The 72089-nt window shown below is 35.7% G+C and overlaps 1 pseudogene; it reads left to right on the forward strand.

Annotated features, from left to right (window-relative positions):
* Positions 1-8399: 8399 nt before the first annotated feature.
* Positions 8400-26966, forward strand: LOC116139653 (annotated as a pseudogene).
* Positions 26967-72089: the final 45123 nt, after the last annotated feature.

The following is a 72089-nucleotide window of genomic DNA, read 5'->3' on the forward strand; positions in this document are numbered from 1 at the left end:
TCTTATAAATGAAGAAATTTTACTAGAAAGGGATATGGACCTAATGTTGTTTTCTACAATACTTTAATCAATTGGTATTACAAGAATAAAGAAGTCAATGAAGTTCTTAGCCTTTATCGAGAGATGATTTTAGAAGGAATTAGGCCTAATGTGATTATACATAACATTTTGTTAACTAGCCTTTTTCTTAAAGCTAATGTAAAAGATGCACGGAACTTAGTTGGTGAGATGTAACTTTATGGTGTTTTACTTGGTTCTTGGACACATAGCATTTTCCTTGATAAACTTTGCAAGAATGGACGTATTTCGGAAGCAGTGGAAATGTTTCATACTTTAGTAAATAATAAGTTTGCAGTTGACCTTGGTAGCTTGAATTCCCTCTTTGATGGATTATGTAAAACAGGAATATCCGAAAAAACTTGATAGCTATTTCAGAAATTTTCTCTCATTGAAAGCCTAGTGCCAAACATTGTTTTCAGAATCTTGTAACTGTTTTTAGAATTTAGTTTTGATGGAGACCATTGTTTCCAAATTTTACAATCATAAATGTTAATGTGTAGTGTACGTTATGGATAAGCTAATGTGTGGAATATTAGAATTGTATCATAAAGAGTTAAGGACATCAAGTCAACTCCTCTAAGATTTATTATAATCACAGAAATTCACTTTAAGATTTTTGAAATAATAAAATGTCTCTTATTATTAATAAACTATTAGTTCGCTAGAACACATATCTATAAATTAATAAATATTTATTAAATTGCTCTCATTCTATTATTTTAACCCATATAATTTAACAGTAGGGATTTTTATTATTTCATAAATTTAATTATGTTTATTATATTAAATCTCAAGGTTGTCAATATAACTCTATTATATAATTTAGAATTAGTAATCATATTACACTATACATAATATTATTTTAGTAGTATAGATATTTCAACAATATAATTAGTATGATAATCTTGCTAATATGATAACGAAACATTATTCATATAACTTCTAAAAAGTAAAAAACAATATCCCTTGAATTTTTACTCTATCACATTCGACTATATGAAATATCAATTTTGGTATATTTAAAAGTTCTTAGAACAAATAGAAAAAAAAAATTTAATATCATTGTAAATTAAATCCAAACTTCAATAGAATATTTATTTAAATCTTATAATTTATAAATAAAAAAGGTAAAAAAATTCCAATTGATGGGTTGCATTTTGTTTGATCGACTGGATAATTTTGGATCCAGTAGAAAACCATCTCAAAAGTCAAACCGAAAAGCACCTGAAGGCTGAAGGTGGATTTACATTTTTAACCTTTAGGGTGCTAAGTGAACAGTTTTCCAAATCATGAAGGTTGTTTTGAATATTTTGCAATAAACTTACTTTGGAAAAACGACCCTCAAAAACACTCTTCATACATGGCTTTGAGATCCCTATTTCGTTCATCTTCAATCTCTCAAAATCCATCTTTAAAAGTTAATGTTTTATTGTTGTTAGCTCACTTACACAACCTCACGTCTTCAAGCTCCAAAAATGAAGCTTTGTATTCTTTGGAAAAACCCTTGGAACGATCCTCACTTGCAATATTCCTCAAAGAAAATTGTCGATCAAGTAGCTTTACTCTGAATGAAGCATTTTACTTTTTTTATTACATGATTAATATGAAACCCATTTCTCCAATTTCATCATTCACTACTTTGTTTAGTGCACTAGCTAAGAAGAAGCATTATTATGAAGTGATTTCGCTTTATAAGCTGTTGAATTCAACTGGGTTGTCTCCGGATTTTATATCTTTGAATATTTTGATGAATTGCTTCTGTAACATTAAAAGGGTTTCTGATGGTTATGCGGTTTTTGGGTGATTTTGAAGTTGGGGTTTTAGCCCAAATACTGTGACATTTACTTGTTTGATTAAAGGTCTATGTGTAGAGAGAAAGATTATGGAATCAATGGAATTGTTTAAGAAAATAATTGCTATTGGTTGTAGGCCTGATGTGATCACTTGCAACACTTTGATTGGTGGATTGTTTAAAACAGAGAAAATAAGTGTTGCCATTAAGTTTCATGAAGAGATGGTTAATGGGAATAAAGGATTTGGTGTTATTTGTAGGCTAGATGTTGTTACTTGTAATACTATAATTGGTGGTCTTTGTAAGGCTGGATTGGTTGAGAAGGCTAGACAACTATTGTTGGAACATATGATTCAGACAGGTGTGGTTCCTAAAATTTATACTTTCACCATTTTGATAAACAGTTATTGCTTGGCAGATAGAATTGGTGATGCAAGGGAGTTGTTTGATTCTATAACTAGAAAGGGGTATATGCCTAATGTTGTTTGCTACATTACTTTAGTCAATTGGTATTGCAAGAATAAAGAAGTCAATGAAGCTCTTAATCTTTATCGAGAGATGATTTCAGAAGGAATTAGGCCTAATGTGATTACATATAACATCTTGTTAACTGGCTTTTTTCTTATAGCTAAGGTGAAAGATGCACGGAATTTAGTTGGTGAGATACGACTTAACGATGCTTTTCCTAATTCTTGGACATATAACATTTTCATTAATGGACTTTGCAAGAACAGATGTGTTTTGGAAGCATTGGAAATGTTTAATGCTCTAGTAAATAATAAGATTGCAGTTAGCATTAAAGGTTTGAGTTCCCTCATTGATGGATTATGTAAAACAGGGAGATTCGAAACTGCTTGGGACCTATTTCAGAAATGTTCTCTTCATGGAAACCTAGTGCTAAACATTGTAACATATAGCATTTTGATCAATGGGTTGTGTAAAAATGGACAACTAGAAATGGCAAATGAGTTGCTGTTATATGGGGAGGAAAAAGGTTGTGCTCCAGTTGTAGTTACATTTACTACGCTTATGTTTGGTTTCCTCAAGAATAATGAGATACCAAAAGTTGTTGAACTCCTTCATAAGATATAAGATGGCGGAGAAAAATGTGAAGCCGACTGAATGTACAATGTCCTTAGTCATGCAGTTACTAATGAAGGCCGAAAATTATCTCGAATATTTGAATGAGCTTCCTCAATTTCTGGTCCAAAAGCAAAATTAGAGTTTATGTGATAAAAATTTAGTAATTATTAGACTTTTTATGGAGTAGAGTCCTACAAAAGTTCATCCAACTGCCCAAATGCTTTATTTTGGTTATGGTAAGAAGAAGGTTCAGCAAACACTTTCATCTGTTCGAATTTGATAGGGATGGTGATGGGAAAGATTGAGAATGATGGCTTCCCTAATCAGACATACAATACGTGATCTATCTCTGTTGTAAGTGCATATAGTGGAGCTGGTAGCATTACAAGCTGTGTCAGGATTTGCATATGAAGTGGGTCTTTAGGGTTTGAGGATTATTTTTGGTGCAAATTTCAGTTAGCAAAAGTTGTATATGAGAAATTGTGGAATGGTTCTTACTTCAACTACGACAATAATGATACCTACTCAAGTTCATCTATTCAAGCTGATCAGTTTACTGGACGATGGTATGTTGCAACTAATTAACTTCATTCGTTGATATTCTCAAATATCCAGTCCTGATAAATCTTGATTTATTTATAGTGTTTCACATGTTTCTGTTTCTCAATATATATCCTTTTTAGTTCAAATCTGATAAGACTAGAACTTACTAGGTGTCTCTAATGTAGTTATGCACGAGCATGTGCTCTTTCAGCTATAGTTGATAAAGACAAAGCAAAAAGAGCATTACAGAAAGTTTTTCTCTATAATATCTTAAAGAATATGGATGCACAACAGGGGCCGATCAATGGGATCTACCTATTGGAACAGCTAACATGAAAACATTGCAGTCAAGAAAAATATGGTCTAGTGTTACATATGTAGTTGCTGTAACGATGATTGTAGAGATTTGGTCTATATGGGATTCAAATTGCCATTGAAATCTATGAAGGAGCATGGTCTGAAAATGGACTCGGGTAAGAACCCCCTAAGTTTATCAAACGATATTATCTTATAGCTTAGTTAATAGGCTATTAACTAAGGTATGAGTTTGTGTTTTTCAGATCTAAATCTATCTCAAATCTGTATAGATTTCATTGCATCATCTATTTTGTCAGTTCATTTATTTTTTGGGTGGATGTATCGTAACCATTTTCTAGTAGATTCTTGATGTTGTGAAATGTTGGACAAGACTCTGGTAGTTATAATGTCTAGTAGATAATATTTTTGCTCGTTAGGTGAAGGAGGAGGAAAAGAATAATATAGGATTCTTAAGAGGAGAAATCAAGAAAGGGATACCAAGGACTGAAATACTCTATCCTAAAATGTAGAAGATAAGGACTAAATACCTGTTTGCACCCTTCCTTTACGTCTTGCATTGTCAGGTTACTGCCTTTAGGACAATTTTCTGCCTATTACAATTGGAAACTTTATATTCTACATAATTTACACTGAAAATTATCTGCATCAGAACTATTTGTTCCTGATAATTCACTGACTCATTGTTGTTTTTTGCGTAGTTATTCTTTCTAAACTGTTTGTACAAATGGGATGAAACCAACAATAAATGAAGAATGTCTATATATATATCATGTAGGATTTTGCAAAGTTGCTCACCTTCTAAAGGTATCGGATGAGAAAACTCTTAAAGGTCTTTTTTGCTCACTTTTGTATTACACTTGCAAGAAGATGTTTCCATAATTGATTGGTTCTTGTGACTTATTACCGTCATGCAATTTTATGTATAGTAATGAGTTGTATTTTAAAAGAAAACATTTGAAATGCTTACTGTAGATTATATTGTTTTACTATTAGTTATCTGATTCTTGTAACTATTTTCAGAATTTAGTTTTGATGGGTACCATTGTTTCCAAATTTTGCCAACAATAAGGGTCATAAAAGAGATTACAATGTTATAGAAACTAGAAAGCACATTCATAACAAAAATTCTTGACTTAGATGGGTGTATGTTTGACTGTTTAACTACTTGATTTGTGCTGGTCATATATGTTAATGTATCAGTTAACATATATGATCAGTTAGTTCAGTATCAGTTACTAGTTTTATAGTATCATATCAATTTTCCGTTTTACAATATTAGAACAATTATTAGTTTATGGTATTAGATCATTTATCAATTATTAGTTTTAATGTAGCATAAATGAACTAATAAAGTAAACAGTTAATAATAATAGTTTCAGTATCATATATTAGACATTAAAAATACAGAATCAGAGAAAATATATAAGGTATCTCTAGTTTATTAATATCAGTTTATAAGAAATAATTCAAATAATTGTACCATAATTACATAGACATTATTTTAAAAAAAGTATAAGTAAAGAAAAAATGTTTTACAAAATCATCTATTCATTGAGTATTTTTAGGTCATCACAGGATCGTGCTGAACAATGATTTTCATTTGAGGTTGGGTCCACACGCCAGTTTCATTTTGCATGTCATGCATCATTTAATGATGTAAACTGCATGAGGATTATCACCCATAGGCTTATTATATGCACATTTCCATCTGAATTTATGATATGTACCACTTTGTTTTTAGAAAAAGGATTTGGTACAAAAGAGTTTTCTTTCAAAGAAAAATATTACAGTAGAAAAATATGAAATACTATAATAAAATGAATAATTATAACATAAAAGAAACATCTATTTACCTTTTGTCTTGTTTCTATTTTTGTTATTATATATTTGTCAAGAATAANGTTTGGATTTGCACATGTAGTAGATCTTAAGGGTTTGAGGATTATTTTTGGTGTAAATTTCAGTAAGCAAAAGTTGTATATGAGGAATTGTGGAATGGTTCTTACTTCAACTACGACAATAATGGTAGCCGCTCAAGTTCATCTATTCAAGCTAATCAGTTTACTGGACCACATGTAATAGATCTTAAGGGTTTGAGGATTATTTTTGGTGTAAATTTCAGTAAGCAAAAGTTGTATATGAGGAATTGTGGAATGGTTCTTACTTCAACTACGACAATAATGGTAGCCGCTCAAGTTCACCTATTCAAGCTAATCAATTTACTGGACAATGGTATGTTACAACTGATTAACTTCATTCATTGATATTCTCAATTATCCATAGTGTTTCACATGTTTCTGTTTCTCAATATATATTCGTTTTTAGTTCAAATCTGATAAGACAAGAACTTACCAGGTGTCTCTAATGTAGTTATGCACGAGCATGTGCTCTCTCAACGACAGTTGATGAAGACAAAGCAAAAAGGGCATCAAAGAAGGTTTTTCTCTATAATATCTTAAAGAATATCGATGCACCGATCAATGGGATCTACCTATTGGAACAGTTGACATGACAACATTGCATTCAAGAAAAATATGGTCTGGTGTTGCATATGCAGTTGCTGTAATGATGATTGTCGAGATTTGGTTGATATGGGATTTCAAATTGCCATTGAAATCTATGAAGTAGCATGGTCTGAAAATGGACTCGGGTAAGAACCCCCTAAGTTTATCAAACACTATTATCTTATAGCTTAGTTAATAAGTTGTTAACAAAGGTATAAGTTTGTGTTTTTTAGATCTAAATCTATCTCAAATCTGTATAGATTTCATTGCATCATCTGTTTTGTCAGTTCATTTATTTTTTTTGGTGGATGTGCCGTTTAACCATTTTCTAGTAGATTCTTGATGTTGTGAAATGTTGGACAAAACTCCAGTAGTTATAATGTCTAGTAGATAATATTTTTGCTCCTTAAGTGATGAAGGAGGAGAAGAATAACATAGATAGATAATATAGGATTCTATATAGGGAGATAAAGAGAAATTAATAGGTTAAGAAGAGAAATCAAGAAAGGGATACCAAGGATTGAAATACTCTATCCTAAAATGTTGAAGATAAGGACTAAATACCCGTTTGCACCCGTCCTTTACGTCTTGCAGCGTCAGGTTACTGCCTTTAGGACAATTTCTACCGATTACAATTGGAAACTTTATATTCTGCATAATTTACACTGAAAATTATCTACTTCAGAACTATTTGTTCCTGATAATTCACTGACTCATTGTTGTTTTATGCGTAGTTGTTCTTTCTAAACTCCTAAAGCTTGGACCACTGTTTATTGTTTTAGAGCACTAAGTTGCATGCATTCTTTGGCCTTATGGGAAATGGGCTCTTACAAGGCCAAAACCTTGTAAGAATCGAATGAAACCATCAATAAATGAAGAATGTTTGTATATATATCATGCAGGATTCTGCAAAGTTGCTCGCCTTCTAAAGATATCGAGTGGGAAAACACTTAAAGGTCTTTTATGGTCACTCTTGTACTACACTTGCAAGAAGATTTTTCCATAATTGATTGGTTCTTGTGACTTATTACCGTCATGCAATTTTATGTATTGTAATGAGTTGTATTTTAAAAGAAAACATTTGAAATGCTTTCTTTATTAGACAATTTGTGGTTTATAACGCTATCTCCTCTAATAGAGTTTTGTTCCTATTAATGATGTGCAAAGAATAAGAAAGACATTTTGAATACTTTTCCTGATTAATTTAAGATCTCAANTTTGAAACGGATAGAAGATCATGTCTTGAAGCTAACAAATATAAGTGTTCTTGATGAAATTGTAGATGTAGTTGCTGCATGGTCAATTGATGTGAAGCCACAGACAATTATCAATAGTTTTAAACATTGCAAGATGAGGACCCTTGATGTCGATGAATTGCAAGTTACAAATTAAGCGGAGGAGGAGAATCAAAGAGTCATAGTAGAATTGAGTGATTATATTCGATAACTTCACAACACTAATCGAATGGATATTAATATCTTTCTCAATCATCTAAATGAATAAGTCATTCATGTCTTATTTGAAGAAGAAATCATTGCTACAATTAGACAAGAATAGAAAGGAAATAATCATGAGTATGATAGTATGGAGATACAAAAAATTTCGTGCCAAGAAGCTCTAAACATACTTGAGACGTTAGAAATATTTTGGCTTCAACAAGAAGATGTCCATGCTAGTGAGTAATGTACCCGTAAGTTAAAAGATGATATCAACTCTAAAACATAAATCATTGTCCCAAAAAATTTTAAATAAATATTTTATTTCATCTTAAATTTTTGATGTAACATAACATATTTTTTTTTTTTTTTACAATATATAGATAGTTATTACTATGTGGAGGCAACTTTTCTTAAGACGGGAATTAGAAAAATTATAACTTATTATGATGTGAAGTTTATTTTTATTTATCATCATCCTAAAATAGGAATATAATTTTTTATAATGGTAGAGAGGTTTTAATATATATATAGTTTTTACGAAAAACCTTTGGTTAGCAGTGCAATAAACCCAACTCTTCAGTACACTTGAGAGAAACACAGAGTAAACAAAGCAGAAGAATGGAACCAGAAAGATCAAACCTTAGTGCCAAAAACCCGAGAAGAAGAAGACACAGACACGGCTATGGCAGATACTAACGAAAACATAGAAGCAACAGAGCCCAACTCTCTAGACTCGAGAGAGTCAAGTGACTCAGACTCAGAAGATAAAGATGAAGCACAGCAAAAATTATTGAGTCCTAGCTCGCCAATAAGCCCTCCAACTATGAAGTCCATGTTAAAGTATGTTTTTATATCAATTTGAATATGAATTTCAATACCCAGTGCTTGGATTTTTGTTTTTAGTAATAACATTGTTTTGCTTGTTTATTGTTTTTGTTGGTGTTTTTAGTTCATAAGGGTTTTGAGGAAGATGGGTGAGATTGAGAAGTTGAGACAAGCAAGAGAAGCTATGAATGGGATTTTTTTTCCATTGACTCCTGTTATGTGGCAAGAGTGGGCTCGAGATGAAGCTTTTATTTCAACTGGGTATGTTTTAGTTTTTGCATTTTGTGTTCTTGTTATTGGTTTCATGATCAAATTTTGATCGCTTAGGGTTTATGGTTAACGAGAGAAAGCATAAAGAGAAAAATTAAATGGATTCATTTGAAAGGAGGAAGTGATTATCTTTTGCGGTTTAAATGGTGAAAACAATGTTGAATTCAAGTTTATGTGACTTCTATCTATTGAACCTTAGCTCAAATGTCGGCTTAATTGAGTAAAAGAAATGAAGTTTTGATCTTTCTTCCTTTTTTTTTTTTTGTATGTTGCAACTAGGAAGCAGTGATGGTTGACTTGGGAGGTTAGTTTTTGATAATTTGTGACTGTCTGATATTTTGTTTGTTTATAGATTTTGAGTTCCTTCTTGTCATTGCTTTTATGGACAACCTGTGTGCCCTCTTGCAAAACTCATTTCTCTTAGTATAAGTATATTAATTTCTCCAAAACATGAAGCTCAATGTTGAAAATCAGTAAGTGTACCTCCTGATGACAGTTACCCCCAAAGGAAAAAAAAAAAAAAAATGAGAGAAAAAAAAAAGGTGGTAAGCTAAATTTTTAAGATTTTGATCTTTTCTTGTTCTCATGACTGATACTAAAGCTTTGGGTATACTTTAAGATTTTATCGCTCTGTCTAGTTGAAGGTAGTTTCTTGCTGATTCTCTGCTTCAACTTTGTAGACCTGAGGCATTTCTGGGGATTGAGAAGATTTATGAAAGAGGAGTTTCTGATTATCTGGTAGGTTTTTGTTATCATTATGGATTTTGAATTACTTTATGCATTGATTTATGGATTAAAACATAGTGATTTTAAGAATTCTCACTTGTGGTATTTTTAGTTATTTTCCTAAAAATAATTTTCTGATTAAAAAATTCAGCTTGCCGGATCTATGACCTTTGAATGGCTGAATTTTTCGAATAAGTAATTATTAATAACAAAATGGCTCATTAGTTTCATTTGTATGGTAGAGATGAATGTAGGCCTTGCAATTTAGAATGGATATCAATATTCTTACATTTGTGATGGTGTTTAAAGACACATGGTTCGTTTTTGATGCATCATCAAATTTTTCTACCAAATTGGGCAATAGGATAAAATTTTTTCAAACTTTTGGGGAGTGGAAATTGATAGAGCACCACCAATACCATATAGGAGAAGGGATAAAAGGGGTAATTAGTGGTTAGGCTGTGAGAGTTTGTTAGCTTAAGCACGTGGAGATAGTGGCGAGAATATTGTGATTAGTTAGTATAAACTTGTGCAGATGAAAGGAAATAGGGCATAATATGTTTTAGTGGGAATTGTTGGGAGCTCTGTAGCTCCTCGATTTGCTAGGCTATCATATATTTCTTTTTCGTCATCTCTTTACACTTTTCCATGAGAAGTTTGTATTTCCATTTTCAAAGTCAAATCAATATAGAAGATATCAGTATTATTAAGAAATCCTTTGTTCATTGAAATGTTTATCTGTATTGAGTGATTGAAGTTCTGGGTTTCTAACATAAATCTATTTTTTTAAGTGGCAATACATTTTGGAAGTTTTAATTGCATGTTGTCATATTTTTCCCTACTTTTTGTGGAATATTAAGTTCTTGCTACTTTCAATCAGATTTTGCATATATGCGGAATCAGGGAATAAAAACATTAATTTCGTTCTTTAGAGATCCTTTATCTAAGTAATTCTATAAAATTGAATGACTAGAACTTGTTCTGATGCAATCTGTCTCACTTTGGTGTGACTGCTGACATTTATGCAATACTATGATCCATCTGTATGTGAATTTTCACTTGATGGTATTACGAAGGCAAGAAATCTCTTCGAGTGTGCTATAACTGCTGCTGGTCTGCATGTTGCTGAAGGCAGTAAAATATGGGAAGCATACAGGGAATTTGAGCAAGCCATTCTCCACACCATAGATGAGATCAGCATTAAGGTGAGAATTTATAATATATATATTAGAAACTTTTTAGAAAATGTGCTTGAAGGGGATGCATTCTATTAATCAATTTACTTGATTATGTAAAGTCATATTCCATCCTACTGGTTTGGTATTATGGTTAATAATGCTTTTGTGGGTCTTCCTTTATATTTCCTAGAACCATGGCCCAAGTTGCATGCCCTATTTATTTTAGAAACTTTTTTTTCTTCTTTTTGTCATCTATGTATAGTTCATAAATTTTGTTCTTTCATTTCCCTATGAAGTGCTATGTACCAAGAAAGAGTGTCTGATTTCAAAATTTACATTTGGAAAATTACTGCTCTTTTGCAGGAAAAAGAAAAACAGGTTCAGCGCATCCGAAGTATATTTCACCGTCAGTTGTTTGTTCCCCTTGCTAACTTAAGATAAATCCTTCTTGCCTACAAGTCTTGGGAGGTGGAACTGGGGACTACTCTAGATATTGAATCAGTTGATTTAGATGGGATTCCTTCTACTGTTGCCTCAGCGTACCAAAAGGCATTGGAGATGTATAATGCTAGAGCTAATTTTGAAGAACATATTGCAAGGCAGGATATATCTAACTCCGAAAAGTTTCAACAACTCATGGTATATGGCATTTACTATCAGATATTGTTTTAGACAGCTAAATGATAGTGCTAGGTTCTTATGTGATACCTTAAGAATTTAGGTTAAATGGTAACTTGATATGATATTAAAGTGTAAAGGTCATGATTTGAGTCTCCTATCTATTACATCCTGCTATATTTGGGTTCATCTTTCTGTCTGAATTTGGGCTTGGTTTATGTAACATGTGAAGTTGCTTGTTACAAAGCTAAATATCATTGTTGTGCCCGTACCTTTTCAAGCTTAAGTTTTTATGTCAAGTTGTTTATCAACAAAGTTGCTATTGAAATTTCATTATAATTTCAATTTCTTATGGTCTTTCTTGCTTCTAATACAAGTAATCAATTTATGTTAACTTTAGATCTTCTCTTCTTCTTCTTCTTTTCCTAAGGGTGGGCGATTGTATAAGAACTTGTAATGTGGTAATAGGTTACCTTTTTTTGTTTCCTTCGTTAAAGTGTTAATACTATTATTTTAATTTGAAATTTTTGCAGAATCTACTTGAAGTTTGAACAGTCTTCTGGAGATCCAACTCGTGTTCAACTTCTCTATGAACGTGCTATTACCGAGTTTCCAGTATCAAGTGATATCTGGCTTGGTTATACTCGCTATTTGGATAAAACCATGAAGGTTTCACTCATATTTTCTCAATTCTTTATGTTCTAGGTATTTGTAATTTTAGCAATGAATCATCTCTTTTTCCTTCAGGTAGGAAATATTGTGCGGGATGTTCATTCCAGGGCTAGGAAAAATTGTCCTTGGGTTGGTGATCTTTGGGTTCGATCTTTGCTTGCTTTGGAACATTGCCGTGCACTTGAGAAAGAGATATCTACTGTAAGTTTCAGTTGTTACCCTTCATCTGTCGAGAATTATGAGAGATTGTTATAAGTAGCTTAAGAGTAATGAAGTTTCACAAACTTTAGTGTTGGAATTTCATTCTGCTCCTTTTACAAATATGGAGGTTTACTCTTGTTTAAAAAGATTTTTATATCATATTCAAGTCTTTGAGAAGTCCCTTCTATACACTGTTTCGACCATTGAGGAGGTAAAGATATCTTTTCTCTAATTTGCAGGCTTGACTTACTACTCTTTGTAACTTGTTATTGTTTCATCTACGTTTTATGCATTAAAGATTTTGTTAATTGGATCCTCTTTGTTTAAGTACCTAAACTTATTCCTCACTTGAGCGGATGGTTTGAGACAAAGAATCCTTTTGCCTCGAGCAAAAGAGGATGCACTAAATTTTTAATTGATAAGGGAACTGTTTCAGGTTCGCATATGTATACTGTTCATTATTCCTTGTTAAAATTGTTTTTACTCGATGTCAAGAACTTGAAGCTTCTCAAAGACATTTGTAGATGCTCTATTCATGGTGAATTTTAGATGAAGAAAATGTGGACCTTGTAGCTAGTCTACTTTTTCAGGGTCCAAGAATAGATCTCTTACAAATGTGTATCAAGTGCTTCTACTCTTAGACTCTGAAGAAAAGTCTTTTAATTTACTTCATTTAGTGTGCTGTTATAGTACCATTATGACCACTTTATGTAGAAGTTACAGTGCATAACTCTTGATACTCCAAGATGGCTTTTGCTAATTGCTAGATTGTTAGCTTTGTTAATTGTTTTGTCATGGAATAGTGTCCTTTGCTAAAAAATTTCTCATTTAGCATTGGAGTTGCATGCACGGAAGATATCTTTATGGATCTGTGAATTTATAAAATTTGCATGTCATATTCAACTGGTACAGTGTTGTTGTATAATGGTTGTTTTCAATATTTGTCTTTATAAACAATTAGCCTGATGTCTCTTCAGTGTACCATTGGAATTGCAGGCCTTGTATGATTGGATGTATTATATATACTTGAATACTTAACTATGAAGTTTCTTGCATTCAGCGGGCGTTTGATTACTTATCTCAACAGATGAAGAATACAGATGGTTTGCTGCATTTGTACGCTTATTGGGCTCATTTGGAGCTAAATTTGGGAAAAGATCAAGCTACAGCTCAGGGCTTTTGGGAGAGCCTGGTTAAGATCTGGTTTGGCCCATTCATCTTTTTCTCTTTCTTATCCTTTATAGTTCAATATGATTGATTTATGATTCATCTTTGTATTTTTTCCATATTACTTGTTTTTTGTCTATGCAGCGGGTCAATGTTGGAAGCCTGGCAAGGTTATATAGCTATGGAAATTGAACTGGGACATTTAAATAAAGCTAGGTCTATCTACAGGAGATGCTACAGTAAAGATTTAGTGGGACAGCTTCAGAGGTATAATTCTTTTACATTACTTGCTTTCAATTATTCTAGATTGATTTATGGATAGGATTTGAATTTGAAAGTTTTTAAACTTGTTTTTTCCTCCTTCCTTCTCATTTTTTTTTTTGGAAAATTGTTGGTTTTAGTAGTATACAATGCAACTTTATTTAATCAATTGATATTTGTCATCTGCAATGCAAATATTTCTATCTTTATTCTCTTTTTCTTGCTGATGGAAGTTGAAATCAGACAAATGGCTTAAGTCAAGGTTGTTTAAATGTTGTTTATCAAGGAGGGCAATTTATGGAGATCTTTTGAACTCTTAACATAGAATCATGCTCTAAAGCTGAGAATTTTTTTAGAGAGTAGCCTTGCAATAGGTCAACATGTTACTCAGGCACCAGAATCACAATAGTTTAATATGTCATTTTGAATAATTTTTCCAAATCATATGTAAATGATATGTGACAGTATCTCTGGGGATCATGCTACTTGAAAATCCATGACGTTTACTTTTTTAACTTCAAACTTTAGAGTTACTGAAACTCTGATGAAATTGTGGCATAAATGAAGCAATCACATTTAAACCATAGGTAGCAGAGTAGTTTTTGAAACACAATAGGCTGATATCTTTTTCCACTTGGCTTATTTTTTGCAATATGTTTGAAGAAAAGTTTCTTAATTCAAGCTTTACTTTCCGAGTTTCATGTCAAAATATGCTATAGGTTAAATAAAACTTATTGATGTAAATAATTTATATGACCTATCATAAAGTCATCTAAGTTCTCTCTTTTCTGTGATCAATTCAGGGTTTAGTTTGATAAAGTTAACCTTGTTATTTTCATCTAATCTTGATTGACCTTACTATATTTAATCGGATTGTTTCCCGACTTTGTACTCCTACTCCCGCTCCCATTCATATTATATGATCTCATTGATGATCTCACTACATCATCTAAAGTTACTGACAATTCTTGCTTCTTGATTTTATGATATTGAAAATATTTTTTGGGTCCACAACTCCAGGGTGACTTTCTTCAATTGTTATGTACTGCCTTTTGGATTTGTTGATATATTCTTTTCCTGAAAAAACAGAGTTATTCAGGACATATGCCACAACTGGTTGCGTTTTGAGAGGGAATACAGGACACTTGAAGATTTTGACCACGCTGCACAGAAGGTACACATTCTTGCTGTAGTTTTAATTTATTTGCTTTAAGTGCCAATTAATCACATATTTCTTTTTTCAGTCTAATGTGTATGATGCATTTGCATTGCTATTGAGAATTAGTATGTATAGATTTATTTAAAAACAATTGAAGTGTTTAACTAATGATATTTTAGCTAGTTGCGATGTCCGCCTTATCTAGTAACCATATGTGTTTGACTAAAATGTGCCACATTAGCAGTTGTCTTTGATGACCTTAAATGATGTGCTTGTAAATGGGTTGTGTTTATGTGCCTATGTACATATTATGAACTCTTTGCTTCTCTCTTGTCAAAGCTTAAATACTACTAGTGGATCATTGCCTATCTGTTTAAATTTTTAGTTTAAGTGATAACTTAATAGAGTATTGTAGCAAGGTGGTCCACAGAGTCTTGTGTTTAAATCTCTCTATAAGATTTGGGCCAGTTTGGTTTGTGATTCAAAAACAATTTTGAAAAACCAAGTTACAATTAAAAATTTTAAGTTTTATCTCTGTATTTTAAATATTTGAAAATATATATTTTTTTTAAATCTCTTTATGAGATTTGGGCCAGTTTGGTTTGTGATTAAAAAATAATTTTGAAAACTAAGTTACAATTAAAATTTTTAAAAGTTTTATCTTATTATTTTAAATATTTGAAAATATATTTGGTATTTAAAAATTGTTTTTGAAGTTAAAAACTATATAAAGACTGAGAAATGATATTTTTCTTGTTTTCTAATTTTCCACTAATTTTTAGGATTATATGCAATAACATTGTTTTGAAAACATTTCAACTTATTTTAATAAAAATGTATTTTCATAAAATTCCTTATATTCCTTGTTTTTGAAAATAAAACACTATTTAAAATTTATATCAAATAGGCTCTTATTTGGATTATAAATTTGTATTTGTATTTGTATTTGTATTTGTATTTGTATTTATGTTATGTTTATGGTTGTGATTGTGGGTGTTCAACGCACGAGAATGTGTTAAAATGGATGCTTAACTATCAATTTAAGCTTTTAAGTCAAGTTGTTACGAAACAATGTTAAAGTTGTCACTGAATTATGATTCATCGGCTTAGTATTTAGTGAATGTATACAAGCCTTGCTATTTTAACTCAATGCGTAAAGATGCTTGTCTTTGTTCCCTTTCTGAGGTTACACCCCGCTTGGAAGAGCTGCAATTATTTAGGTTATAGCAGGAAGCCAAATCTGTTCCTGAACTAATAGATCACAAAGAGAAGTCACATAAGAATTGTGTTAATGGAAAGAGAAAAACATATTTGAACATGACTAACGAACAATCTCTAGCTAAGCGGCAGAAAAATACTGCCCAAAACCCAAACAAAGTGCATGGGAAAGGAAAGGGACGAGCACAAAACTTAGCTGAAGAAAACGAAGTAGAAGCAAAACCCAAGTTTGAAGAGCATCCAAATGACTAGCACATCAAAGACTCCACCACTGGAAAAGCCAGAGGATACACTGGCAAGTGTACTACATTTTTATCAAACCTTAACTTCAGGGCAAGTAGAGATTCTCCCGCACTGCAGAGAGAGATTGCTTTTTATTCTTTTTTAATGCTGGATAGGCAAATACAGAGAGATAATTCTAATGGTTTTAAATTTTTTCAAGCAACTTCAGAAGATCTGAAAAAATTCTTTAGTGATGTTGGTGGGGTTGAATCTGTTCGAATTCTGAAGGACAAGTTCACCAGAAAGTCAAGGGTATGACTCTGTTTCTCTCATTCATTATTTGTCAATGTTCTTTGTGCTTTATGCTTCAAATGAAGCAAAAGAAGCTATCCACTGGACCTTCCATGTGCACATCAGTCTTAAAGTCAAATCCTTATTTAACATTGCCTGACCTTTAAACTTCAATATATGTATGCATAATGTGGACTGTACCATAGAAATTAGCTCTAAGAAACTAATTTTAATGAGACTGGGAGATCAGCATGGCTGATGCTTTAGGAAGATTAAAACTGCTAAATGCAGTATATTCTCTTTGATCAAATTTCTCAAGGGTGCTCACTGAAACTTCAATTTGATTTATTCCTTTCATGCAGTCAATAAATCATTTAGTTCTTACGCTTTTGGTTTTAAGATGAATGTCCTTTCCAGAGACGATTATGCAGTCTTAAATAAACCTGCAAAAGGGTTGAATTCCATAATTATGGTAAAATTACTGAATTTTCTAAAGCATAAAGAGTCTAACTGTCTAAGAGCATATTTTTTTTCATTTTGATAGCAAGTGATATGCTTACGAGACTCAACCATAGTCACATACAGATTTACCAATATTCCAGCTTGTCTTTAACTGTAGGGCAAGTGATCTCTAGCTTGATTATACTCGCTATTTGGATAAAACCTTGAAGGTTTCACTCATATTTTCTCTTTTCAATTCTTTATGTTTAGATATTTGTAATTTTAGCAATTAATCATCTCTTTTTCCCTTCAAGTAGGAAATATTGTGCGAGATGTTCATTCCAGGGCTAGGAAAAATTGTCCTTGGGTTGGTTATCTTTGGGTTAGATCTTTACTCGCTTTGGAACATTGTCGTGCGCCTGATAAAGAGATATCTACTGTAAGTTTCAGTTGTTACCCTTCATCTGTTGCGAATTATGAGAGATTGTTATAAGTAGCTTAAGAGCAATGAAGTTTCACAAACTTTAGTGTTGGAATTTCATTCTGCTCCTTTTACAAATATAAAGGTTTAGTCTTGTTGTTTAAAAAGATTTTCATATCATATTCAGGTCTTTGAGGAGGTAAAGATATTATTTTCTCTAATTTGCAAGCTTGACTTATTGCTCTTTGTAACTTGTTATTGTTTCATCTACATTTTATGCGTTAAATATATTTGTTAATTGGGCCCTCTTTGTTTTAGTACCTAAACTTATTCCTCACTCGGGTGGATGGTTTGAGACGAAGAATCCTTTTGCCTGGAGCAGAAAAGGATGAACTAAATTTTCCATTGATAAGGGAAACCTTTTAGGTTCGCATATGTATACTGTTCATTTTTCCTTGTTAAAATTATTTTTTCTCAATGTCAAGAACTTGAAGCTTCTTAAGACATTTGTAGATGCTCTATTCACGGTGAATTTTGGATGATGAAAATGTGGACCTTGTAGCTAGTCTACTTTTTCAGGGTCCAGGCATAGATCTCTAACGAATGTGTATCAAGTGCTTCTACCCTTAGACTCTGAAGAAAAGTCTATTAATTTACTTCATTTAGTGTGCTGTTATAGTACCATTATGACCACTTTATGTAGAAATTACAGTGCATAACTCTCGGTACTCCAAGATGGCTTTTGCTAATTGATAGATTGCTACCTTTGTTAATTGTTTTGTCATGGAATAGTGTCCTTTGCTAAAAAATTTCTCATTCAGCATTGGAGGTGCATGCACAGCAGATATCTTTATGGATATGTGAATTTATAAAATTTTCATGTCATATTCAACTGGTACATCGTTTTTGTATAATGGTTGTCTTCAATATTTGTGTTTATAAACAATTAGCCTGATGTCTCTTTAGTGTACCATAGAAATTGCAGGCTCTGTATGATTGGATGTATTATATATACTTGAATACTTAACTGTGCAATTTCCTCCTTTTAGTGTGCATCAGATTACTTATCTCAGCAGATGAAGAATACAGATGGTTTGCTACATTTGTATGCTTATTGGGCTCGTTTGGAGCTAAATTTGGCTGCAGCTCTAAGTGTTTGGGAGAGCCCAGTTAAGATCTGGTGTGGGCCATTCATCCTTTTCTCTTTCTTATCCTTTATAGTTCAATATGATTGATTTATGATTCATCTTTGTATTTTTTCGGTATAACTTGCTTTTTGTCTATGCAGCAGGTCAATGTTGGAAGCCTGGCAAGGTTATATAGCTATGGAAATTGAACTGGGACATTTAAATGAAGATAGGTCCATCTACAAGAGATGCTACAGTAAAAGATTTAGTGGGACAGCTTCAGAGTTATAATTCTTTTACATTACTTGCTTTCAATTACTAGATTAATTTATGGACAGAATTTGAATTTGAATGTTTCAAAACTGGTTTTTTCCTTTTTTTTTTTTTTTTTTTTTGAAAATTGTTGCTTTTAGTAGTATACGATGCAACTTTATTTATCAATTGATATTTGTCATCTGCAATGCAAACATTTCTTTCTTTATCTCTTTTGCAACTGATGGAACTTTAAACCAAACAAATGGCTTAGTCAAGGTTGTTAAATGTTTTTTCATATAGGGCAATTTATGGAGATCTTTGAACTCTTAATATAAATCATGCTCTGCAGTTGAGAATATTTTAGAGAGTAGCCTTGCAATAGGTCAACCTGCCACTCAGGCACCAGAATCACACTGTTTAATAGTCTTTTGAATAATTTTTCCAAATACTATGTAAATGATTAGACAACTCTAGGGGTCATGCTAGTTGAAAATCCATGACGTTTATTTTTTTACTTTAACTTTGGAGTTACTAATACTCTGATGATTATGGCATATGTGAGCAATCACATTAAACCATAGGTATGGACTAGTTTTTTAAAACACAATTGCTGATAAAGTGACTAGGACACCCTAGCTTCTTTATTTACAATTGTACCCATTGTTTCAGAAATAATTTTATTTTCTTTTAAGTGTGAAACTTGTCAACTCACCAATACACCCAAGTTTATTTATCTAGCTCTAAATATAAGAGTTCTAGGCTTTTTTATAATTCATAGTGATATTTGGGGCTATCTAGAGTTACAAATATTGTAGGGTCTAATGTGTTCATTACGTTTATTCATGATCACACTAGAGTATGTTGGGTATACTTGATGAAAAAACAAGTTGAAGCAGGTCAATTGTTCAAAAACTTTCATTCAATGGTTGAAACTTAGTTTTCGAGAAAAATCTAGTTTTATGGACTGATAATGATAAGGAATATTTTCACTCTATCCTAGGAAACTACCTTTTACATCACGAATTGTACATCAAAGCTCTTGTGTTATACCCCTCAACAAAATGGATACCTAAAAGAAAGAATAAAGAAATACACCTATTATAGGTAGCCAAAGTCTTAATGTTACCATGAATGTACCTAAGTATTTGGAGTCATGCGATTTTAACAGCTGCATATTGATAAGCAAATTACCTACTAGAATTATGGATTTTCATACACCTCTTGAGACTTTGCTAAAGATCTTTCCTAGTTGTAGATCCTAATACTTTACCCTTAAAAGTGTTTGGATGTACTGCTTTTGTACATGTTATGTCTCCTAATAGAGGAAAGCCATACTCTAGGGCCATTAAAGTTATCTTCCTTGGATATTCTTCACACAAAAAGACTATTAGTGTTATTGTCCTATAAAGAGAAAATTATATGTCTCTAGTGATGTTCATTTTTTGAGTCACATCCATTGTTTCCCACTTCTCTTCAGGAGAACTTGAGAGATTGTTAAGGTCATTCGTGGGAAGTAGTGTTCCCTTACAACCACACTGTAGTCAGTCTCAGTAGTCTCCTAATCCAGGTCAAAGTTCAAATTCACCTAGTTTCTTATAGGTAGCCTAGTCCTAAAGAAGAATAGTCAGTCTCCTAGTCAGCCTAGTAGGTTAGGTTCCATAGGTCAGCCTAGTCCCATAGGGAGGAGTCAGTCTCGTAGTCAGCCTACTAATTTAGGTCCTACTCTAACATATTGCCCACTCTCGTAAACCAAACTCTTAGAAAGATAGGAACTAGGGAAGGTCTGAGAGATTAAATCAGTTGGGTCTGCAATGTTGTTCTCGAAGAACTGACTTCAAAGTGGAAGGAAATCTAATATCGCATGAGCATCATCCCCACTGGAAGAAACCATGATTCACATTCACAAGGTAAGGAAGAACTATCTTCTGATGAGTCTAAATTTGGATGAGATACATTTACCTATTGCACAGGAAGGGTGTTAGATCCTGTACTTTTTCATCATATTGCTAACTATGTGGCAATCTAAGTTGGCAGTTGATTTTGGGATTCACCACTAATCCTCAGCTTTAAAGGTTCCAGCACCGGTACATGAGTCTTAGGGGATGAAGTGGAGGAAGACTATGATAGAGAGATGGAGGCTCTTGAGAAACAACAAGACTTGGAGCTTGAGTTTACTTGAAAGGAAACACACTATGAGCTGCAGTGGTGGTTTACTATTAAGTATTAGGTAGATGGAACAGTTGAAAGGTATAAGGCAAGTGTGGCGGTAGGGGATTTATGCAAACCTATGGAGATACTATGAGGTGACCTTGCTCTGGTGGCTGTTGAACACTATCAGGTGCTCATCTCTTGCAACAAATCTAGACTGGCCTCTACAACAACTAGATGTGAAAATGCATTTTTGAATGGTGAACTTGCAAAAGAGTATACATGGAAATGCCATTAAGGTTTGAAGGGATGTGGAAAGGATGGAAAATGTGCAAATTGAAGAAATCATTATATAGCCTAAAACAGTCTCCCAGGGCCTAGTTTGAAAAATTCACAAAGGTTGTTAAGAGGTATGGTTTTACTCTGGGCAACTGATCATACATTATCCTTAAAACCTCTATAGGTAAGATTATTATTCTAATTGTTTATGTAGATGATATTATTATTACTAGAGATAGTTTTGAAGAAATGGAGCTATTAAAGGTTCTTGCTTGGGATTTTGAATTGAAAGACTTGGGGTAGTTGAGGTATTTTCTTGGTATGGAGTGTGCTAGGAGTAAAAGAATTTCAGTTTCACAAAGAAATATGTGCTGGATTTACTAAGGAGATAGGTATGCTAGGTTCAAGCCGTTGAGACTCCCATTGAACCAAATCTGAAATTTAGAAAATGAGTTGTATGCTCTGGTTGTAAGTAGGTAGTACAAGGCTGGTTGGGAAGTTGATATACCTATCTCATACTAGACCTGACATAGCCTTTCCGGTGAGCGTAGTGAGTCACATATGCATAACCCACAAGAGAAGCATTTTGAGGCTTTGACTAGGATTCTAAGGTACCTTAAAATGACCCTTGGGAAGGGGTTGTTTTTTGGTAAAAAGAATGAGGAAAAGTAGAAGCATTCACGGATGCGGACTGGGCGGGTTATGTGGATGATAAAGATCGACCTTAGGTTATTGCACTTTTTGTGTGGAAATTAGTAGCCTAGAGAAGTAAGAAGCAAACGTGGTAGCTAGAAGTAGTGTTAGGCTAAGTTTCGTGCTATGGCTCATGGGATTTGTGAACTAATATGGCTAAGAAGTATCTCGGGAAAGCTTGAAATCAAGTTGCGGAGCTATGAGGTTGTACTGTGACACAAAGTTACGATTAGGATAGCACCACAATCCAATGCTCATGACAGACTAAGCACGTTGAAATAGATAGACATTTCATCAAGGAGAAGATAGAAGATAAGTTGTTGTTGTTACCTACTTGCCTACAAGCAACAACCATATATTCTTACAAAAGGACTGCCTAGACAGTTGTTTGTTAATCTAGTTTCCACTGGGAATGATAAATTCTCTTCACCGGCTTGAGGGGGATGTAGGATTCTAGATTAGATATGATCAATTAGAGTTATCTAAGTCTTATCTATTTTAAGAGATTAAAAGAAAAAGTTACATGTACCCCCGCATGAGGTACGTTGTTATTGTTTCCTCTTTCGCTCTTATTTGAGTTGGTTTTTGGCAATTGTTTGATTGAGTGTTGTTGAATGTTTGCCCTGAAATTGGTTGAAAGAGAGTTTAGTGTACCAAGCTTCGCCGGGTGAAGGATAATCTTCGCTGCGGCGAAGATGTGTTGAAACCACGGGGAACACTCTCTGGACAGTTTCGCCGCGACGACAGAAGTTTCTTCACCGCGGCGACAGGCCGATTAAAATGTTGGTTAAGTTTTAGATATTTTCTTCCCTAAGGGCAATTTGACCATTCTACCCTAATTAGCAGGAAATTGGGGAGTTATTGTAAGGATTTTTTCATGGAGAATATGTTATATGGGGTGAGTTTGTAATGAATCAAGATTGGATGGAATTCCCAAGAAGAGTAAGGGCAAAATGGGAATGATGTGTATATATTTCATTAAAGGAATTAGAGTTAGCAAACCTCATTCTTCTTCTCCAAAAACGCAACTCTCCATCTTTCTCCTCTCAACTTCTCTTTTCTTTTGATCAAGCATTCCAAGGGGTTTTTGAATTATTTGGGGTAGAAAGCAACCTAAGCTTCCTAAGGTAAGATTTCTACTTAAGTTGTGTGATTTGTGAGTTTTAGTTTATATTGAAGTTTGAGGGTTTTTGTTATTTTGGTTAAGAGTAGAGAAAAAGTCAAGCAAAACATAAAGGAAGAGTTTGGTGAAGTCTCTCCATAACAAGGTAAGTAAAACCCAACCCAAGTTGAGATTTATGTTTTCTTGATTAGGGTTTTTGATAGAAATGATGTATGTATGTGATGTACATGTATATGTCATGTATAGAGGTTGAAATAGGTTTCTATGCCTTGTGAATGCTTCATCTTCAAATAGAGAAATGAGTTGTTGGGTTGGAAAGGTAGTTTGAGATGATTGAAGGGGTGTTATGGATCCCTTTTTGGAAGTGTTTTGTTTGACAGTTTTTATGGTTTTGTGAAGGGGTTTTTCCCCATTCTGGATGGTTAGAAAAAGTTTTAGAATCATTGCTGTAGTAGAGTTTCATAGTGCACATGAGTTGTTTGATGAAATGCCTAATAGGGTTTGAGTGTGAGTATGAACCTTAATTCTTGCAACATTGCATGTTGGCATTTCTAAGCGCATTGGTAGAGATGAACCATCCATAGGCACTAATTGTGCATTGAAAAGTGACCTAAGAAAGTGTAGGAACTTGTGTATACAATTGCCCTATGAGTAAGAGCTTGTGGGTACACTACTTTAAGGGTAGAGAGAATGAAAAAGCTAGAATAGAGTGAATTAGAAGTAGAATAGATGGGTTATGCTTTGTTCATCACCCGACAGTTATGGGAATCGGTTGATGCTTTGTGATCACCACCCGAATAGCCCTTAGAGATGGGTCGATGCTTTGTGATCGTCACCCGATGAGTAGTAGGAACGGGTGGATGCTTTGTGACCACCACCCAGTTAGTTGTTAGAAAGTGGGTTGATGCTTTGTGATCATCATCCAACATTTAGTAGAAGCGGGTTGATGTTTTGTGATCATCACCCGACGGTGACTAGAGACGGGTTAATGCTTGGTGATCGTTACCCAAAGGTCATGAGAACGGGTAGGTGCTAAGTGTTCTCCACCCGATAGTTAGGACAACCGAGTAGTGCTTGTGATCCCCACTCGTTAGTCACTGAGAACGGGTTGGTACTGGGTGAATTCCACCCGATAGTCATGGAGAGTATGATGGTGCTGTGTGAACCCATCCGGCCGTACCTCCGGTAAGATGGCCATGGTATTTATAGAAACAGAAACAGAACAGAATATAAAAAGGAAGAATTAAAGAGTTACACACGGGGGCAGACAGTTAGAGGTTTTACTTACTGGCATTATTTGTGCTCACCCTTTATTTTCCTTTGTGGATGCGGTTCTAGGTGTTGATGTCGGTCGAGGGGCGCGGCAAGCGAGGAGCAATAGCTACACTGTTCCCCTGTTTTGTCTTTTAAAATGAATTTTTGTAAACAGTACTCTTTGTGTATAAAAGACATATGAATTGAAATGAAAGAAACTTTGGGCCCATTTTTCTATTGTTATTGTGCATGCATTGTACTAGTTTTCAGTAGATGTTACTATCAGATTTGTTTTCTCTTGATTTCTTGTTTAAATCTCTCTATATGAGATTTAGGCCAGTTTGGTTTGTAATTCAAAAATAATTTTGAAAAACTAAGTTACAATTAAAAATTTTAAAGTTCTATCATAAATTTTAAATTTTTAAAATATTTTTGTATTTTAAATCTCTTTATGAGATTTGACCAGTTTGGTTTGTGATTCAAAAATAATTTCAAAAAACTAAGTTACAATTAAAAATTTGAATTCATCTCAATTTTTAAAATATTTGAAAATATATCTGGATTAAAATTGTTTTTGAAGTTAAAAACTATATAAAGACTAAGAAATGATATTTTTCTTGTTTTCTAATTTTACCTAACTTTGGATTATATGCAAAACATTTTTAAATCATTTCACCTTATTTTAATAAAACCATTATAAAATTCCTTTATTCCTTGTTTTTGAAATAAAACACTATTTAAAACTGTATATGTTTAATGTTATATCTATGGTTTGTGATTGTGGCTGTTCAGCGCACGAGATGGTTAAATTTAAGTAGGTTGTGAACATTAACTATCATTAAGCTTTAAGTCAATTTGTTACATACACATTGTTAAAGATGTTACTAAATTATGATACATCTGCTTATATTTATTGAATGTATCATCCTTGCTATTTAACTCAATGCGTAAAGATGCTTGTCTTTGTTCCCTTTCTCAATTACACCCCGCTTGGAAGAGCTGCAACTATTTAGGTTACAGCAGAAGGCAAATCTTTTCCTGAACTAATAGATCAGAAGAGAAGTCGCATAAGAAAGTGTTAGTGGAAAGAGTAAAACAGATTCAAACATGACTGACGAACAGTCTCAGCTAAGTACAGAAAAATACTCCCAAACCCAAACAAAGTGCATGGGAAAGAAAAGGGCGAGCACAGAACTTAGCTGAAGAAACGAAGTAGAAACCCAAGTTTGAAGAGCATCCAAATGATCAGCACATCAAAGACTCACCACTGAAGAGCCAAAGTACACACTGATGAGTGTATTGCATTTTTATCAAACCTTAACTTCAGGGCAAGTAGAGATTCTCTCCACTTCAAAGAGAGATTGCTTTTTATTCTTTTAAACACTGGACATGCAAATACAAAGAGATAATTCTGATGGTTTTAAATTTTTTTTAGGCAACTTCTGAAGATCTGAAAAATTCATTAGCGATGTTGGTGGGGTTGAATCTGTTCGAATTCTGCAGACAAGTTCATCGGAATTCAGGGTATGACTCTCTTTCTCTCATTCATTATTTCTCAATGTTCTTTGTGCTTTAGGCTTCAAATGATAAAGGGGAAGCTATCCACTGGACCTTCCATGTGCACATCAGTCATAGTCAATCATTATTAACATTGTCTGACCTTTAAACTCAACATATGTATGCATAATGTGGACTGTACCATAGAAATTAGCCCTAAGAAACTATTTTAATGAGACTGGGAGATCAGCATGGCTGATGCTTCAGGGAGATAAAACTGCTAATTGTATGCCATTCTCTGTTATCAAATTTCTCAAAAATGCTCACTGAAACTTCAATTTGATTTCCTCCTTTCATGCAGTCAATAAATCATTTAGTTCTTACGTTTTGGTTTTAAGATGATTTCCTTTCCAGAGACAATTATGTATTCTCAAATAAACCTGCAGAATGTTGAATTTCATAATTTAAGTAAAATTGCTTAATTTTCTAGGTATAAAGAGTCTAATTGTCTAAGACATATTTTTTCATTTTGCTAGCAAGGGATATGCTTGGAGACTCAACCATAGTCCCATACAGATTTACCCATATTCCAGCTTGCCTTTAAACTGTAGAGCATCTGTATGGGACCCATTACATACTAATTATAATATCCTCTGATCGATTTTTGAAGGGCCTCGCATATGTGGATTTTGCCGATGACGCGCCCTTTGCTGCAGTTGTAGGAAAGAACAAAAAAATTTTTCTTGGGAAAAGATAAGCATTGCAAAATCAAATCCGAACCAAAAGAAAAGGATTCTGCTGTTCATGAGGCCTCTAGAAACATGGTAGGCTAAGTGGATTATGTTTTATCTTTGTATTACTTGTCTGTGTTTGTTTGTGTGCAATGTAGTCTATAGACGTTTGCATGTTTGTGTTTCCTCACTTCTACCTTTTATTTTCTTACTCCTTTGGGTTAAATGGCAGTGCAAAGTAGTAATCAGACTTTCAAGGAGTCTAGAGCACCACACTGTGTTGCTAATAAATGTAGTGATAGCATGCAACTGAAGGGGAGGAACACATTAGCAATGTCAAGGAACATCAGACCACTTGGTGTCCCCTCAACAAATCCAAAAGTTGAGGAAGTGGAAGATGAGATGCCAAAGTCAAATAATGAGTTCAGAGAAATGTTCCTTAAAAAATGAGGTTTGTTCCTGAGGTTACATGTTACATGTTAACTAGAATAGCACAGTAATTTACAAACTTTTCTTTCTTTTAAAAAACATAAGGTTTCACCTTAATATGTTTTTGTAAATATAGTTATGACAAAAGATACATGTTTTAGGACAAAAAACATATGTGCTATTGAGATCAATCTATATCAGTACCCTTCTTGTAAATTTTCTTCCAGTTATGTCAAAGTTTCTACTCATTTTATTCAAAAGGGTAAAGTTCTAATATGTTTCCTGTGGAACATATATTTCATCCAATTTGTGATGAGGATAGCCTCAATACCTTACCCCAAGATTTAGAGAAATTTTAACCAAATAGATGGCGATCAAGTTCCTTTTTATGTGACAAATGACCAATGGTATAGGATCTAACAAGATCATGAAAACTATTATGGGTTGGTGATCTATTCTTGGTCTAAAATAACATTGAATACTCACAGTGCAACTGTTAGGTTCTTTGCTTTTCTGTACCTATTGATTCTATTATAGCAGAGAATCCATTTTACTATCTGTCATAGATGAAAATCCTAATGCAGAAAGATGGACCACTAGAGCACTATTGAGTTTGTGTATTGAAACAACAATGACCTTGCATCTCATGCTTGTGGAAAATGTGAAAAAATGTCTTTGGTTTGGAAAATGTCTGAGGAAGAATATGAAGAATGTCATCTGTATGCTCACCCGATTAAAATTTTCGCACACATAAATATTCATTTTTATTGTTTGTTTTGAATGAGTATCCATATCCATATCTCATATGATTATGTTTGTTTCACTTAGAGTGTTCATGATTCTATTGGATGCTTTCATAAGAGGTTTTCGCTTTGTACATGTTATATCATGAATTAGTACCAATCTTCAAAAAAGATCTAATTGTTTCACTTTCTATTTTCGGAATGGAATATTTACATAATCCCCATGAATAGGATTAAACGTTATTCCATGGTATTTGTATGATATTCCTTCTTAATTTTAAGCGAGTATTTGAGAGGGTTTAAGNAATAGGCACCTATTATAGGTAGCCAAAGTCTTAATGTTTACCATGAATGTACCTAAGTATTTTTGGAGTCATGCGATTTTAACAGCTGCATATTTGATAAGCAAATTACCTACTAGAATTATGGATTTTCATACACCTCTTGAGACTTTGCTAAAGATCTTTCCTAGTTGTAGGATCCTAAATACTTTACCCTTAAAAGTGTTTGGATGTACTGCTTTTGTACATGTTATGTCTCCTAATAGAGGAAAGCCATACTCTAGGGCCATTAAATGTATCTTCCTTGGATATTCTTCACACAAAAAGACTATTAGTGTTATTGTCCTATAAAGAGAAAATTATATGTCTCTAGTGATGTTACATTTTTTGAGTCACATCCATTGTTTCCCACTTCTCTTCAGGGGAGAACTTGAGAGATTGTTAAGGTCATTCGTGGGAAGTAGTGTTACCCTTACAACCACACTTGAGTCAGTCTCAGTAGTCTCCTAATCCAGGTCAAAGTTCAAAGTCACCTAGTTTCTTATAGGTTAGCCTAGTCCTATAAGAATAAGTCAGTCTCCTAGTCAGCCTAGTTTAGGTTAGGTTCCTATAGGTCAGCCTAGTCCCATAGGGATGAGTCAGTCTCGTAGTCAGCCTACTAATTTAGGTCCTACTCTAACTATATTGCCCACTCTCGATAAACCAAACTCTTAGGAAAGATAGGAACTAGGGGAAGGTCTGGAGAGATTAAATCAGTTGGGTCTGCAATGTTGTTCTCGAAGAACTGACTATCAAAGTGGAAGGAAATCTAATGATCTGCATGAGCAATCATCCCAACTGGAAGAAACCAGTGATTCACATTCACAAGGTAAGGAAGAACTATCTTCTGATGAGTCTAAATTTGGGAATGATGATTTACATTTACCTATTGCACTAAGGAAGGGTGTTAGATCCTGTACTTTTTCATCATATTGCTAACTATGTGGCATACGATAAGTTGGCAGTTGATTTTTGGGATTCACCACTAATCTCTCAGCTGTAAAGGTTCCAGCACCGGTACATGAGTCATTAGGGGATGAAAAGTGGAGGAAGACTATGATAGAGGAGATGGAGGCTCTTGAGAAACAACAAGACTTGGGAGCTGGTGAGTTTACTTGAAAGGAAAACAACTATGAGCTGCAAGTGGGTGTTTACTATTAAGTATTAGGTAGATGGAACAGTTGAAAGGTATAAGGCAAGGTTGGCGGTAAGGGGATTTATGCAAACCTATGGAGTAGACTATGAGGTGACCTTTGCTCTGGTGGCTAAGTTGAACACTATCAGGGTGCTCATCTCTTGCAACAAATCTAGACTGGCCTCTACAACAACTAGATGTGAAAAAATGCATTTTTGAATGGTGAACTTGCAAAAGAGGTATACATGGAAATGCCATTAAGGTTTGAAGGGAGTGGAAAGGATGGAAAAGTGTGCAAATTGAAGAAATCATTATATAGCCTAAAACAGTCTCCACGGGCCTAGTTTGAAAAATTCACAAAGGTTGTTAAGAGGTATGGTTTTACTCTGGGGCAAACTGATCATACATTATTCCTTAAAACCTCTATAGGTAAGATTATTATTCTAATTGTTTATGTAGATGATATTATTATTACTAGAGATAGTTTTGAAGAAATGGAGGCTATTAAGAAGGTTCTTGCTTGGGATTTTGAATTGAAAGACTTGGGGTAGTTGAGGTATTTTCTTGGTATGGAGTGTGCTAGGAGTAAAAAAGGAATTTCAGTTTCACAAAGAAAATATGTGCTGGATTTACTAAAGGAGATAGGTATGCTAGGTTGCAAGCCAGTTGAGACTCCCATTGAACCAAATCTGAAATTTGAGAAAATGAGTTGTGATGCTCTGGTTGATAAAGGTAGGTATCAAAGGCTGGTTGGGAAGTTGATATACCTATCTCATACTAGACCTGACATAGCCTTTCCAGTGAGCGTAGTGAGTCAGCATATGCATAACCCACAAGAGAAGCATTTTGAGGCTTTGACTAGGATTCTAAGGTACCTTAAAATGACCCTTGGGAAGGGGTTGTTTTTTGGTAAAAAGAATGAAAGGAAAGTAGAAGCATTCACGGATGCGGACTGGGCTGGTTATGTGGATGATAGAAGATCGACCTTAGGTTATTGCACTTTTGTTTGTGGAAATTTAGTAGCCTAGAGAAGTAAGAAGCAAAACGTGGTAGCTAGAAGTAGTGTTGAGGCTAAGTTTCGTGCTATGGCTCATGGGATTTGTGAACTAATATGGCTAAGAAGTATCTCGGGAAAGCTTGAAATCAAAGTTGCGGAGCCTATGAGGTTGTACTGTGACAACAAAGTTACGATTAGGATAGCACACAATCCAATGCATCATGACAGGACTAAGCACGTTGAAATAGATAGACATTTCATCAAGGAGAAGATAGAAGATAAGTTGTTGTTGTTACCTACTTGCCTACAAGTCAACAGACAACATATATTCTTACAAAAGGACTGCCTAGACAGTTGTTTGTTAATCTAGTTTCCAAGCTGGGAATGATAAATATCTCTTCACCGGCTTGAGGGGGAGTGTAGGATTTCTAGATTAGAATATGATCAATTTAAGAGTTATCTAAGTCTTATCTATTTTAAGAGATTAAAAGAAAAAGATTATCATGTAACGCCCCGCATGAGGTACGTTGTTATTGTTTCCTCTTTCGCTCTTATTTGAGTTGGTTTTTGGCAATATTGTTTGATTGAATGTTGTGTTGAATGTTTGCCCTGAAATTGGTTGAAAATAGAAGAGGTTTAGTGTACCAAGCTTCGCCGGGGTGAAGGATAATCTTCGCTGCGGCGAAGATGTGTTGAAACCACGGGGAAACTCTCTGGACAGTTTCGCCGCGACGACAGAAGTTTCTTCACCGCGGCGACAGGCCGATTAAAATGTTGGTTAAGTTTTAGATATTTTCTTCCCTAAGGGCAATTTGACCATTCTACCCCTAATTAGCAGGAAAAGTGGGGAGTTAATTGTAAGGATTTTTCATGGAGAATATGTTGATATGGGGGTGAGTTTGTAATGAATCAAAGGATATGGATGGAATTCCCAAAGAAGAGTAAGGGCAAAATGGGAATGCTTGTGTTTATATTTCATTAAAAGGAATTAGAATTAACAAACCCCTCATTTCTTCTTCTCCAAAAACGCACTCCCATCTTTGCTCCTCTCAACTTCTCTTTTCTTTTGATCAGCAATTCCAAGGGTTTTTGAATGATTTGGGGTAGAAAAGCAACCTAAGGCTTCCTAAGGTAAGGATTCTACTTAAGTTGTGATTTGTGAGTTTTAGTTTATATTGAAGTTTGAGGGTTTTTTGTTATTTTGGTTAAGAGTAGAGAAAAGTCAAGCCAAACAAGTGAAAGAAAGTTTGGTGAAGTCTCTCCATAACAAGGTGTAAAACCCAACCCAAGTTAGATTTATGAATTTTCTTGATTAGGGTTTTGATAGAAATGTGTATTATTGTGATGTACAGTATATGTCATGTATAGAGGTTGAAATAAGGTTTCTATGCCTTGTGAATGCTTACATCTTGCAAATATGAGAAATGAGTTGTTGGGTTGGAAGGTAGTTTTGAGATGAGATTGAGGGTGTTATGGATCCCTTTTGGAAGTGTTTTGTTTGACAGTTTTATGGTTTTGTGAAGGGGTTTTTCCCATTCTGGATGGTGAAAAAGTTTTAGAATCATTGCTGTAGTATTTCATAGTGCACATGAGTTGTTTGATGAAATGCCTAATAGAGGTTTGAGTGTGAGTAGTGAACCTTATTCTTGCAACATTGCATGTTGGCATTTCATAAGCGCATTGGTAGAGATGAACCATCCATAGGCACTAATGTGCATTGAAAAGTGACCTAAGAAGTGTAGGAAACTTGTGTATAACAATTGCCCTATGAGTAGAGAGCTTGGTGGGTACAACTACTTAAGGGAAGAGAATGAAAAATGCTAGAATAGAGTGAATTAGAAGAGTAGATAGATGGGTTGATGCTTTGTGACATCACCCAGTTATGGAATCGGGTTGATGCTTTGTGATCACCACCCAAATAGCCCTTAGAGATGGGTCGATGCTTTGTGATCGTCCCCCATGAGTAGTAGGAACGGGTGGATGCTTTGTGACCACCACCCAGTTAGTTGTTAGAAAAGTGGGTTGATGCTTTGTGATCATCATCCAACATTTAGTAGAACGGGTTGATGTTTTGTGATCATCACCCGACGGTGACTAGACGGTTAATGCTTGGTGATCGTTACCCAAAGGTCTAGAAACGGGTAGGTGCTAAGTGGTCTCCACCCGATAGTTAGGACAACCGAGTAGGTGCTTTGTGATCCCCACTCGTAGTCACTGAGACGGGTTGGTACTGTGTGAATTCCACCCGTATTCATGGAGTATTATGTGCTGTGTGAACGCATCCGGCCGTACCTCCGGTAAGATGAGGCCATGGTATTTAGTAAAACAGAAACAGAAACGAATTAGAAAAAGGAAAAGTTAAGATTCCACGGGGCAGACAGTTAGAGGGTTTTACTTACTGAGCATTATTTGTGCTCACCCCGTTTTTTCCTTTGTGGATGCAGGTTCTAGGTGTTGATTGGGCGGGGGTCGGCAAGCGAGGAGCAATAGTACACTTTTCCCCTGTTGTCTTTTAAAATGAATTTTTGTAAACAGTACTCTTTGTGTATAAGACATATGAATTGAAATGAAGAAAACTTTGGGCCCAATTTTCTATTGTTATTGTGCATGCATTGTACTAGTTTTCAGTAGATGTTTACATATCAGGATTTGTTTTCTCTTGATTTCTTGTTTAAATCTCTCTTATAGATTTTAGGCCAGTTTGGTTTGTAATTCAAAAATAATTTTGAAAAACTAAGTTACAATTAAAATTTTAAAGTTCTATATCACTAAATTTTAAATATTTTAAAATATATTTTGTATTTTAAATCTCTTTATGAGATTTGGACCAGTTTGGTTTGTGATTCAAAAATAATTTCAAAAACTAAGTTACATTAAAAATTTGAAAAGCTTCATCTCAATATTTTAAATATTTGAAAATATATCTGGTATTAAAATTTTTTTTTTGAAGTTAAAAACTATATAAAGACTAAGAAATGATATTTTTTCTTGTTTTCTAATTTTACACTAACTTTTAGGATTATATGCAAAACATTGTTTTCTAAATCATTTCAACTTATTTTAATAAAACCATTTTCATAAAATTCCTTATATTCCTTGTTTTTTGAAAATAAACCCTATTTAAAACTTGTATATGTATTCATGTTATATCTATGGTGTGGTGATTGTGGCTGTTAGCGCACGAGATTGTTTTAATTTTAAGTATGGTTGTTAACACTTAACTACTATCATTTAAGCTTTAAGTCAAGTTGTTACATAACATTGTTAAGATGTTACTAAATTATGATACATCTGCTTGATATTTATTGATGTTTCAATCCTTGCTATTTTAACTCAATGCGTAAAGATGCTTGTCTTTGTTCCCTTTCTCAAATTACACCCCGCTTGGAAGAGCTGCAACTATTTAGGTTACAGCAGGAAGGCAATCTTTTCCTGAACTAATAGTACGAAAAGGAATCGCATAAGAAAGTGTTAGTGGAAAGAGTAAAACAGATTCAACATGACTGACGAACAGTCTCCAGCTAAGTAGCAAAAAATACTGCCCAAAACCCAAACAAGTGCATGGGAAGGAAGGGGCGAGCACAGAACTTAGCTGAAGAAACAAGTAGAAACCCAAGTTTGAAGAGCATCCAAATGATCAGCACATCAAAGACTCCACCACTGGAAGAGCCAAGTACACACTGATGAGGTATTGCATTTTTATCAAACCTTAACTTCAGGCAAGTAGAGATTCTCTCGCACTTCAAAGAGAGATTGCTTTTTATTCCTTTTTAACACTGGACATGCAATACAAGAGATAATTCTGATGGTTTTAAATTTTTTTTAGGCAACTTCTGAAGATCTGAAAAAATTCTTAGCGATGTTGGTGGGTTGAATCCTGTTCGAATTCTGCAGGACAAGTTCATCGAAATCAAGGGTATGACTCTCTTTCTCTCATTCATTATTTCTCAATGTTCTTTTGTGCTTTATGCTTCAAATGATAAAGGGGAATCTATCCACTGGACCTTCCATGTGCACATCAGTCTTATAGTCAAATCATTATTTAACATTGTCTGACCTTTAAACTTCAACATATGTATGCATAATGTGGACTGTACCATAGAATTTAGCCCTAAGAAACTAATTTAATGAGACTGGGAGATCAGCATGGCTGATGCTTCAGGGAGATGAAACTGCTAATTGTAGTCCATTCTCTTTGATCAAATTTCTCAAAAATGCTCACTGAAACTTCAATTTGATTTCCTCCTTTCATGCAGTCAATAATCATTTAGTTCTTACGCTTTTGTTTTAAGATGAATTTCCTTTCCAGAGACAATTATGTATCTCAAATAAACCTGCAGAACTGTTGAATTTCATAATTATAGTAAAATTGCTTAATTTTCTAGTTATAAAGAGTCTATTGTCTAAAGCATATTTTTTTCATTTTGCTAGCAAGGATATGCTTAGGAGACTCAACCATAGTCCCATACAGATTTACCCTATTCCCTTGCCTTTAAACTGTAGAGCATCTGTATGGGAACCATTACATACTAATTTATAATATCCTCTGATCGTTTTTTAGGGCCTCGCATATGGGATTTTGCCGATGACGCGCCCTTTTGCTGCAGTTGTAGGAAAGAACAAAAAAAGTTTCTTGGGAAGAAGATAAGCATTGCAAAATCAAATCCGAACCAAAGAGAAAGGATTCTGCTGTCTCATGAGGCCTCTAGAAACATGGTAGCTAAGTGGTTATGTTTTATCTTTGTTATTACTTGTCTGGTTTGTTTGTGTGCAATGTAGTCTATAGACGTTGCATGTTGTGTGTTTTCCCACTTCTACCTTTATTTTTCTTACTCCTTGGGTTAAATGGCAGTGCAGTAGTAATCAGACTTTCAAGGAGTCAGAGCACCACACTGTTTTTGCTAAATGTAGTATACATGCAACTGAAGGGAGAACACATTAGCAATGTCAAGGAACATCAGACCACTTGGTGTCCCCTCAACAAATCCAAAAGTTGAGGAAGTGAGATGAATGCCAAATCAAATAATGAGTTCAGAGAAATGTTCCTTAAAAAATGAGGTTGGTTCCTGAGGTTACATGTTACATGTTAACTAGAATAGCACATTAATTTACAAACTTTTCTTTCTTTTAAAAACATAAGGTTTCACCTTAATATTTTTTTGTAAATATGTTATGACAAAAGATACATGTTTTAGGACAAAAAACATATGTGCTATTGAGATCAATCTATATCAGTACCCTTCTTGTAAATTTTCTTCCATTATGTCAAAGTTTCTACTTTTTTCAAAAGGGTAAAGTTCTAATATGTTTTCCTGTGGAACATTATTTCATCAATTTGTGATGAGATAGCCCAATACCTTACCTAGGATTCAGAGTTATTTTAGCCAATTAGATGGCGATCAAGTTCCTTTTATGTGACAAATGACCAATGTATAGATCTAACAAGATCATGAAAACTATTATGGGTTGGTGAGCTATCTTGTTCAAAATAACATTGAATACTCACAGTGCAACTGTTAGGTTCTTCTCTTTTCTGTACCTATTGATTCTTTATAGAGAGAATCCCATTTTACTATCTGTCATAGATGAAAATCCTAATGCAGAAGATGGACCACTAGAGCACTATTGAGTTTGTGTATTGAAACAACAATGACCTTGCATCTCATGCTTGTGGAAAATGTGAAAAAATGTCTTTGGTTGGAAAATGTCTGAGGAAGAATATGAAGAATGTCATCTGTATGACCCTATTAAAATTTTCGCACACCATAATATTCATTTTTATTGTTGTTTTGAATGAGTATCCATATCCATATCTCATATGATTATGTTTGTTTCACTTAGAGGTGTTCATGATTCTATTTGGATGCTTTCATAAGAGGTTTTCCGCTTTGTACATGTTATATCATGAATTAGTACCAATCTTCAAAAAAGATCTAATTGTTTCACTTTCTATTTTCGGAATGGAATATTTACATAATCCCCATAATAGGATTAAAACGTTATTCCATGGTATTTGTATGTATTCCTTCTTAATTTTAAGCGAGTATTTGAGAGGGTTTAAGTGATCTATGAATTATGTTTCATTTTTCGTTTCTTTATGTACTAAGTCACTAAGTTGAGATTCCCCCCAGCAACCATTATTAACTTTTCCCCCATGGGCTCTTTCCCATGTCGCCTCCTAGAATCAGCTTGTCTTCTAACTTCACGCCCATGAGTCTCATATTTGGAATTTTCTAACCCCTTTCTCATATTTGGAAGGGGTATTTATACAAGTTTACACCAAGGAAGTAGAGAGAAATCTGGGATTGGCCATTAGACTTGGCAAGCGATTTCGTGATTTTTAGTGATTGCGTGTTGTGAGATCGCGCAAATATTGATTCGTTCTTATCCCTCTTGAGATGTTCGAGATAAGTTTATCCCTTAGTCTATCGAAAGCTTGTATTTGGATGGTAGCAACGGGTTATGCTGAGTCGGACTTCCAGATTCCATGACCTTGAGATCACATCGATCTACTGATTTCCCTGGCTACCGAGACGTTCAGCTTATGACAAAAGTCACCACAACAGATTTAAGTAAAGGTCATGATTTGAATCTCTCCCACATATTCATCCTGCTATATTTGGGTTGATCTTTCTGTCTGAATGTAGGCTTGGTTTATGTTTGTAACAACCCCTTCTACCATATTCGTTTAAAATATACATAGTAAAAATACATGTAAGTAGCATAAAAGTTGGCCCAAATTTTTCTTTTATTAAACATATACATTCTTATACAAAAAGTTGTATCATGTACAAAAGCATCAAAAACAAGGTAGACAGTGTAGCCATTTCCCTTCGCTTTGCCGACGCCCATGCCGACTGTATCCTCACCTAGATCCTGCAAAAACATAGGAAACAACGGGTGAGCACAACTAATGCTCAGTAAGTAAATCCTCTACTCATCTATCCCCGTAACTCTCTCTCTAATTCTTTCCTTACAATTCTCATTTACTCTCTCTTTAAACTTCTCTCTATTTCCTCTTTCTCTTACTCTTTACTAACTCTTTCATTGTAAGTCCGGCTCATCTTACCGGAGGCACTGCCGGGACTCGCTCCCGCTCTCCGTGACTTCTACTCATTCTAATCCGATCGAACTCGGTTATGCATGGATTCGGAACCCTTGCCATGTGAGCATATAAACTCTCTCTCGGGTATTCTCGGTGTATAGCCCTCATCCCATGCACTCTCACGGGCTACACCACTTCTCTCCTTATACTCATGTCGCTCTCTCAATGCGGCGTACATGCAGGAATACTCTACCCATTACTCACGGGTTCCCTATCGCACAACCTACTCTATCTCTTTTTCTCTCTTAATAAAGCTCACACCAAAAGTTCTCTACTCTTTCTATAATGCATATTAATGCATATGGATGGTCTGGCTCATTAGGTACTCATGAAAAGCACAAATGCATTATTGCTTAAAGACTTCATTCTATGCAGGTCATACTCAAAGGCATCAATTGAGTCATATACATAGGATTGCTACATTTTGTCTTGTTTTAAAGCTTAGAGACAGGGATATAACTTTTATGTTTTGGTCTAAACTCAGTTTCATTCCGTAAGTGCCCAAATATCACTCGAAAGTCAGGGTTGTGACAGGGCAGTTTAGTAACATGTTTTTCACTTAGGCATTTTATCAAGCAACTCATGTGCATATAAACACTATACTATAATTACTACCTACTTCATTCTCTCCTATCCAAATGGGACAAAACTCCCTCTATAATCATATCCCTATCAAGAAAAGCACTTCCAAATAGTGTTACACAACTTCATCTCATTCCATTGTCTCAATACACATTAAAACACTTCTCATACATGAATTATATCAACAACCACAATTAGCTACTCACCTCAAAATCCTCAACAAGCATAACATATTTATACATGCATACATCTCACTCAATCTCTAATCTCTACTCAAAAGCTTATTCAACTCAACTTGGTTGGATTTACTTACCTATAATGGAGAGATTTCACTAACACTTTTCGTTCCTTTGATAGCTTGTCTCTTCTCTACCCCTTTAACAATAAAACCCTAAGACTTCAATAATATATATAAGCAAAACTTCACCAAAGCAAAAATCCTTACCTTAGGGTCTTAGATTAAGTTTCTACGCCAACTCTCTCAAAACTCTCTAAAATTCTTGAAATATCTTGATATATTGAAAAAAGAGTTGAGAGGAAGTGATGAGAAGAAGTTGGCATTGGAGAAGAGAATGAAGGTTTTTAGACCCAAACCCTTATTAACTCACAATTAACACATTCTTCCATTTTGCCCTTGCTCTTTCTTAAAAATTCCATCTATGTCCCTAGTAGTCAATTACATAATGCCCTCATTTTTATTACATTCTCCATGAATTTCTATCTCTTTCCACTCCCCATAATTTCAACTATATTTGAGTGAAAAGACCATTTTTACCCCTAATGAAAGTTAAGGGATTTTCTTCAATTTTTTCTCAAAATAACTTAACAAAAATTCAACTAGGGCCAACAACCATAATTATAACAATATATCAACCCAAATAAAGCAAAACAATAACATTCAAGCAAGACAGCACAAACTTAACTACGTACCTCAGTGGGGCATTACAATGTCACACGGAAGATGCTCTCTTACAGAGCTTAATACCTTTTTTAGCTTAAGCTTTTAGGTCAGTTGTTTTCAACAAAATTGTTGTTGAAATTTTGTTATAATTTCAATTTCTAGTGGTCTTTCTTGCTTTTAATATTAGTAATCATGTTAATGCTATGCTTAGAGTTACATGTTTTGCACTTAAATAATTTTTTAAAAGGAGATTATTAATAGTAATCATTTGATTAAGCATATTGAAGTTTATAAAGTAGTTGTGTTCTCGATTGACATAAGAAAATTTTAATCAAAATAAGCACAACACTGATTATAAATGTTTAACATTAATTCATGGATTCCCTTGAAATTAACTTGGCTTCTTGAGCATTGTGATTAAACATTATTAAAATTATCTCATAAAATTTGTGTTCATAGGATTAACATACAAACGAGGAGAAGATGGAAAATTTAATCATAAATACAAACAAAGTTTAAATAAATACATATGATCCTCCTACCATTGAATAAGAGAAATTAATAACAATATACTTCAGTCAAGCGATAGATTATACACCATTAAGTAGGCTTTGTCACCAGAGCCTACAGATAGTTCTATCCATGAGACTGGGTATGTATATATGAAGCATACACATGATGCGAAAGCAGAAATGACTAGATACATTGTGCTTGCATCAATGACACCATTACTATGGCAGTAGTGCCAGAAAATGGACTTAGCTTCTATTCTTCATTTTCTTCAAAGAAATGAGAAGCATATGGTGTCTCGGTCCAAATCTTAGCAATCATATACTCAAGTTGACCGAGTATATGAACAAGCTTGAGATTTTGGGATGTAGACTTAATGAAGGTTTAACGATAAACCTAATATTATAGTCTTTGCCAAATTCTTACTCTAAATTTGTCCATGACTTCATTGAGCATAATAAGAAGAATACCCTTTTCGAACTTCTAGATATGTTGAAGGCTACTGAGTCAAGAATGAAAATGTCAGAAACGTTGACGTTGGTTGAAGCCAGCTCAAGTGAGAAGGCAAGGGCTCAGAAGTCATTGGAAAGAACTATTGTAAAAAGGAAAGGCGTTTGTCCTCACTGTGGGAATCCCAGCCACTAGAGGAAACATTGCAAGGCCTTCCTAGCAAAAAGGAAGAAGAATGTTACTTCTTCGTCAGGTAAGTTTTTGATATTAACTTCTCCCGTTAACATCTTGGGTTATTGACACAAGATGTGGTACTCACATTTGATTGATGTGCAAGGACTATGGCAGAGTAGATTGCTCGATGAGGGAAAGGTGGACCTACCAGTTGGAAATGAAGCACGTGGTGTTGCATTTGCTATAGGATCTTATCGTCTAATTTTGCCACTAGGCTTGTTTCTTGGAACTTGTGGATTATTATTATCTTTCTTTAGTTTCTAGAAATTATATTTTTGTGTCCACTTAGGACAAATGAGAATATTACTTTACTAATGAATTATTGTCCTTGAATGTAAATAATATTCTTTATTGATGTTTCATAATAATATGTTCTTAAGATAGACAATAAAGTTAATCTCAAAATGACAACTATGCCAACTGTGAAAGTTGAGCTAAACATACTTGAAGGAATATGGGATAGTATTAAAACTCGCATCTTCTTGTACACCCCAAGATAATGGTGTATCTGAAAGGAGGAATAAGACCTTACTTGATATGGTTAGATCCTTGATGAGTTTCTATGATTTGCCCACGTAATTCTAGGGTTGTGCCCTAAAGACTGTGACTCACATACCAAATCGTGTGCCATCAAGGTCTGTAGATAAGACAACATATAATCAATGGAGTAGGCAAAGGCCCAACCTGTCTTATCTAAGGATTTGGGTTTACGAAGCTTATGTCAAGAGATTGATTTCAAACAAGCTAGGCTTGAAATCATGTATATGTATATTTGTAGGGTATCCTGAGAAGACTAAAGGATACTATTTCTACCATCTAGAATAGAACAAATTTTTTGTCACTCGTACTGATGTCTTCCTAGAAAAGGAATTTTTCTAAGAAGTACTAGTGGGAGAAAAGTAGAACCCGATGAAGTTCTAGTACCACAAGATGCATTAGACAAAGGATAGGAAGATATGCCACAAGAGGTGGTTGAACATCGTAAGGAGGTTACTCCATGATTTGTGGATCAAAGCGAACCACCTTAGTAGCACATGAGTTATGTAGATCTGGGAGAGTACGTCATGAGCCTGAAAGATATGGTTTTCTTATTACTCAATGTGGTGACGTACTAGTCTACCCAGATAATGAACCCAGAACCTGCGATGAAGCTGTATTGGATCTAGATTTCGTTAAATGGTTTAAAGCCATAAAATCTAAGATGGACTCCATTTACCAGAACCAATCATAGTTCTTTGGTGGACTCATTTGAAGTGGTAAAACCCATAGGGCGTAAATGGGTCTTCAAGAAGAAGATTGACATGGATGGCAAGGTGCATACATATAAAGCACGACTGGTTGCCAAAGGTTTTAAAAAAATTCATGGTATTGACTATGAAGAAACCTTTTTCCGGTTGCCATGATTAAATCCATCTGGATTATACTTGCGATTGCTGCATATTATGACTGTGAAATTTGGCAAATGGATGTCATAACTACTTTCTTGAATGGAAACCTTGAAGAGGATGTACATATGACACAACCTAATGGTTTCATTCTTGATGGACAAGCTAATGACTATGAGATGGAAAATGAATGTCATAGCTGCTTTCTTGAATGAAAACCTTGAAGAAGATGTGTACATGACACAACCCAATGGTTTCATTCTTGATGGAAAGGCTAATAAGATATGCAAGTTGTAGAGGTCTATATATGGACTCAAGAAAGCTTTAAGGAACTAGAACATTCGTCTTGATGAAGCTATAAAAGAATTCGGTTTTATCAGGAACGAAGATGAGGCCTGCGTAACATCTGCTGAAAACTAGTATAATGCATGCATAATAACAATAGAAAATTGGGCCCAAAGTTTCTTTTCATTCAATTCATATTCTTTTCATTTCACATCGTTATACACAGAATTTACTGTTTACAAAAAATTCATTTTAAAGACCAAAAAAGGGAAACAGTGTAGATTGCTCCTCGCTTCGCCGACGCCCCTCCGACGCTGCAACACATAGATCCTGCATCACAAAGGAAAACAACAGGGTGAGCAACAAAAATAATGCTCCAGTAGTACAACCCTCTTCTGTCTGTTCCCGTTGTATCACACGTATTCTTCCCTTATACTGATTTCTGTTTTCTATATCTGTTTCTACTACTAAACATCCATGGCCTTAGTCTTACGGAAGGTCGGCAAAGGATAGCGTCACCCAGCAACCAATCTCACTCGTTCATGACCTATCAAGTGGAATCACAACAGTCAAACCCGTTCTCATGAATACCGAGTGGGATCACAAAGCACCTACTCGCTTTTCCGTAACGGTTCGTGGAGAACCACCTAGCACCTCACCTACTTTCTCAGGCTTTTTGGTATGATCACCAAAGCATTAACCCGTCTCTAGTCACTGTCAGGTGAATCGATCAATAAAGCATCAACCCACTTATTCTAACAACTAACCGGTGGTGGTCACCAAAGCATACCCCACCCGTTTCTACTAACTTCACGGGTGACGATCACAACAGCATCGTACCATCTCTAAGGGCTATATGGTGGTGATCACACAAAGCATCAACCCATCCCAACACTGTCCGGTGATGATCACAAAGCATCACCCATACTATCTACGTTTCTAATTCACTTTATGTACTAGATTTTCATTCTCTCTACTCTTAGAGTAGTTGCATCCACCAGCTCTCTACCATAGGTAATGCAACAAGTTTTCCTACACTTTCTTAGTCACTTTTCAAATGCACAATAGGTGCCTCATGGATGTTCAACTCCACCATGCACTTATGAAATGCCAACATGCATATGTTTGCAAGAATTAAGGTTCACTACTCCCCCAACACCTCTTATTACTCATTTCATCAAAACAATCTCAAGTGCACTAAAACTCTATATAGCCCCTGATTCTAAAACTGTTTCTCAACCTATCCAAAATGGGGAGAAAACCACCTTCACATTAACCACAAAACCTCTGTCAATAAACACTCCAAAAAAGGGGACCTAAACACCCCTTCATCCCTCCATCTAACTAAACTACCTTTCCAACCCAACGTCATCTTCTCTATTTGCAAAGTATAAGAGAATCACAAGGCATAGAAATCTCTATTAAGGACCTCCATAACAGGCATAGCAAGTAATCAATACCTACATCATTTCTATCAAACACTATCCAGCAAGAAAATTCTTTAAATCTCAACTTGGGTTGGGGTTTACTATAATTGTATGGGCGAGACTCACCAACATAAAGAGGTCTTTCCGTTTCACTGTTTGCTTGACTTCCTCTACTCTTAACCAAAAGAACAAAAAACCCTCAAAACTTCATATAAAACTAACCAATCACAATCTTACAAACTTAAGTAGAATGTTACCTTAGGAAGCCTTAGGTTGATTTTCGACCCAATCCTTCAAAAAACCCCGTGGGAACTCCTTGAAAAAAGAAAGAAGAAGTTGAGAGAAGACAAGAATGGAGAGTTGCGTTTTTTGAGGAAGAATGAGGGGTTTTGCTAACTCTTAATTCTTGTAATGAAATTTATACACCTCATTCCCCATTTTGCCATACTCTCTTGGAATTCCATTATATCCTTTGATTCCTGTACAAACCACCCCCATATCAACATAGCTCCATTGCAAATCCTACAATTTCTCCCCACTTTTCCTGCTGATTAGGGGTAGAATGGTCATTTTACCCCTATGGAGAAATATCTAGAAACCTCAATTACACATTTTAGTCGACTCGTCGCCACGGCGAAGAAACTTCCGTCGCCCCGACAAAAAATTACAGAGCTGACACCGCCATACACAAAGCCAACTTTGCCGCAGCAAAGACTATTCTTCGTCCTAGCGAATTGTGAAATTCCAAAATTCCTCAAGTTTCAACCAATTGCAAGGCAAACACTTAACCTACTCAACATACAAACTCAATTAAAGCTGAATCAATGAACATTTAAACAATACAGCAAATCTTAACTACGTACCTCAAGGGGGGCATTACATAAGTCATATATGTTCTATGTTATATTATGTATGGCTATGTTATGACTTATGTTTATGAGAAAAGTCCAAAGTATATGATATGTTCTATGAACTTGTTATGTCAAAGAATGAATGTTATGTTTGGTAGGTAGGTAAGGTCCTAAGTAATATACTTGTATAATGAACCCTAATAGTTTTTAAATGGCCATATTCCTTACTGAGCGATTAGCGCTCTCCCCACGAATTGTTTTAAATTGTTTCGCAGGTAAGGATTAAGGCATGAAGCTGGGAGAGGATTCCGAGGGACGCTATGAGCATGAAGGGATGTTTTAATCATGACTATTGAATTGTTTTGTTAGTATTTAGTGTAGTAATTATGTTTATATCTCATAATGCAGTAAATATGTCCATGTTATTATGGAATATATATGTTTGTGTTAATAGAGGAAATCAAATTGCTAGTAAATTTTGTAAAAGTGTGTATGTTCTCGTAAGTACTACTATGGATTTCATAATGCTCCCAAGTAAAGGCCACATTATTAGGAACGAGTCCCGTACACGCATCGGGGAACCGACAAAATACTAAACAGGATCGTTTACATGAGCCAAGATCAAGGGTATGATTTACATTTTTATTAAATAAAATCGTGCATAAATATCACATGAGTTAAGAGAACCAAACGCACGTTGAGGCTCCTCCAAATTGTGTCGACGACAGTTTTGCTACGATCCAAGTGTGAGGAAACTCGACTGCTAGTCCACCAAACGAAGACAATCTTAAAAGAACCAAAGATGGTTGCTAGATCCTCTTTGGCTTCAAGAATTAAAAGAAAAGAAGAATCCATGAATTGATTCCAAAGCCAATCAATCTGCCGTGGGAGTGTATTCAAAAGGGGGCTGCTGTGTGTTTTTGTTTTACAAAGAAAATCCTCTATTAAAAATCTCACACACTTTTCCTTTATTATTTTAAAAACATTTGCCCACAATCCCATACGGAATAGGCTTGGGCTCCAACCCAAACCCCCATGTGCCAAACTCCCAATTTGATTTATTTTTAATTTCCATCATCATCTCAATTAAAATCAATTAATATCTATATATTAAACATTTAACAATAATGAATATATTTTAAATATGTGGAACACTATTTAAACGTAATTTAACTTATTTAATTTTTCTACAAATTAAAATAAGGCTACCCCAGCAAATTTAATTGCACTGTGAATTACCAAATACCCTTTACGCCTTAAAGAGAAACGCCTTTCTTTCTTCTTGGCATCTTAAATGTCTCTATTGTGTGACCCTATGCTACAGCATATGGCATGGTATAGTATTGCATTACACCAATTAATCGTCCACTAATACACAGACCAAGATTGGCCCCCTACAAGGCATCATGGCCACCCGATAGATTCGGATTCAGCAAAGTAGCTACCTGTCAACGATATGGTTACCGTGCAATTCGATCCTTTCATCATACTTATCTCGACAGACGAAGGCATAAATAGTGTCAACTTCGTTACTCCTCGATATTATTTATTCAGTTTCTGGACCAATGACCCGTATTATAAACTGGATAGAGCAACAACTCAATCCCTGTGGCCACAGTTTTAGTGTCATTGCCATATACTAATTGCGCCTTGAGATAACTTTTCTCCCGTACCCGGGAGTGATAAATCCTCTGTCAATCCACCATAGTCCTTGATACACTCCTTGATGCAGCCAATCACCACCGTATGTGACAACTCTGAAAAGAACTGCGTTAGGCTATGTTCAAACTACACCAATCGTGCACAAGGCGTCTCCGGCTGATCTCCAGTCCTAGGATTCCTGCACCACTATTCGTTAGAGGATTTGTTCCATAGACACTGGGTTACCATCCATATGGAATCCTCTGTGGGTCAGTCCAGTGAACTTGCTGTGGTTAATCGCCTACAACAAACACCCATGTGTTGTCACCAGGTTGTCACCAAACAACCTTGACAAGTGAGATCATCCTCTTGGCTTTCGACGTCGTTCAACACTATGTAGCCTTACCGTAATTATCTGTGCCCATAGTTCAAATAATATTCGGGTTTATACGTTTCTAGAATGGCCACCATATGTGCTCAGGGTTCTCACTATCAGATTTGAAACACTTGATACCCTCGTCACGGCTCTACCTTCTAAGACATATTCAATCATATTGCAATAATAATGATTACGCGATAATGAATAAAATGCCTTTTATTGATTAATGAACATTATATACAAAGAGTCCAATTCTACAATATTGATTGGCTCTAAGGCATCTACTCTAACATCTCCCACATGCACTATAGCCAATCATTCATGCCCTCACAACTGAATGACCCAAGTGCTTGCACTATAGCCAGTCATTCATGCACCAACTTGAATGACCCAAGTACCCATCAGCTTCTGCCACAACAAAACTTTAATAGTGGGTTGGTAGTATTCTGCAATCTGTAACTTTCCCTTTCATATCGATCCTTCAATCAGATTGAATCAACTAATTAAGTTTGGATTACTGGTTGAGACCGTGATTCCTCCCCACAAAACAATGGCTCCATTGTTATCACAGTACAACTAACTGGATTAGCAATGCTTGAAATCACATCAAGTTTAGTAATGAACTTCTTGTCCAAACCGCCTACACGGCTGCAATTAAAAATGCGTCACTTAGCATCATTGTATAATCCACTGCAGTACACCACTTTGAGCTCTTGCAGCTCACTGCAGTTATATTGAGACAAAATGTGTAATCCCAAATTCCGAACTATAATCATCCTTTTCCTGTTTGGAAATAGCGTCATGTATTCTCTTACGTGAGCTCATCTTTCTTCCATAAATCCAAGAATATGATATTATTAAGCCCTTTTCAGCCACTTAGAAGTCCTTGACACGCACCCCAGTGTCATTCACATTGGATTTATTTGATATCTTCTACTAGTGCTGAATGCACATAAGACATCAATCTAAGTATTAACATATTGCTCACTTGACCTGATTGACTCCCACTACAAATGCTGAATGCACCATTATATCAATCGAACATTAAGATGGATCCACTTGCTAAAGCCATGTGGGATCCTCTTCATTCTATCTCTCTCATTGTTGGTTAAAGACACATATCTTTACAGAGATAGACACCATATGCCATCAGAAGAAATCCTTTCTTGATTTTTCTATACTGAATGTGTCACTACCTGTCTATGTACTTGACTTAGTTTGGCCAACCTACACGATCTATCGGGATAGATCTTTATTCCAAGGATGTAGGCTGTTCCCCTAATCCCTCATGGAGAAGCACTTGGATAACCAAGGCTTTACCGACTGCAATTCGGTATATCATTCCGATCAGAAGTATGTTATCGACATACATACTAGGATGCTACTGCTCTCCCGCTCACTTTCCTTGTAAACCAGGGTCATCTTGCGTTGGCTTAATAAAACCGAATTCTTTTATGGCTCATCCAAAACGAATGGTTCCGCTCCTGGACAGCTTGCGTGAAGTCCATAATGGATACTCTGTTAACTTGCAATACTTATGGTTTGACTTTCAAGAACGAACCATCAGGTTGTGTCATGTACACATCCTCCTCAAGGTTTCCGGTTTAGGAAGCAGTTTTGACATCCATTTGCCAAATCCATAGTCTGATATGCCCAATTGCAAGCATCATCCGGATGGATTTAATCATGCACCGGCGAAATGTTTGCTTCATTCAATGCCATGAATTTGTTTGAAACCTTTGGCAACCCATTTAACACCCTATGGGTTTTACCCCTTCAGTTGTGTTCCACCAGAGACCACACATGGTTCTGGTACATGGATTCCATCGTCATATTTTATGGCTTCAAGCCATTTAAGGGAATCTGGATCCCTATGATGCATCTTTGTAGGTTTCTGGGTTCCTGCGTCTTGTTAGACCATACGTCCCAGGTGAGTCACAAGATACCGTATCTCTCGGCTCTGGTCGTACTCTCCCAGATCTAGTACTCATGTTCTACCTGAGGTGGTTCACTTTGATCCCAAGTTGTGGAGTAACCTCCCATGATCCCTAACACCTCCTCTGATTCTCCAACCACTTCCTGGCCAACATCATCCCATCCTTCGTCTGTATATCCGTGGTCCTAGAACTTCTCAAGTTCTACTTTTCTCCCACTAGTACTTCTTAGAAAATATTCATTTTCTAGGAATACACAGATCGAGCAATAAAATTTTGCGCTCTTCTAGGTGTAGAATAGTATCCTTGGGTCTCCTTTGGATACCCCCAATCAAAATAAATTTACAGGGTTTTGGGCCCAGCTTGTTCGAAGTCAATTTCTTAACTAAGCTTCGCACCCCCAAATCCTTAGATAAGACAAGTGGGCTTTCGCCCCTCCATAGCTAATATGAGTCTTTCTAAGACATTTACGGCACACGGTTCAAAACGTGAGTCGCAGCTCTAGGGCATAACCCTAGACCGATGTAGATAATCACTAAAACTCCTCTTGAACCTAACCATATCAAGGTAAGGTCTTGTCCTCCCTTTCCAACTCTCCTTTGTGTTGGGGTGTATATGAGTAGTGAGTTGTGATACTATCCACATTTCTTCAGGTATGTTTACTCCAACTTGCCAAAGTTGGCATAGTAGTCATTTTGAGATTATCCTTGTTGTCTTTCTTAAGAACATATTTATGAAAAGTTCCATAAGAATATTATTTATACTCAGGACAATAATCCATGAGTAACTAATATTCTCATTGTCCTATGTGACACAGAAATATAATTTCTAGAAACTAAAAAAACCATAATAATCCACAAGTTCCAGAAACAAGTCCACGGCTAATCAGACGATATAATCCACACACAATGTAGCAGCACGTGCTTTATTTCCAACTGTATATCCACCTCTCCCTCGGCGAGCAATCTACTCTACCGTAGTTCCTCCACCATCAATCAATGATGTACCACTCTTGTGTCAACTAGATGTTTATGGAGAATTTTAATCTCAATAACGTACCATGCGAATAAGTAACATTCTTCTTCCCTTTTGCTAGGAAGGCCTTGCAATGTTTCTCCAGTGACTGGGATTCCCACAGTGGGACAAACGCCTTTCCTTTTCTGCAACGTCTTTCCATCGACTTCGAGCCCTTTCCTTTTCACTTGAGTTGGCCTCAACCAACGTCAATATTTTTTGACATTTTTCATGCTTGACCATATCTTCAACAATCCAGAAGCTCGAAAGGGTATTCTTCTTATCTTCCTCAATACAGGTCATAGACAAATTGAGAATAAGAATCCGGTAATGACCTGTAATATTAGGTTTTATTGCTAAACCTTCTCTAGTCCACATCCCAAAATCTCAGCTTGTCATATACACTCGGTCCACTTGAGTATATGATCGCCATTTGGGTACCCTCTTCCATCCTACATCTGAATACGACTGAGACACCTATGCTTCTCATTTCTTTCGACAGAAAATGAAAATAGAAGCAAATCCATTTTCTGGCACTGCTGTTCAGTAATGGTGCCATGATGAAGCACAATGTATCTAGTCATTTTTTGCTTTGCATCATGTGTATGCTTCACATATACATACCATCTCAGGATAGAACTAGCAGTAGGCTCCGTGATGAAGCTTGCTCAATGGTGTAAATCTATCGCTTGACTGAGTATATTATTTATCCTTCTATACCAGTCACGAAACTTTTCACCATTCCATTTCTCTCCCAGTCAGATTTTTGTCCAGTGATGTTGGGATCATTTTGCTCAATTTAAGTGAATCTACAAGTGCAGAAAAAGTAACCGTTATTACCATGTTCATTATTATTGTTATATAGTCTTTTATCTAAACAGCGCTCACTATTTACTCCAATTTACTAGCCCTCACCAGTAGACCGAGAGAAGCCCGTTGCTTTCCTAGTGGGCCGAGATCCCTCTTCTCCATTTAACCTTCGCTTTTGGCAGACAAGCCAAAATGAGTTGATTAGGTATGCCACAAACTCCATCCACCCCAGTGCTAGCTCCACTATCAACCTCAAATGTGAGAAAAGCCCAATCACAATCACACAATCCATGGACATCATGCACTCGTCTCATGTGATTTCTTCGGTATCGTAGAGTGGACACTAGCATGTCACCACGTACACATACATGTAGTAATCTCTACATGCCTAGACCGTTTTATCAACCTTTTCGCTTTGGCCGCACAGCCACAACCAAATCATTTTAAGTCGACCCTCACCATAAGGAAAACCAATGCATTGTTAAACCTCCCACTGGTAGAAGGGTACCCTGCTCTCTTGGCGAACCAGGTTTCGACGAACAGTGGTTTGATTAACCTGGTGATTGGAAGGCTTTTCCGTACTTAATAGTACTTGTAATTGAGGGTGTTTTGTTATTTAATGTCTCACCAAATTATTTCTTTGTTAGACATTACATTGTTTTGGCATGTTATAAACTTGCACCTTAAGCATGCATTCTTTAACAAATTACCGGCGCTTACATGGCCCAACTAAATCATTTCCTGAGCCAGAGGCATGGTGGTCACCTAGGGGTCCTTATAAACATCTTGATCTTCAGTAATGGTTTGGCCTCGTCTTTTGCCTCCGACTGTCAAGTACATTACAAAAAATACGTTCTACATTTACAATAACTAATTAGTCACAATTGTTTACATCAATAAATTTAGAAACCTCATTACATCTGAGGGGAATTAGATGAGAAAGAATATACATCGAATAGGAGAAAGGCAGGACACCAGGCCCTACATTTATAAATATACAACGCATACATACCCAATATTTTAAAACATTCACCCTTAGGTCGAAGGCTCATGTCCGGCCACCTGCAATAGACAAACCGTACAAAGCATCCATTTCAAAACACTCATTTCTGAAATTTTGGTTAAATACAATGTTACCCCTGACCATTTGTAGATTTTAGTTGGTCAAGTTTTAGAAACTTGCATTTTACCCCCTGACACTAGGGAAAGTACGCTGCGCGGGCAGCGATGATTTAGATCGCCGCTGCGTGCATTGGTTTTGGTACAGCGCCGTCCCGAAGGAGATCGCCGCGGCGATGGGTTATAATCGCCGCGGCGAGTCTGTTTTCATACAGCGCTCGGCCACAAGACGATCGCCATGGCGATGAGTTATTCTCCGCGGCGACAACGATCCGCTGTGCGATGGATTTTATCACCGCGTGAGCGTACACAGATCTGTAGCTCCGGATCTTTTCATGACAGGCCACCAAAAACACTCTAAACGGAGTTGCAATCAATAAACACATTGACTCAACAAAAATTCATCATGTCATTCACCCCAACCGCATATTCAAACAAATTAATTAATCGATTAATCCATTTCTTAAAACCTATTTCAGGACTAGTTTACACAGAGTCAATATTGCAACATAATTAGCACAAATACATTTATCAATCATACACATACAAATTGTAAAATTCAGTACCCTAGGCTCTGATACCACTAATTAGTAACGTGCCTCGTATACGCAGCGGAAACGAAAAATATAATATAACAGGATCGTTTACCTGCGCCCAAGATCCAAGGTATGATTTTTACAATTTATTAAATAAAAATCGGCATAAATCTTCACCTGAGTTACGAGAACAACGCACGTTGAAGAGCTCCTCCAAATTGTCGACGAACGTTTGGCTACCGCTCCAAGTGTAGGATCGAACCTGCGAGGGTCCACACGACGACAATCTTAAAAGAGCCAAGAGGATTTTGCTAGATCCTCTTTGGTGGCTTCAAGATTAAGAGAAACGAAGATCAATGAAATTGATTCAAGCCAATCACTCTTCCATGGAAGTGTATTCAAAAGGGGGCTGCTGTGTGTTTTTTGTTTTACAAAGAAAATCTCTATTAAAATCACACACTTTTCCTTTTATAGTTTTAAAAACAATTTTGCCAAATCCATACGGAATAGGCGTTGCTCCACCCAAACGCTGTCTCTCAGTCGCCAAACACCCCATGTGATTTATTTTCATTTCCTTCATTATCGTCAATTAGAAAATCAATTAATATATATATTATATATAGATAATATATTATATATAATATATATATATTAATATTACATTTAACCAATAATGATATATACTTTAAATATGTTGAACACATATTTACAACGTAATTTCAACTTATTTTTTTTTCTAACCAATTAAATAAATCTACGACCTCAGCAAATTTGATTGCACTGTGAAATTCCCAAATACCCTTCGCCTTAAAAGACGAAAACGCCCTTCTTTCTCTTGCATCTTAAATTGTCTTCTATTGGTGCCAGGGCCCTCATCATATCGGCAGTGTATAGTATTGCATAACACCAATTAATCGTCTCACTAATACTAGACCAGATTGGGGCCCTCTACAAAGGCATCATCCCCCCATAGATTCGGATTCAGCAAAGTAGCTACTGTCAAGGGGGGGGGGAGAAAATATGGTTAACGTACATTCCGATCCTTTCATCAATTTTATCTCGACGAGACGAAGGCATAGAAATAGTGTCACCTTCGGTTACTCTCGATATTATTTATTCGTTCTGGACCAATGACCGGTATTATAACAGATAGAGCACAACTATCCCACTGTGCCACATTTTAGTGTCATTGCCATAGACTGATTGCGCCGTGAAGATACTTTCTCCCGTTACCCGTGAGTGATCAATCCTCTTCATCCACCATAGTCTTGATACACTCCTTGATGCAGCCAATCACCACCGTATTGACAGCTCTGAAAAGAACTGCGTTAGCTGTGTTCAAACTAGCACCAATCGGTGGCACAAAGGCGGCTCCGGTGATCCTCAAAGTCTAAGATCACATGCACCCACTATTCTTTAGAGGTTTTGTTCCCTAGACCTGGGGTTACCATCCATATGAATCCTCTATTGTGTCAGTTCCAGTGAACTTGCTGTGGTGTCAATCGCCTCAACAAACACCCAGTGTTGCACCAGGTTGTCCGACCAACCACCTTGACAAGTGAGATCAGTACCCCTGCCTTTCGCGGGTCTTCAACACTATGAAGCCTTACGTATATTTGTGCACTTAGTTCAGAATAATACTGGGGCTACGGACATTCTAGAATGCCACCATATGTGTCTAGGGGTTTCTCACTATCAAGATTTTGAAACACTTGAATACCCTCGTCACTGCTCTACCATTCTAATGGACATAATCAATCATATTGCAATATAATGATTTACGCGATATAGAATAAAATGCCCTTTATTGATTCCTGAACATTATTACAGAGTCAATTCTCCAATCATATGATTGGCTCTAGGGCATCGACTCTAACAACTATATTTTTTTACTTGTCAAGAACTTATTATAGTTTATAAATTAAATTCAAATAAATATATATATTTTTAAATACAAGTTGTTTCTTTAATAGGATTTTAAAATGCACTTCTTCCTAGGTGTTCGTTTTCTAGGTTTCCTATTGCAAGGGATAACTTAGGAAATACTATGCTAGGGAGGGGTTTTACTTTGGTACAGAAGCACGCTTTTTGGGTGTTCAAAATGATGTTTTATTGATATTGTTATATTTACCTTATATTTAACGATGATTAAATGATTGTTTTTGTAAGTAATCGAGCATTTAGGGTATACATAGCTGGTCCACTCTCAGGGGGTGCATTCCTAATTCGGTGCTACGTTGGCTCACTAGTGCTTTCTTCATTAACCTTCCCCTCACCCCTCCTAGTAACCTTTCTGATGCATCGTAGCCATACCCTTTACTCACACAAATTTCAAGAATCAACATTACTACTTCTATTGTACTAAGCAAGTAAACGAAAATACTTAACAACACTCGACTAGCATTGCGTTTTCATGGGTTCTCATTGCCAAGGGATACTTTAGGAATCTCCGGCTAGGAGGGTTTTACATTTTGGTATCAAGCGCGATTTGGGTGTTCGAAATGACTTGTTTGTTGATTGAATTGTTATAGTTTATTTTCTATTTAATTGATATGAAAATGGTGTTTGTAAGTAATGGAAGTATCATTCCTCAGGCTCCCCAAGATACTCTCTCAGCCAAACAAATGCTGTAAGTATTTTCTTTACTGCTTTGATAGAATTGCTATTTGATTGAAATTGTGTGTGAGTAAAGGGTATGGCTACAAGGCATCGATGAAGGTTAATAGGAGGGACAGGAGAATGTTAATGAAGCATGCACTAGTGACCAATATCACCAACTATTAATTCAACCCCCTAATAGTGGTGGAGACCAGCTACGTTTACGCCCCACTTGAGTACGTAGTTATTGTTCCTTCTTTTGCTCTTAGTTGGTTGGTCTCTTATTAATATTGTTTGGTTGACCTTTGTTTGAGTGTTGTGTTTGCATACTTTGCCTTGAATTGGTTGAAAATAGAAAAGTTTAGTGTCCCAAGCTCTTGCCCCGCGAAAGGTGTTGAATCCACGAGAAATGTTCTGGACAGTTTCGCTGTGGCGACAGAATTCTTCGCCGTGGCGACAGTCACCCCCGCAGCCCCTAAAATTGTTCATTGTTAGTTTTAGATATTCTCTCCCTAATAGGGTAATCGTGCACCATTCTACCCCAATTAGAACAGGAAAGTGGGGAGTAAATTGTAACGGAAATTTTCAGGAGAAATATGTGTAGTATGGGGGTGTGTGTAAAGGATCTAAAGGATATGATGGAATTCATAAAGGAAGCGCAAGGGCAAATTGGGAATGAATGGTTAATTATGAGCTAGAAAAGGTTTAGTCTGTGAAAAACCCTTCATTTTTCCCATCCACCGCCTCCTTCATTCTTTCCAAACCTCTCAAATTCCTTCATCTTGTAAGATTTCCAGAGCTTTAGTAACTTAGTAGGTTTAATCTAAAGCTTCCTAAGTAAGGATCTTCTTTAGATGAGATTTTTATATTTTTTTTGATTAGGGTCCATGTTGTGGTTGTTGGTTAAGTTGTAGAGCAATGCAAGCTCCCAAAGGCAAGGAGAAGTGTTAAAGAAGCTATTTCTCATAAGGGAAGTAACTCACCCAAGTTGAGATTTAGAACTCTTTTGATTCGAGTTTAATACATATGTGTATTCACTTAATTGTTGATGAGATTAGTAGTTTGATTGAGTTTTATGAGAAGTGGTTTTATTTGCTTGATGTTAGTTGAGTTTGATAAGAAGTTGGAGGAAGTTTAAGCGAGCTTAGGAAGTGTTTTTCTTTTGACCGACATTTAGGGCTTATGAGGGAGTTTTCTCCCATTTGGTTGATAAAGAAAAGATAAAAGCTAGATTTAGCAAGTAGAGTTTTTATGCACATGAGTTGTATGTGAATGCTCAAGAGCATCATAGTGGGGTAAAAGCCTTAATTATTGCTACTGTCCATAGTTACTTTTCATAAATGCATTAATGAGTATAGTCATTGAATGGCATTAACTATGCTTTTACTTATGCATTAGAAAAGCGAGTGAGAACGAGTCTAGACTTTTGAGTTTGACTACGCTAAGAGTAGAGAGAAAAGGAGAGACACTATGAGAGTCCGCTAAGAGTATGTTTATAAGAGAAATAGAGGTAGGTAGTGCGATGGGGACCTGTGATTACGAGTAGAGTATTTCCCGCATGTACGCCGCTAAAGAAAAGCTGCCAGAGTACAAAGAAGAGAAGGTGGTGTACCCGTATAGTTCCATGCGGATGAGGGCTATACCAGTTTACCCGAGAGATTGTATGCACTCCCATGGCCAAAGGTTCCGAATCCCCATGAATAAGCTTGCAGTCCGATCGGCTAGAATGGAGTATAAGTCACAGTGAGTGGGAGGCGAGTCCCCAACCCAAAACGTGCCTCCGTTCAGATTGGGCCGTGACTTACTAGAAGGTATAATTTGTACAAAATAGTTTTATGAGAAAGAGGAGATAGAGGTGATCATAGAAGAGTCAGTAAATGGTATGAAAGAATTAGAGGTAGAGTTTCTGGGATACTTGAGTAGAGGGTTTACTTACTGAGCTTGTTTGTGCTCATCCAGTTGTTCCCTATGTTTTGCAGGTTCTAGATTAGGACACAGTTCGGATGGACATTGGCACACGAAGAGATATGGCTACCTGTCCACCTCTTTTGATAGTTTTCACATATGTTACAAATCTTGTATTATTTTGTATAAAGTTACTATGTTTAATGAAAGAAATTTTGGGCCCCTTTTTATGTTATTTTTACATGTACTTTTACTATGCATGTTTTTAATTAAGAATGGAGTCGTTACACTACGTCTACCCAATACCGTTTCGGGGATTTCATTCTGGCAGGAAAGTTTGTCCTTGGGTTGGTGATCTTTGGTCCATCTGTGCTCGCTTTGGAATGTTGCCATGTGCCTGATAAAAGAGTCTACTGTAGAGTTACACTTCTCTATTGCTAATTATGAGAGATTGTTATAAGTAGCTTAAGAGCAATGAAGTTTCACAAACTTTAGTGTTGGAATTTCATTCTGCTCCTTTTACAAATATAGAGGTTTACTCTTGTTGTTTAAGAAGACTTTCATGTCATATTCAGGTCTTTGAGAAGTCCCTTCTATGGACTTTTTCGACCATTGAGGAGGTAAAGATATTCTTTTCTCTAATTTGCAAGCTTGACTTACTACTCTTTGTAACTTGTTATTGTTTCATCTACATTTTATGCATTAAAGATCTTTGTTAATCGGGCCCTCTTTGTTTTAGTATCTAAACTTATTCCTCACTCGAGTGGATGGTTTTAGACGAAGAATCCTTTTGCCTATAGCAGAAGAGGATGAACTGAATTTTCCATTGATAAAGGAAACCTTTCAGGTTCGCATATGTATACTGTTCATTTTTCCTTGTTAAAATTGTTTTTACTCGATGTCAAGAACTTAAAGCTTCTCAAGACATTTGTAGATGCTCTATTCATGGTGAATTTCAGATGAAGAAAATGTGGACCTTGTAGCTAGTCTACTCTTTCAGGTTCCAGGCATAGATCTCTTACGAATGTGTATCAAGTGCTTCTACCCTTAGACTCTAAAGAAAAGTCTATTAATTTACTTCATTTAGTGTGCTGTTATAGTACCATTATGACCACTTTATGTAGAAATTACACAACATAACTCTCGGTACTCCAAGATGGCTTTTGCTAATTGGTAGATTGTTACCTTTGTTAATGGTTTTGTCATGGAATAGTGTCCTTTGCTAAAAAAATTCTCATTCAGCATTGGAATTGCATGCACGGAAGATATCTTTATGGATCTATGAATTTATAAAATTGGCATGTCATTTTCAACTGGTACATCGTTGTTGTGTAATGGCTGTCTTCAATATTTGTGTTTATAAACAATTGCAAGCTCTGTTTGATTGGATGTATTATATATACTTGAATACTTAACTGTTCAGTTTCTTCCTTTCAGCGCGCATCAAATTACTTATCTCAACAGATGACGAATACAGATGGTTTGCTGCATTTGCATGCTTGTTGGGCTCGTTTAGAGCTAAATTTGGCTGCAGGTTTGGGTGTTTCGGAGAGCCTGGTTAAGATCTAGTTTGGCTCAATCATCCTTTTCTCTTTCTTATCTTATATAGTTCAATATGATTGATTTATGATTCATCATTGTATTTTTTCCATATAACTTGTTTTTTGTCTGTGCAGCAGGCAATGTTGGAAGCCTGGCAAGGTTATATAGCTATGGAAATTAAATTGGGACATTTAAATGAAGCTAGGTCCATCTATAGGAGATGTTATAGTAAAAGATTTAGTGGGACAACTTCAGAGCTATAATTCTTTTGCATTACTTGTTTTCTATTATACTAGATTGATTTATGGACAGAATTTGAATTTGAATGTTTCTAAACTGGTTTTTTCCTAATTTTTTTTTTTTTTTGAAAATTGTTGCTTTTAGTAGTATACGATGCAACTTTATTTAATCAATTGATATTTGTCATCTGCAATGCAAACATTTCTTTCTTTATTCTCTTTTTGCAGCTGATGGAAGTTGAAACAGACAAGGGTTAAGTCAAGGTGGTTAAAATGGTTTGTTATCAAGTAGTGCAATTTATGGAGTCTTTATCTTTGAACTCTTAATACTAGAAATCTAGAAATCATGCTCTGCAGCTGAGAAGATTTTCGAGAGTAGCCTTGCAATAATAAGTCAACCCGTACTCGGGGCACAGAATTCCGACAAAATGGTTTTAGTATTGTATTTTGAATAAATGTTTTCCAAATCACTAGGAAATGACATATGATAGTAAATGCTATGGGGTCATCTAGTGAAAATCATGACGTTATTTTTTTAACTTTTAAACTTGAGGTTACTGATACTCTGATGAACATGTATGGACATATATGAACAAATCACATGTTAAACCATAGGAAGTGGTAGTGAGTTTTGAACACACCATCGGTGATATAAGAGTATCGACTAAAGGGGGACAACCCTAGCTTTCCTTATTTACGAAAATTGTACCATTGTTATTTTCAAAAATAAAACCTTTTTTTCTTTTAAGTGTGGACACTTGTAAACTTGCAAAATACACAAGTCTATTTATCTAGCTCAGTAAATGAAGAGTTCCTAGGCTTTCTTAATAAGTTTCAGTGATATTGGGGGCCATCTAGGTTACAAATGATTTAGGGTCTAAGTGGTTCAGTAATTTATAATGATCACACTAGAGTATGTAGTATGTAGTACTTGGATGAAAAACACGTTTGAAGCAGCGGTAATTGTTTAAAAATTTCAGCAATGAGTTGTGTGAAACTCATTAGTTTCGAGAAAAAAAAAAAAATCCAGGTTTACAGATAATAATGGTAGGAATATTTCATCTATCTAGGCAAACTACTTATTACATCAAGGGATTGTGACAAGCAAAGATCTTGTGGTTAATACCCTATCAACAAATGGGATAGCCTGAAAAAGAATAGGGCACCTATTAGAGAGGGTAGCCAGAGTCTTAATGTTACCATGAATGTATAAGTATTTTTGGAGTCATGCGATTTATACTAATGATTTGATAAATGATATACTAATTAGAATTCGGATGTTCATACACCATCTGAGAATTTGATAAAGATCTTCCTGAGTTGTGAGGATCTTAAATCTTCCCCTTAAAAAGGTTGGATGTACTAGGCTTTTGTACATGTTATGTCTCCTAATATAGAGGAATACGCTAGACTCAGAGCATTAATAATGTATCTTCCTGGAGATTCTCACATAGGAAAGATATTAGTGCATCTGTCTTGTAAAGAGAAAATTATGTTCTAGTGATGTCAATTTGTATCAATTATTTCTTTCCAATCATCCCACTCCTTCCAGGGAGAACTTGAGAGTATTGTGCAAGGTCATTCGTGGGAAGTAGTGTTACCTGTACAACCACACTTGAGTCAGTCTCAGTAGTTCTCCCAGTCCAGGTCAAAAGTTCAAAAGATCCTGTTCCTAAGGTTAGCCTAGTCCTATAAGAAATGAGTCAGTCTCCTAGTCAGCCTAGTTAGGTGTAGTTCCTATAGGTCAGCCTAGTCCCATAGGGATGAGTTAGTCTCAAAGTTAGCCTACCAATTAGGTTCTACTTAACTATATAAACCACTCTTGAGAAACCAAACTCTTAGGAAAGAGTTGGAAACAGGGTGGAGGTCTGGAGAGTTAAATAGCCAGGTGCCATGTTATTCCGAAGAACGCTGATATAAATGGAAGGAAACTGCTAATGTCTGCAGGGCAATACATCCAACGAGAAGAAAAATGTTGAAAAAAATGGAAGAAACTAGTGATCACATCACACCGGTAAGGAAGAACTACTCTTTGGATAGAGTCGTAATCCGGCGATGTTTACATTTACCTATTGCATGAAGGAAGAGTGTTAGATCGTACTTTTCATTTATTGCTAAGTATGTGGCATACGATAAGTTGGAAATGATTTTTTGCATTCACCAATCAATCTCAGTTGTGAAGGTTCAACACTATTACATAAGGCATTAGGGTGAGAAAGTGGAGGGAGACTGTGATAAAGGAGATGGGAGGTTCTGAGAAAAAATAAGACTTGGAGAGCTGGTGAGAGTACCTGAGGGAAAACAACTGTGAGCTACAAATAGGTGTTTACTTTACGTATTAGGCAATGGAACAGTTGAAAGGTATAAGGCAGGCTAGCGATAAGGGGATTTACGTCAAACCTATGGAGTAAAACCATGAGGTGACCTTGCTCCGATGGCTAAGTTGCACATATTAAGGGTGCTCGGTTCTCTTGCAACAAATCTAGACTGGACTCTACAACAACTAGATGTGAACAAGAACCGGTTTGATTTGTGAACTTGCAAAAGGGTATACATGGAAAGCTCACTAGGGTTTTGAAAGAGGAGTGGAAAGGACAGAAAAGTGTGCAAATTGGAAGAAATCATTATATGGCCTAAAACCGTCTCCGGGCCTGGTTGAAAAATTAAAAGGCTATTAAGAGGTATGGTTTTACTCAGGTGAGGACTGATCATACATATTTCCAAAACTCTGTAGTAAGATTACATTCTAAGTTATGTAGACGTATATTATTATATAGAGTAGTTTTGAAGAAATGGGTTTGTTAAGAGGTTCTTGTTAGGATTTTGAATTGAAAGATGAGGCAATTGAGGTATTTTTGGGTATGGAGGGCAAGAGGAGTAAAAAGGGAATATTTTATCACAAAGAAAATTGTGTGGATTTACTAAAGGAGATAGGTATGCTAGGTGTGCAAGCCAGTTGAGACTCCATTGAACCAAATCTGAAATTTGAGGAAAATGAGTTATGATGCTTGGTTGATAAGGTAGTATAAAGGGTGGTTGGGAAGTTGAGATACCTATCTCATACTAGACCTGACATAGCTTTCCTGTGAGCTAGTGATCAGCATATGCATAACCCACAAGAGAAGCATATTTGAGGCTTTGAGTAGGATTCTAAGGTACTTAACATGACCCTTGGGAAGGTTTTTTTTTTTTGTGAAAAAAGAATGAAAGGAAAGTAAAAGCATTCATGGATGCGGACTGGGCTGGTTTGTGGATGATAAAAGATCAACCTTAGGTTATTGCCTTTTGTTTTGGGAATTTAGTGACTTGAAAGTAAAAGCAGAACGTGGTAGCTAGAAGTAGTGTTGAGGCTGAGTTTTCGTGTTATGGCTCATGGGATTTGTGAACTAATTGGCTAAGAAGATCTCGAGGAGCTTGACAAAGTTGCGAGGCCTAGAGGTGTACTGTGACAACAAGGTTGCGATTGGGATAGACACAATCCAATGCATCCATGACGGATAAGCACATTGAATAGATAGACAGAAATTTCATCAAGAGGAGATAGAAGATAAGTTGTGTGTGTTACCTACTTGCTACAGGCAGCAGACAACATATTTCTTACAAAAGGACTCGGCCTAGAAGTTGGTGTTTAATCTAGTTGCCAAGCTGGAATGATAAATATCTATTAACCGGCTTGAGGGGAGGTGGTAGGATCTGCTAGGGATGTAGATTCTAGATAATGATCAATTAGAGTTATCTAAAACTCTTATCTAGTTAAGAAGATTGAAATAAACAAGATTCGAGGATTGTTTTCTCTCTGATCATGTTTAAATATACTTATGAGATTAGATTTAGGTTGGTAATTCAAAAAATATTTTGAAAACTAGTTACAATTAAAAATTTTAAGTTCTACTCTAAATTTTATATTTTAAAATATATTTTGTATTTTTAAATCTCTTTATGAGAGTTGGGACCCTTTGGTTTGTGATTCAAAAATACTTTTTTCAAAAACTAAGTTACAATTAAAAATTTTAAAAGATAGCTTCTCAAAATTCTTTAAATATTTGAAATATATCTGGTATTAAAAATTGTTTTTGAAGTTAAAAACTATTAAAGACTGAGAAATGATATTTTCTTTTTTTCTAATTTTACACCAAATTTTTAGGATTCTATGCAAAACATGTTTTTTAAAACATTTCAATTATTTAATTAAAAACTGTTTTCATAAAATTCCTTCTATTCCTTGTGTTCGAACAAATAAACACTATTAAAACTTGTATATGTATTCAATTATATTGTGGTTGGTGATTGTGGTTGTTCAGTGTACGAGCTTGTGTAAATTTTAAGCATGGTGTGGATCGGCTTAACTATCAATTTAAGCTTTTAAGTAAGTTGTTATCGTAACAGTTGTTAAAGATGGTTACTGAATTATGATACATCTGCCTGGTATTTATTGAATGTAGCAATCCTTGCTATTTTAACTCAATGCGTAAAACTTGTCTTGTTCCCTTTCTCAGATTACACCCCGCTTGGAAGAGCTGCACTATTAGGTTACAGCAGAAGCCAAATCTGTTCCTGAACTAATAGATCAGAAGAGAAGCGTATAAGAAAAGTGTTCGTGGAAGAGTAAAACAGATTCAAACATGAGAAAAATACTACCAAAACCCAACAAGTGCATGGGAAAGAACGGGACGAGCATAGAACTTAGCTAAAGAAAACGAAGTAGAAGAAGCAAACCCAGGTTTGAATAGCATCCAAAAGACAGCACATCAAAGACTCCACCATTGGAAGAGCCAAAGTATACACTGACAAGTGGATTGCATTTTGTCAAACCTTAACTTCAGGGCAAGTAGAATTTCTCTTGCACTTCAGAGAGAGATTGTTTTTTATTCTTTTTAACGTGGACATGCAAATACAGAGAGATAATTCTGATAGTTTTAAATTTTTTTGTAGGAACTTGAGATCTGAAAATCAAAAATTCTTAGCGAGTTGGTGGGGTGAATCTATTCAAATTCTCAGGACAAGTTCACCGAAATTTCAAGGGTATGGTCTTTCCTCTCATTCATTATTTGTCAATGTTCTTTGTGTTTTATGCTTCAAATGAAAAAGGGGAAGCTATCCACTGAACTTTCCATGTGCACATCAATCTGTAGTCAAATCCTTATTTAACATTGCCGACCTTTAACTTCAACATATGTATGCATAAGGTGGTACTGTACCACATAATTAGCCCCAAGAACTAGTTTTAATGAGAGAAGAGTATCAGCATGGCTGATGCTTAGGGAGATAGAACTGCTAATTGCAGTCCATCTCTCTGATCAAATTTCCCAGGGTGTATCACTGAAACTTCTTTTTATTCTTCCTTTCATGTAGTCAATAAATATTTAGTTCTATGCTTTTGGTTTAAAGATGAATGTCTTTCCAGAGATGATTATGTAGTCTCAAATAACTGCTAGAAGCGTTGTGAATTCCATAATTATAGTAAAATTGCTTTTATTTTTCTAGGTATAAAGAGTTCTCCTATCTAAAAGCATTATTTTTTCATTTGCTAGCAGTAGTGATATGCTTAGGGACTCACCATAGTCCCATACAGAGTTACCCATATTCAGCTTGCCTTTAAACTATAGAGCATCTGTATGGGACCATTGGATACTAACTTATATAATCCTCTGATCGATTTTTGAAGGGCGCATAGTGATTTTTGCCGATGGCACACCTTGGTGCAGCTGTAGGAAAGCACACAAAGTGTTTCTTGGTAAGAGATAAGCATTGCAAGATCAAATCCGAAGCAAAAGAGAGGATTCTGCTAGTCATGGGGCCTCTGGAGAACATGGTAGGCTAAGTGGATTATGTTTTATCTTTTATTACTTGTATGTGTTTGTTTGTGTGGCAATAGTTTATATAGCGTTTGCATGTTTGTGGTTCCCACTTCTACCTTTTATTTTCTACTCCTTGGGTTTAATGGCAGCGCAAAGTAGGTAATCAACTTTTAGGAGTCTTAGAGCTGTCACACTGTGCTGTCAATAAACATAGTGATAGCATTCAGCTGAAAGGGAGGAGACACACTTGCAATGCCAAGGAACTCGACATTCCCGTGTCCCCTCGAAATCAAAAAGCCAGGCAAGTGGAGATGGAGAAGCCGAAGTCAAAATGAGTTCAGAGAAATGTTCCTTAAGAAGTGAGGTTTGTTCCTGGGGTTACATGTTATTAAGTTAACTAGAATAGCACAGTAATTGTCAAACTTCTCTTTCTTATGAAAAATAGGTTTTGACTTAATTGTTTCTGTAACACAGTTATGCAAAAGATACCTGTTTGAGGACAAAAAAGATATGTGGTATTGAGATCAATCTATCACGTATCCTTTTGTGAATTTCTTCCAGATATGTCAATAGTTTATACCCATTTTTATTCAAAAGGGTAAGTTCTAATATATTTCCAGGGAACATATTTTCCAATTTGTGATGAGGATAGCTAATACCTTACCCCAAAGATTTAGAGAAATTTTAGCTAATTGGCGATCAAGTCCTTTTATGTGACAAAGACCAATGGTATAGGATCCAACAAGATCATGAAAACTATTTATGGGTTGGTTGTCTATTCTTGGTCTAAATAACATTGAATATCACAAGTGCAACGTTAGGTTCGTTGCTTTTCTGTGCCTATTGATTCATTTCTAGTGGAGGAATCCATTTACTATTGTCATGATGAAATCCTAATGCCGAAACGATGGACCACTAGAGCACTATTTAGTTTGTGTACTAAAACCATGGCCTTGCTCTCATGCTTGTGGAAAATGTGAAAAAAATGACTTGGGTCTGGAAAATGTCTGGGAAGAATATGAGAATTCATCTGTATGCTCGCCGATTAAAATTCTACACACATATATTCATAGTTTTTTTCTGTTTTGAATGATATCCATATCTTATGATATTATGTTGTTTCACTTAGACCTTCGGATTCTATTCGATGCTTTCATAAAATTTCTAGTAGAATCGAGAATGAGGTTTTCGCTTTGTACATGTTAGATCATGAATTAGTACCAATCTTCAAAAAGATCTATGTTTCATTTCTATTTTCGGAATGGAATATTTACATAATCCCCATGAATAGGATTAAACGTTATTCCATGTTTTGTATGATATTCTTTCTTAATTTTAAGCGAGTACTTGAGAGGGTTTAAGTGACTATGAATTAGTTTCATTTTTGTTTCTTTTATGTACTAAGTCACTAAGTGCAAGATTCCCCCGGCGACCATTATTAACTTGTTTCCCCTTGGGCTTTTCCATGTCACCTCTGGAATCAACTGCTCTTTAACTTCCACGCCATTGAGTCTCATATATGGATTTTCGCCTCTTTCTCATATTTGGAAGGGGTTATTATACAAGTTTACACCAAAGGAAGTAGAGAGAAAATTGGGATTGCCATCAGACTTGCAAGCGATTTTTGGATTTAGTGATTGCGCGTTTGGATCGTAGATATTGAGTCATTCTATCCTCCCGAGATGTTTGAGATAGGTTTATCCCTTAGTCTGCGAACAGCTGTATGATGATAGCGACGAGGTTATGTTGAGTCGGACTTCGAGATCCATGACCTTGAGATCAGTCGATCTACGATGTTCCAGGCTACCGAGAATTTCGAGCTTACGACAAAAGTCACACACAATAGATATTAAGTAGAGGTCATGATTTGAATCTCCCACGTATTACATCCTGCTATTTGGGTTGGTCTTTTGTCTGAATTTGGGCGGTTTATGTAACACTGAGATGCCTCTTATAGAGCTTAATACCTTTTTCAGCTAGCTTTTATCAACAAAAGTTGTTGAAATTCGTTATAATTTCAATTTCTGTGGTCTTTCTTGCTTTTAATATAATAATCAGTTTATGCATGCTTAAAGTTAAATGTTTTGCACTTAAATATATTTTTTAAAGGGATTAAATTAATAGTATCATTTTGATTAAGCATTATTGAAGTATAAAAGTAGTGTGTTCTCGGGTTGACGTAAGAAAAATTTTACATTAATAAGCAAACACTGATTATAAATGTTTAACATTAAAATTCATGGATCCCTTAAAATTAACTTGGCTTCTTTGAGCATTGTGATTAAAAATTATTAAAATTATCTCATAAAATTTGTGGTTCGTAGGATTAACATAAAAACAAAGAGGAGAAGATGGAAAATTTAATCAATAAACAACAAACGAATATTAAATAAATACATAATGATCCATCCACTACCATTAAATAAGAGAAATTAATAACAATGTAATTCAGTCAAGCGATAGATTATACACCATTAAGTAGGCTTTGTCACCAGAGCCTACAGATAGTTCGATCCATGAGACTGGGTATGTATATGTGAAGCAAACACATGATGCGAAAGCAGAAATGACTAGATACATTGTGTTTGCATCAATGACACCATTACTATGGTAGTAGTGCCAGAAAATGGACTTAGCTTCTATTCTTCATTTTCTTCGAAGAAATGAGAAGCATATGGTGTCTCGGTCCCAAAATTGGCGATCATATACTCAAGTTGACCGAGTATATGAATTGGCTTAAGATTTTTGAATGTAGACTTAATGAAGGTTTAACGATAAACCTAATATTACAGTCTTTGCCAGATTCTTACTCTAAATTTGTCTATGATTTCATTGACGATAATAAAAGGAATAACCTTTTTGAACTTCTAGGTATGTTGAAGGCTACTGAGTCAGGCATGAAAATGTCAGAAACGTTGACATTGGTTGAAGGTAACTCAAGTGAGAAGGAAAGGGCTCAGAAGTCATTGGAAAGAGCTGTTGTAGAAAGGAAAGGCGTTTGTCCTCACTGTGGGAATCCCAACCACTAGAGGAAACATTGCAAGGCATTCCTAGCAAAAAGGAAGAAGAATGTTACTTCTTCGTCAGGTACATTTTTGAGATTAACTTCTCCCGTTAACATCTTGGGTTATTGACACAAGATGTGGTACTGACATTTGATTGATGTGCAAGGACTACGGCAGAGTAGATTGCTCGTCAAAGGAGAGGTGGACCTACCAGTTGGAAATGAAGCACATGGTGCTGCATTTGCTACAGGATCTTATCGTCTAATTTTGCCACTGGGCTTGTTTCTTGGAACTTGTGGATTATTATGATCTTTCTTTAGTTTCTAGAAATTATATTTTTGTGTCCAGTAAGGACAAATGAGAATATTACTTTACTAATGGATTATTGTCCTTGAATGTAAATAATATTCTTTATGGAATTGTTTCATAATAATATGTTCTTAAGATAGACAATAAGGTTAATCTCAAAATGACAACTATGCCAACTGTGAAAGTTGAGCTAAACATACCTAAAGGAATGTGGGATAGTATTAAAACTTGCATCTCCGTGTACACCCTAGGATAATGGTGTATCTGAAAGGAGGAATATGACTTTCCTTAATATGGTTAGATCCTTGATGAGTTTCTATGATTTGCCCACATAATTCTAGGGTTGTGCCCTAGAGACTGCGACTCATGTACCAAACCGTATGCCATCAAGGTCAGTAGATAAGACACCATATAATCAATGGAGTAGGCAAAGGCCCAATTTGTCTTATCTAAGGATTTGGGTTTGCGAAGCTTATGTCAAGAGATTGACTTCAAACAAGCTGGGTCCAAAATCATGTATATGTATATTTGTGGGATATCCTGAGAAGACCAAAGGATACTATTTCTACCATCCAGAATAGTGTAAAATTTTTGTCGCTCGTATTAATGTCTTCTTAGAAAAGGAATTTTTCTAAGAAGTACTAGTAGGAGAAAAGTAGAACTCGATGAAGTTCTAGTACCACAAGATGCATTAGACAAAGGACGGGAGGATGTGCCACAAGAAGTGGTTGAACATCGTAATGAGGTTACTCCATGATTTGTGGATCAAAGTGAACCACCTTAGGTAGCATAGGAGTTAAATAGATATGGGAGAGTACATCATGAGCCCAAAAGATATGGTTTTCTCATTACTCAACGTGGTGACATACTGGTCTACCCAGACAATGAACTCAGAACCTGTGATGAGCTGTATCAGATCCAGATTCCGTTAAATGGTTTAAAGCCATAAAATTTGAGATGGACTCCATGTACTAGAATCAGTCATAGTTCTCTGGTGGACTCACCTAAAGGGGTAAAACCCATAGAGTGTAAATGGGTCTTCAAGAAGTAGACTAACATGGATGGCAAGGTGCATACATATAAAGCACGACTAGTTGCCAAAGGTTTCAAACAAATTCATGTTATTGACTTTGAAGAAACCTTTTTCCGATTGCCATGATTAAATCCATCTAGATTATACTTGTGATTGCTACATATTATGACAGTGAAATTTGGCAAATGGATGTCATAACTACTTTCCTGAATGGAAACCTTGAAGAGGATGTGTATATGACACAACACGATGGTTTCATTCTCGATAGACAAGCTAATGACTATGAGATTTGGAAAATGAATGTCATAGCTGCTTTCCTGAATGAAAACCTTGAAGAGGATGTGTATATGACACAACCTAATGGTTTCATTCTTGATGGAAAGGCTAATAAGATATGCAAGTTGCAGAGGTCCATATATGGACTCAAGCAAGCTTCAAGGAACTGGAACATTCGTTTTGATAAAGTTGTAAAAGAATTCGGTTTTATCAAGAACGAAGATGAGGCCTGTGTTTACAAGAAGGTAAGTGGGAGCGCAGTGGCATTCCTAGTGTTGTATGTCGATGACATACTTCTGATCAGGAATGACATATCAAACTTGCAGCCGGTACAGACTTGGTTATCCAAGTGCTTCTCCATGAAAGACTTAGGAGAAACAGCCTACATTCTCTGAATGAAGATCTATCATGATAAATCGGGTAGGTTGCTTAAACTAAGTCAGAGTACATAGATAAGATACTGAACATATTCAGTATGGAAGAATCCAAGAAGGTATTTCTTCCGATAACACGTGGTGTCTATCTCTTTGAGGATATGTGTCTTTAACCACACGATGAGAGAGATAGAATGAAGAGGATCCCACATGCTTCAGCAAGTGGATCCATCTTGTATGCTCAGATTGATATCTAATGTGCATTAAGCACTTGTAGTGGATATCAATCAGGCTCAAGTGAGCAATGCCATGTTGTATGCTCGGATTGATGTGTCATGTGCACCAAGCACTTGTAGGGAATATCAATCGGATCCAAGTGAGCGATGTTGTGTTTACATGCTTGGAATGATATCTTATGTGCATTAAGCACTTATAGAAGATACCAATAGGATCTAAGTGAACAATATGTTATGTACTTCGATTGATGTCTTATGTGCATTCAATACTAGTAGAGGATATCAATTAGATCTAAGTGAGTGACATTGGATGAGTGTCAATGGACATCCTTAAGTACTTGAAAAGGCTTAAGAATATGTTCTTGGATTATGGAAGGAAAGATGAGCTCATTGTAAGAGGATACAGTGATGCTATTTTCAAACAGATAAAGATAATTATAGTTCGCAATTTGGGATTGTATATTTTGCCTCAATGTAGCTACAGTGAGCTAGAAGAGCTCGAATCGGTGTAATGCAATGCATTCTACAATTGATGCTAAGTATATTGCATTATTTAATGCAGCCATGTAGGCAGTTTGGATCAAGAAGTTCATTACTGAACTTGATGTGGTTCCAAGCATTGCTGATCCAATAAAGTTCTATTGCGATAGCAATGGAGCCATTGTTGTGGTTGAGGAATCACGGTCTCACCAGTAATCCAAACACATACTTAGTTGATTCAATCTGATCTAAGAGATCAATCAGAAAGGGAATGTCTAGATTTGCAGAATACCTACTAACCCACTATTGAAGTTTCTGTTGTAATAGAAGCATGATGGGCACTTGGGTCATTCAATGTTGAGTGCATGAATGATTGACTATAGTGCCAGTGAGAGATTGTTGGAGTGAGTGCCCTAGAGCCAATCAATTATTGTGGAATTGACTCTTTGTAATAATGTTTATTAATTAATAAAGGCATTATCTACTATATCATGTAAACCATAGTTGTATGCATTGATATATGTCCTTAGAATGGTAGAACCGTGACGAGGGTATCAAGTGTTTCAAATCTTGATAGTGAGAACCCTATGAACACATATGGTGGCCATTCTAGAAACGTTCATCGCCCCAGTATTAATCTGGGTATTAATCTGGCCAAGGGCACAGATAATACTGTAAGGCTATCATAGTGTTGAACGACCCTGTCAAAAGATAATGATAGATCTCACTTGTTAAGGTTGTTTGCTGACAACTTGGTGCAACACATGGGTGCTTGCTGTAGGCAAGTTCACTAGGCTGACCCACCAGAGGATTCCATATAGATGGTAACCCTAGTGTCTATGGAACAAATCCTCTAACGAATGGTGATGCATGTGATCCTTAGACTTGAGCTCATAAGAGCGCCTTGTGCACCGATCCATGTAGTTTGACACTAGCCCAACGTAGTTCTATTTAGAGTTGTCAATACGGTAGTGATTGTTTGCATCGAGGAGTGTATCAAGACTATGGTGGATCAATAGAGGATTCATCACTCCCGGGTATGGGAGAAGTTAAATCACGGCGTAATTCAGCTTGTCAATAAATCTGTGATCACTGTGGGATTGAGTTGTTGCTCAATCCAATTCATTAGTCCAATAACTGAATACAAATATATATCTAGAGTAACTGAGGTTGACACTATTTTTGTGCCACATTCTCGATGAGATAACAGATGATGAAAGAATTTGATTGTATAGTAACCATATCGTTGACAGGTAACTGCTTCGCTGAATCTGAATCTATCGGGTGGCCATGATGCCCTACTAGGGGCCAATCTTGGTTTGTGTGTAGTGAGATGATTAATTAGTGTTAATCGTGATACTACACACTGCCAGTATGATAAGGAGCCTACGGGTCACACACATAGAAGATAATTTAAGAATCAGTTTAGGCAAGGGGCGTTTTCGTCTTTTAGGGCGAAAGGCTATTGTGGTAATCTCACAGTGCAATTAAATTTATTGAGGGTGTTGCCTATATTTAATTTAATATTAAAATTAAATTAAAATTAAATAAGTGAGATTATATTTAAATATATGTACACATATATCTAAATAGATTATTAAATGTTAATGTATTTCTATAAATACATTAATTGAGTTTAATTGAAAATAATAATAATTATAAGTAAAATATCATGATTGGGAGTGCTTGGACATGGGGACTGTTTGGGTTGAAGCCCTAGCCTATTCCTTAATGGAATAGGGTTTTGTGAGCACTATATAAGTGCAAAGTTTTGTGAATTAAATAGCAGGTGAATTCATTCAATCATTTAATTGAAAGAAAAGAAAAACACACAGCCCTTTCCCTTTCTCACGCTAGCCTGGTTTTCATTGAATCAAATTTATTGATTCTTGAAGCTAAAGAGGATTTAGCAAATCCCTATTTAGCTCTTCGAGTTATCTTCGTGTGGACTACAAATGGTTCGATCCTACTCTTGGATCGGTAGCGAACTCAATTAGAGATAGGTTTGAAGGAGCCTCCAAACATGCGTATGAACTCTTAACTCTAATCTGGTTGTTTATATTATTGTAGATTTTGATTTAACGTATAAACTGTATAATTTGTGCCCTAATCTTGGCCTAAATGGATTCAATCTATGCTCTAAATTTTTTGTTTCCGCTGCCACAAGTTTGATCGTTTCCTAACACAAATAGATCAGCATGCCATCTAGTTAGGCTAATGTTTCATGTTGGTTTTGGATGGATTTCAATGTGGTGCTCTTTGAGAATAAGTTGATACTTACATTGACTCCAACCGAGGAAGACAAAAGAGTTCAACGGGTATAGGTCCTCGAAGATTTGTGTTCTCCATTACTCTACTAGTGCAAAGTAATAAGCATTGTAATCATGGTAAGCAATTCAAGCCCCAAGAGTGAATGGCATTTACAGTTTTAGGCATTGAAACAATAGATGGCTAGAAAAGTTTATGATACTATCTAATGGAAGACTTGTTTCTATTATAATGAAGAACAAGAGAGATTCAACGATTTTAACATGTCTGGTAAACCAAGCAGTGGATATTATTTGTTTGGGTTTAGACTATGTCTTAGGTTTAAACCTCTACAGTTTGGTTTTTTTTTTTTTCGGTTGTAAACCTAGTAATTGTATTGAAAAAAGAATAAAAAATATAAAGGAAGAGGAGGGGTAAAACCTTGGACAGGTCCAAGTAAAAGTCGAACAAAAGGAGGTTAAAGGACCTAAGATATACAATCTTCTACAACAAAGCCCAACCAACAGGCCTTAGCAAAAACGAGGAGAAAAAACTAACTATATGAGGCCCCAAAGCCCAAAAGAATTCTTTGCACAACCCAAAGGGAGCCCAAGAAACGTAGAGGACTAGCTAGCACACTTTTTCCACCATGCAACTACTGACGCAATCAATCCACAAAAATGGCCCACACAAACTGCTCACATAAACAGGCCTCTCACACAACAGCTCATAAAACCTCATCCA

This window comes from Pistacia vera, unplaced genomic scaffold (assembly GCF_008641045.1).
Source record: "Pistacia vera cultivar Batoury unplaced genomic scaffold, PisVer_v2 Contig357, whole genome shotgun sequence".
Taxonomy (NCBI): Eukaryota; Viridiplantae; Streptophyta; class Magnoliopsida; order Sapindales; family Anacardiaceae; genus Pistacia; species Pistacia vera.